Source organism: Rosa rugosa, chromosome 2 (assembly GCF_958449725.1).
Source record: "Rosa rugosa chromosome 2, drRosRugo1.1, whole genome shotgun sequence".
Lineage (NCBI taxonomy): Eukaryota > Viridiplantae > Streptophyta > Magnoliopsida > Rosales > Rosaceae > Rosa > Rosa rugosa.
In genome coordinates this window covers 21,915,292-21,987,380 of record NC_084821.1, presented here as the reverse complement: position 1 = coordinate 21,987,380, position 72,089 = coordinate 21,915,292, and the positions used below count along the sequence as shown (strand labels likewise).

At 40.5% G+C, this 72,089-nt stretch overlaps 1 protein-coding gene, 1 long non-coding RNA gene and 2 pseudogenes across 3 annotated transcripts; 2 read left to right on the top strand and 2 right to left on the bottom strand.

Annotated features, from left to right (window-relative positions):
* Positions 1-2,579: 2,579 nt before the first annotated feature.
* LOC133728837 (probable CoA ligase CCL7) lies at positions 2,580-6,036 on the bottom strand (annotated as a pseudogene).
* A 1,656-nt stretch (positions 6,037-7,692) lies between these two features.
* On the top strand, positions 7,693-8,424 carry LOC133730549 (uncharacterized). Its single transcript, XM_062158119.1, has 2 exons — positions 7,693-8,030; positions 8,091-8,424. The coding sequence occupies exons 1-2, from the start codon at positions 7,693-7,695 to the stop codon at positions 8,422-8,424; spliced, it is 672 nt and encodes a 223-aa protein (XP_062014103.1).
* Positions 8,425-32,202: 23,778 nt separating this feature from the next.
* Positions 32,203-44,582, bottom strand: LOC133730548 (spermidine synthase 1-like; annotated as a pseudogene).
* Positions 44,583-47,052: 2,470 nt separating this feature from the next.
* Positions 47,053-54,447, top strand: LOC133728655 (uncharacterized). 2 transcript variants are annotated; one of them, XR_009855946.1, is made up of 10 exons: positions 47,053-47,417; positions 47,518-47,565; positions 47,671-47,809; positions 48,018-48,157; positions 50,345-50,429; positions 50,580-51,078; positions 52,090-52,215; positions 52,427-52,512; positions 53,961-54,063; positions 54,194-54,447. It is a non-coding gene; the product is annotated as an uncharacterized LOC133728655 (long non-coding RNA). The 2 variants fall into 2 exon arrangements; XR_009855945.1 differs by having other exon boundaries at positions 47,055-47,417; positions 50,345-51,078; positions 54,194-54,395.
* Positions 54,448-72,089: the final 17,642 nt, after the last annotated feature.

Here is a 72,089-nt window from a genome sequence, read left to right as displayed (position 1 = left end):
ATTTTTTGGGATCTCAAGCATTTTCCTATTTGAAAACAAGAGTGTTGGTGTGGCTGATGCCACATCATTTTGTTTTCATATTTGGTAAAAAAAAAATTGTGATATGTAGCACTGCTCATCCTTTTAATGAGCCAACTACAATAAAAAAATTTGAACCTAGGGCCCGATCTAACTTTTTGTTGAGAGAAGAGGAGACTTGTTTTGAACCTAGGACAATGACCATATCAATAGTGTCTCGATTGAGGACTATATCAATAGTTTGAGTCTGAGTTTTCTTCTAGGAAAAAAATTGATGCCGGTAGTGTTAGAGTTTGTGGCACCTTTCTAGTTGCATGAGAATATATGAGGGGTTCTAAGGTTTGTGGAACTTTCTGGTTACTTTAATTGCGTGGTTTCAAAGCCGAAACAAAAAATAATAATGAAATAAAAAAATTATTAATTGCGTTGCTAGCTATGAACATAATTAGTAATAGCTAGACTGTTTCTACACTCACATAACGATACGTGAAGCATAACATAATTAGTAATATTCCCAAGTGATATTCCTAAAGAAAACTTCTTTTTCATGATAGCTAGGCTTCTATAGAGCTAGGTAATTTCATATCTATAAGTTCAACGGCAGGTTCCTCACCCAAACCCAATCATAAATGCCATTTTTGTTTTCTTCATAAGTAGCATGAGAACTAGTCATGATTTACACACTACCATTAGAATGAAACTTGGTTAAATAGCTAGGATAAATTGATCATGGCCCTCCTTCTATGAGTTTATTGATACGTGTATCTCTCTCTCTCCCTCTCTTTCTTTCTTATTTAGGTTATTAAGATAACTTACAGTTTGCATTGCTATTGCACCTCAACTCGTAATTAATCTCGTGCATCCTAATTAAGGTTGTTGATTATGAAGTACATGCGTGAATCCAAAATAATAAATACATATACTAACAAAAAATCATGATTTTCACACTAACTACCGTCTGTTGCGCTTTTCTAATGAGTTTCATTGATTGAGTTTCCTATCTTTTTTTATCATTTTCATTTCTTAATTCTCACAGTTGCAATTCCTCTTAGAATGAAGAAAGACATCTTTAGTATGCATCACTTATGGTATATCTTAGTGGAGAAGAAGAGACCCATATGTGTCTCTTCTCTCATTTGAGTCATTTCTTGTTCTTTTCTTCTTGATCTATTTTGTCAACTACTCATAACTCATTCATTGCATTTTGGTTGGCAATCACTAATCTAATCGGTATCCTTGTAATATGCTATGTAAATGCTTTGGTAGAATAATTGATCATCGATCTCCTTCCCACTTTGAGTATATTGATGACATCGATCAATTGGGTTGGTACATTTACTTAGTTGATATGCAAGTCTTAAAATTAAATGCTTGCTTTCACATATGTAAATTCATGTTCAGCGGCCGGATGCGTAAATTCATGTTCAACATGTAATGAATTTTATTCGTGTTCTAAAATGCTAAAGAGATTCATTAACATCATGAGAAATTCTAAGAAAATACAGACCATCTTTAAAATATAATTCTAATACGGTTGGTACTCCCTTAAAATGTTATAAAATCACTTGAATCACTAAAAAGCAAAAGCTTCCCTTGTAATGTTTAATGAAACGCCAGTTAAAAAGATATTAGAGCCGTGTGCTTCTCTCGTTTATATCCTCGTGAGAGGATGTTGCTCTGCTATAGTTGCACAGAAGTCTAGGGTTTTCCCCTCCGCTTTTTGAGATGACTGCTGACCCTATTTTGAACGTCAACTGTAATATTTGGATGGTGGCATGGCACAATTGGGTTTGGTTCACTAAAACATATTACCGTACATTGGAGTTTCTGGCCTTTATCACCTTTCAGTGAAGAGTTTCCATAAGAGATCCTTTGTTTACCTAGGTTGGCAAGGAGAGTACAAAGTCTAGGCACTAGCTCAGAGAGGACGAACGGGGAGAGGAATATGGCATGCCTTTGTTGAACTATCAGACTGGACTAGAGCTCCACCAGCCATGTGATCATCTTCGTAATTGCAACAGCCACCTCTTTGGGTCAAGTTGTTCAATTAGATGCGACTTGAACTTAATATTAAAGTCCAAAGAGGTACATTTTCTGTTTTCATTGCTGCAGATAAAGTGAGATTAATTTGATCTACTGAGTTGGATTGCTGCAAACTTATCTGTTTAAGAAGCTAGATGGGGATGGCGGAGCAAGACCTATCGACATGTACGTAGTTTGTGTTAAAATGGTGCAATTGTGCAAAGAAAGGTTCTGGTTTTCCTTAGGTTCCAGTCGGCCAAAAAAAATAAAAATCGGGAGCATGACAGGGTAATCATCAAGTAAAGATTGGTGTCCCCTTGGGAAGTGAAGAGATGAAACTTGCATAACTTATAGACGTGCTTATATGAATAAGCAAGGGAATAGGTATGTGAAGCATCACACACCACTCTGTTTCTCCCTTCTTCTTTTTAATTTTTTTTTTCATGGTTTTCTTTCATTCATTTTAAGGAGGAAATTTTACTGCCTATTTCTCTCCACATAACTAATATATGTCTGATTTGATCTAAAAGATTAAAGAATCATAAATAATAACAAGTTGAGAGTAAAGACTGCAAGATTAGAGTACAAAATGTCTGTGACAGCAAGGATTTGCACTTTGATATACCGAGTCATTTGGAGCAGTTTGTGTCCCGGTTCCATTGGACCCAAGTAAACAATGACCATCCTATATTGCTTTTTGAACTATGACTACAATTATTGTGAGCTGAGCTTCTTCGATAATGAGTATAAGAACCACCTGCAACTTTAAAGCAAGTGCAGTATGTTCGATATTGTGGGTGCTCTGTAGACTTGGTCTCCATCTAATTAACAAACATGAGAATGAGGAATATATACTTCTATCTTGGACCGTACTTTCTCGATGAGCTCTCTTCTGAGGATTTTTCCTGATGCCGACTTAGGGACAGTGTTTATGAACGTCACTTGTCGCAGTCTTTTAAAAGATGCAACCTGTTTCAAGAAGAAAATGAATCATAATGCAAGAAGACAATTATAGCATCAAGGAAATCAATTTAGATTGTTAGCTGTTGATTCTTCCTTGAAGTTGCCTCCTTACCTGACTCGCTATAAAACTCTTGATATCTTCTTCGTTCAGTGAACTGTTTGGCAAGCGCACAACATATGCAACAGGGACCTCACCAGCTTCAGCATCAGGAAATCTGTATGGTGCAAATAATCCAATTATTCAAGTCCTGTGATTAGTACAGGTTACGAATTTTGTGTATACAACTTACTGGATGACAATGGCGTCTAATATTTCAGGGTGAGAAACTAACAGGCCTTCAAGTTCAGCTGGTGCTACCTAGCAAAGGACCACAAAAGCAAAGAAAACATGATTGAATTATAATAATTATGATGATGATGATTATTTTTTCATACAGAAACTTATACCCAATAGAACTAGTTAGAACCAAAATCGCCACTAGACATTTCATGTATTGATTCCTTTACATCAAAAACAGAAGTTACCTGAAAACCTTTATACTTAATGAGTTCTTTAATTCGGTCAACCACAAAAAGTTGGCCACGTACTTTCATCAAAGTATCCAAGATTTCCAGTATGTATCCAACCATTTTTATCTAAAGTTAGCTGGGTGGCCTGTGGGTTGTTAAAATAACCTGAAAATGAGTAATGTTATCATGATGTTATCATATGCAGGAATATTGCAAGAGCATATAAAAGCCTTAAATATAACTCAATGAAAAGTTCTACCAACTTCCATACAAAGTTTAAGCCAAATAGACCTGATGGACAAATCTAAAGCAAAGGTTTCCAACCTGATTAGATTGAATAATTTTATTGAACGAAAGCATCCATAACTGAGAATTCAAGAGTACTTTTGTCTGTTAAACTAGTACCTCAGTTAAAACGTGCATCATACTGACATGTCTCCAGGTTACTGCTTAGAGTGTTCTTAATCCATGCTCAAAATTGGTAAGTGGAAGGGCAATTAGATTCCCATGCCATAAAAAGTCTTCCATGCCTATGTTATTGTAGTAAAATGAATATTATTCATTTAGAGGCAGACCAATTTAAATTTCTCCGAAAACATTCCACATAAAATCTTCAGCTGGGAAAGAGTGAACATTGTGAGGGGAGGGAGTGCAATCCACATGGTAATGAACATAGAAATATTCTCCTTCGGGATGAACAAAGTATCACTACAAGAGCTCTGCCTCTTCTATAAGTAATAAAAAATTAGTTGAAAATTATCATTTGGAATCTTAGATGATACATGACAATGTTCCAGCAATTTGCAAATTTCAACTATACCCTTTGAAATAGGTTGCAGTCAGCAGTGATACTTGAACAAACTCATAGTTTGACACAGTGCGGCTTCTACCAAAATTGACAATCAGATTTGACAAAATAACCCAACCTATTGAGTTTTCTACATTCTGCCAATAGGTGTTGAATACACCCGTCCCAAGCGGAAAACCATTCCTTTGTCATAAATATGTGCAGACTGTTAGACATGAAACCTATAAAATATCAATCAAAATTGCTACTGCAGAAATTGTCATCAAACGCGGTCCAAGGTACCTCATGTTTCATTGTTATTTTTCTATACGCAAACTAACTGCCAGAAAAAAAGAAAAGAAAGAAAAAAGCATTCTCAAATAGAGTATGGATTGCAATGCAAATGGAATGAACTGCCGATCAAATGCAGGACAATCATGAGCAAGCTGGCTTCTCCTAAATGCAGAAGAATTGTTCGTTCTGTTCTTTAAGATTAACAACAAGCAAATTGAAATCGCACTTACCTATCATCATATTAGGCCCCCTAACCCATATCTCCCCCAGCTGCTTTGGAGGGAGAGGTTTGAGTGTATCTACACTGACTATCTGAGATTCAACTCCGGAAACAAGAGTTCCAGCTGAACCACTATGTCGAGTGCATTCTCAACTGAAACAATTCCACAGGTTTCTGTCATACCATAACCCTGCAGAACAAGCAAACATCTAACCAATGAAGAAATTGTTAACTCCAAGCTACTAAACTGAGGTAACCTTAAACATGCAAAACAAACCGTCTTCCAAAACCTCTTCACACCCCTAGCGTTTGCAACACTAGATTATGGCTAGCCTTTCCACTACCCAATTTCAATACTTCACATCAACTGAACATTTTCAATTAAAAATCTTATTCAATAAAAAAAAGTCCAAAGCCACAAGCGTCAATGACACTATAAATTAGGGTGAGCTTGATTAAGTACCTGAGCAACTACACCTTGAGGAATAATTTTTGCACACTCCTCCATCAACTCTTTCCCCAGATGAGCTGCACCGGACCCAATATGCTTCAACAAAGATGAAAGGTTGTACTTCTTAACCACACTGTCCTTTGACAGAGCAAGTATAATAGGAGGCACAACCCACAAATGGGTGACCTTGTACTTTTCAACAGTCATCAAAATTTTCTCCAGATTGAATCTGGACATCGAAATCACAGCATTTCCCTTCCGCAGCTGCGCGCAAGTGATGATGGCCAATCCAAGGACATGGCAACACACAGAGAAACAAATGGTGCATCTTTCCAGCCACTTCTTGATCTTGCGTAACCATCAGAGAAGAAGCAATGAAATTCCCATGAATCAGAATCACACCTTTGCTGAGGCCTGTTGTAGCCGAAGGGTACAACAGCACAGCAGTGTAGAGAGGATCTGAAGTTGTTGCAATGGCACCAATTGCAATAATTCCCAAGGAAACAAATAGGAAACTGGATTGAAATGGGAGCGAAAATCAGAACCACGTCGTTTTTCTTAATACCCAGATGGATTAAGCCATGGGCAACCTTGATGACCATTGACTTGAGCTGGGAGAAGGACAGGGTTTCAGAGGACTCAGCATCAATGAGGGCAGGTTTGTGTGGATAAGAAGAAGAGTTTTTGAAGAGGAAAGAGACCATGGTGAGATTTGGGTCTCTGGGTAGTACCAGAGGCGCGGCCATCACGACCATGCCCAGATTTCTCCATTGCAAAATTAAGTCAGAGGAGTGATAGGTAATTGGGTAGTTGTTTTTGATAGAAAGATAACGACTTCGGGGCAAATGGGTTCGTGGGACTACAAGTATTAAGGGTGATGCAGACAAAAGTCACAAAACCTGTTGGGATTGAAAGAGTAATTGCAAAAATTGAAAGAAGGGAAAACTAAGATTCATTCATAATTCAAGTACATAACTGGTCTAGAGTACATAACGAGTCAGCAGAGTGACAAGTGTCTTGGTTGTGGTCAAGGTGTTGGGCCAACTAAGTGGTTTGCTAATGCTGGTTTAAGACTACACTAATTGGGTGTAGAGACTAATCTGCCTAGGTTGAGATGGAGGTCTTAAGAGCAAGTTCACCCGTTGGGGGTAAATGTCAAGGTTATTGGGTCACTGGGTCGACCGGTCAAGAAACTGTTCACTGCCACTGGACATGAGTTTCCACCCGTTCTGTTTCTTGACCGGTCAGTTACTGTTAATTGAAATTTTTTTTAAATTTGTTTATTGTAAAATTAAAATATATTTGACGTAAATAGATGGTAATAATGGAGATTTATGGATAATTAATGTCAAAATTGTGATTGCTATAGCTTTTCGGAAATGGAACAATGCTAGGAAGAGAACTTGTCGCTTTGCCACGACGTGTGAGGTTTTTCGGGCTTTCGGGATCGTTTTGGGCCTCAAAACTACAATTGACTATTTTTCTAGTATTTTCGGTGGACAAATTATGAGCCACCTACAGTTACCGACAATTTTTCTTGAAATGAGTGAAACAACCATCGACAACTTTGAACGGACCAGATAATTTGCATACTATTCAATCTAACGGTTATTGTCAATGTAATCTTATCTAAGATTTTGGATCAGATTATGTAGATCTAGGAGTGGAGACGTGTCCTTATCATCTTATCACATTTGATGTGAAAAATGTAAATAAATAGAGAAAGAGGCAGCACTCTATTCACACACAATCTGATATTGGAAAATCTCCTCCTTTTTCATATCTCCAGATCCAACACATTTCCTCTCATTCCCTCATTTCAATGAAGAGATTGTGGGCTAAGTTTCGACAGTCTCGAGATGAAGATTATCAAGATATGTGTACGACTAATGCCCTTGTGATCGCAGCAGTCACTAAAGCTGAATGTTCTAATTAAACATGACGACGGGGTTCTCGACCGAGGCGTGCATCGAATGAGGAGCGATTTAGGGAATCAAGAGGCAAAAACATGATGGAAGATTACTTTGTTGATCATCCAGTTTTCAGTGATGAGGAATTCTGGACACACTACAGGATGAGCCACAATGTTTTCAACCGCATCTCTAGTGACCTTTGCCGCTATGACCGGTACTTTATCCAGAAATCAGATGTTGCTTAGAAAGTCAGACTATTTCCCGAGCAGAAGCTGACGTGTTCCTTATAAATGCTTGCTTACGGTGCTGGGGCAGACCAATGCGCTGAGTATTGTCGGATGGCGAAATCTACCTCCATCGAGGCTCTTCAACGATTTACAAGAGGAATCGTTAATATGTACTCAGCAGAATACCTCCGGGCTCCTACTCCAGCCGACCTCAAAAGACTACTCGTCAAAGCTAAGCGAAGAGGTTTTCCTAGGATGATTGGAAGCATTGACTACATGCACTGGCAATGGAAGAATTGCCAACAGGTTGGGCTGGAGAATACAGCGGTCGAAAAAGTATCTCCACTATCATCCTCGAAGCAGTCGCATCGTACGACACATGGATATGGCACGCCTTCTTTGGAATGCCTAGGGCATGCAACGACCTCAAAATGCTGGCTAAGTCCTCGTTGTTTGACGAGCTTACTGCTGGTCGAGCCCCTCAAATCCAATTTCAAGTGAATAACAGAATTCACAATTTAGGCTACTATCTCGCTAATGGTATCTACCCTGGATGGGAGACTTTCGTGAAATCAATTCCAAGGCCTATACGACCCAAGGTGAAGTTTTCTCATACTCAAGAGGGGTACAGGAAGGATGTGGAAAGATGTTTCAGTATTTTATAATCGCTCTTTAGTATTGTTAGAGGAGCGGCTCGTGGGTGGGATAGAGAAGACATTCGATACATCATGTTGACTTGTATTATATTACACAACATGATAATTGAGGATGAAAGACCAGAGGACAGCAATGAGGAATTGGAATCCGATGAAGAAAAGGATAACAATATAAGGCCCAGGTTGGCTACGGTTTGGGAAGGACCGACCGGTGATGACTTTGATCCTGTTGGTAAAGATGGTTATTATTTCAATGGATTCATGGATCGATACGATGCCATTAGATGTGCAAACACTCACTCAAACCTTCAAGAAGATCTGATAGAGCATTTCTGGAACATTCAAGGCAACTTGGAGATCTAGATCTAGTGATGTTAGAATAATTGGCTAATGTCTAGACAAAGTCCGACCGATCGAGTTCTGCTTTTCTATTTGGTTATTATTGTTTGTGTGCTTTTAATTTGGGTTGTAGTATGTTTTTTATGTGCTATGATTTTTGTGTACTTTAATAAATGCAATTTTCAAATACAACTTTTATTTCATAAAATTTCTGCTTACATAATTGAAAAACTAGGAATAAGTACAATACAATTACACAACATGCATAATCACCTAATTATTCTCATCGTGATCCTCATCCTCTCTAGGAATCCAATTTGTGTTTAAAGGGTCATCATTAGGGTGAGGGTAGGTGGAATCACCCATAGAGAAAGGTGAAAAGTGTGGTTGTGTAGGATATCCACCGGGGTAAGGTGGTTGCGGATAGTATCCACCGGGGTAAGGAGATTGTGGGAATCCACCGGTGAATGGAGGTTGTGGGAATCCTTCGGGGTAAGGTGGTTGTGGGAATGCTTCGGGGTAAGGTGGTTGTGGGAATGCACCGGGGTAAGGAGATTGTGGGAATCCACCAGTGAATGGAGGTTGTGGGAATCCTTCGGGGTAAGGTGGTTGTGGGAATGCACCGGGGTAAGGAGGTTGTGGGAATCCACCACCAAAATTAGGTTGTGAAAAGTATCCACCCATAGAAGGTGTTTGAAAACTTGACCCACCATTTGTTTCAAGATCTTCTCACTTCGCTATCTTCTTTTGCTTTCTTGACCAATAACGTTTTTTAGTTGGAGTCATCTGACTTGTATCCATCTCTATTATTCGCTCTTCCCTCTCCTTAATTCGGTCTTCCATCTCTTGAATTCGGAATGCCTCTTTTCTCATATCCATTTGCAATCAGATACATGCTCGTTGATTTTCCTCTTGGAGACTTCAAGCAAATTCCTCATCGAGTTTTTTCTTGTCAGCGGTTGTCTCTTTTTGGTTGCTCGCTATACTCGAGACAGCGGTTGACAAAGAACTTTGATCCTTCACTGCCTTCTTTCCTTTCCGAATTGCTTCTTTCGCAACCTTCCTTTCTTGAGGCCTCACATTAGGATCTCCAATTTCACCGGCAATTTCCTCATCTACATCCATATCCAAGTTGATGGGAGAATTTTCTGCATTTGGTTGTGTGTGAGTCTGTTGACTTTCTTCATTTGATGTACCTCTGGATGTATGGCTAGGGATGTCTTTAAATTGTGCAAAGCCCCACAACATCGTAACAATCAAAGCTCTGAAAATTGTATCTTTTGGTATTCTCTTTTCTCTTCATCCCGACATGCCACAATTTATGTGCTTCCTCAAGCTATGTTATTCAAAAAAAGAATAAAAAATTCAACTAGTACAAATATAAACGTCATAATGAAGGGTCATCTATTATAAAGTAATAATTTTAATAACAAAGTTTCTTCCCGTTTTACAATAAAAATCAATTAGTACAAATATAAACACAGTTATAATTACATCTTATTTATCAAGTAATTATTGTAATTATAATGTATGTCGTATTACAATGAAAAGCAATTACTACAATTATAACGATATGATAATTACTACGTTATTTAGCAAGTAATATTTAACTATAATGTATCAACAAATTAAATGATTTATCAACAAATGCATACCTCATTAACCACATTCGAACGGCTTTTGTACCAATTACGACCTTGCCTTAATGCATAATGCCACTCAAAGAGTTCTATCTTCAAAATTTTCCACCTTCCGGTCAAAGAGGAAGCAGATCGGCCCTTTCCACTCCAATTTGCGGCAAGTTTTGCTTCACGCCCCTCCATAGCTCGGTTTTTTTTTCGATCTTTGCCCAAAGCCGGATTTTGGCTTACATATTTCCAAGACTTGCACAATTGAACATCTTCCTCATTCGTCCATCTCCTCCCGGATTCGGCATTTTCATCTTCACTTTGATCTCCCCCTTGTCCGGCCACTAGACGTGTGTTTCCCCTTTGTTCGACCATATTGGATATAAAAAAATTTGGAAGATGAGAGCTATAGGAAGAGAAGGAAGAACAACTTTGTGTAACTATGAAATAAAAAAAATTTGGTGTGAGATGTAAAATAAACGGTAGGTATTTATAAAGAAATTTTTACAATTTTTTTTCTTACCATTTTGTTACTGTTTGATTTAATATACATACATATTAATTGGTTGCCGTCAGATCTGCATATTAATTGAAACCAACGGCCCAGATTAATTGACCGTTGGCTTGAAAAAACCAAACCACCCAACGGCTTTCTGTCATGTCGCAGCCTTCTGTCCCTATAATTGTCGCTACGTGACAAAATAACGCGCAGCACACGTTTCAGCTTATTTCGGCGCTATACGATAAAAATCTGGGCAAGACGTGCGCCCTTCATCACGTCTTTCTCACCACCGAAGAAGCTGACGCAGCCACGAGGGTACTGGGCTGAGCTGGCAGCCAGCCAAGCTTGGGTCAAAAAGAAAGTCACGGGCCTCGCCTATTTCTTGGCCTTGGTCAGGAAAAGCCAAGCTTTGGCTGGTCAATCTTGGGCCGGTGGAACCTTCTTTTTCCTTCTTGCCGGTTACCACGTCGTTAATCCCAGCTAGAGGCCGGTCACCACACTACCGCTGGACTTGCTCTAACAAATGCCCCCCCCTCCCGGGGAGACATTGAGCTTGTCCTCAGGCCCAAAAGCAGGAAACCTGGCATCGATGTCCCTAGCATCTTCTATTGGCATGCCTTCCCATTACATCAGCCAAGTGGTGATGTTACGTTTCTTCTTGCGACGAACCCCCATGTCAAGCACCTTAAGAGGCTTCCAATTGATCTCACCATTGGCATCGAACTGTGGAAGAGTGGTGGAGATAGGAATGCTCTCACCAACTCGTTTCTTTAACAGAGAAACATAGAAAACTGGATGGAGCTTGGAGTTTGGAGGCAACAGTAGGCAATAAGCGATAGTACCAATTTTGGCAGCAACCTGGAAACGTCCATAAAAAGGGGAGAGAGCTTGTGTGTGGGACGTTTCACCAATGAATTCTGCCGGTAAGGGTGTAACTTAAGAAAAACCCTGTCACCTTCCTGGAATGTGCGTTCGGTACGGTCCTTATCGACAATTTGCTTCATTCGATTCTGCGCTAATGCCATGTGATTCTCGAGAGTGGAAAGGAGTTCATCATTCTAGTTGAGTGCAACGTCAACAGCATGAACCTGAGTTGTCGGCAAGTTCTTGAAGATTGATGATGGCGGCTGGCCGTACAAGGCCTCAAAAGGAGTCATCTTGATGGTGGCATGGTAAGTGGTGTTATACCACCACTTTGCCCAGTGCAGAAGTGCACTCCAATTGGAAGGTTTGTCAGCAATAAAACATCTTAAGTAGTGTTCAAGGGTGCGGTTAATGACCTTCGTCTGACTGTCGAATTGGGGGTGATAGGCCAAACTACGGCAGAGGGTGGAGCCTTGGAGCTTGAAGAAGGCTTTCCAGAAGTGGCTTACAAATACCGGATCCCGATCATTGACTATTGATCTTGGCATGCCATGAAGGCGAAAAATCTTCTTCACGAATGTGTCTGCAATCTGAGTGGCAATAAAGGGATGGGATACAGGTATAAAATGGGGCGATTTGGAAATGATCAACCACTACCATAATGGCGTTATAACCATGAGAATTTGGCAGTCCTTCCACAAAATCCATTGAGATATCAAACCAATTGTCTTCCGGAACAGGGAGGGGTTAAAACAAACCTAGAGGGTGGATTGATTCGTAATTCTGCCTCTAACATTGATCACAAGCCTTCACAAATGTCTTGACATCTCTCCGCATTCCCGGCCACGCAAAGCTACGAGAGAGGCGATTTAGAGTCCTCAAGTATCCGGAGTGTCCTGCTAGGAGGGAGGAGTGAAACTCATGTAGTATTTTGGGTTTCCACTCGGATGTGCTGGGTACGAAGAACCTCCCTTTGTAGAGTAGGCGGTCATTAGGCAGAGTAAAGCCCTTCTTGGTGGGATTCCCTTGGGTAAGAGCTTGTATGATTGACTGTGCTTCCGGGTCATCATGACAAGCCTGATCGATCAAGTGAAGGCTGTCGAAAACCGGAGCTGAAACCGCTTGGATTGCCATCAATTCGTGACTACGGGATAGCAAATCCGGTATGGTATTGAGATTGCCCACTTTGTATTCGATCCGATAATTGTAGCCCAGAAGCTTGGCCACCCACTTATGTTGAGTCGGTGTAGAAATCCTCTTATCTAACAAGTACTTCAGAGTTTGATGGTCGATGAAGATGGTGAAGCTACTGCCAATAAGATACAACCTCCATTTGTCAATGGCAAACATGATTGCGAGCATTTCACGATCATAAGTTGAAAGAGCTTGGTGTTTGGGGGACAGGGATTTGCTGAGAATGGCCATGGGGTGCTTATTCTGAGTCAGTACAACGCCGACACCCTTGCCACTACCATCGACTTCCACCGTAAACGGCTATGTGAAGTCCAGCAAGGCTAAGACCGGGGCCGAGGTGACAGCTTGCTTGAGTTTTTGAAACGCAAGCTCTGAGGCCGACCACCATCGAAATCCCTCTGTCTTTAGCATCTCATTGAGAGGTTGGGCAATCACTCCAAAGTATGGAACAAAACAGCAATAGTAGCCTGCCAAGCCTAGGAAGCCGCGTAACCCTTTCACCGTAGTGGGTTTGGGTCAATCTGAAATAGCTTGGACTTTTCCTGGATCCATGGACACCTCATTAGAATCAATTACATGGCCTAAATAATGGACCTGGGCCTGAGCAAAAGAGCATTTTGAGAGCTTGACTTTCAACCGTTGGGCCTGGAGTAGCTTGAAGACTTCCTCAAGATGAGAGATATGCTCTGATAATGATCCACTATAGATCAATATATCGTCAAAGAATACAAGTACACTTTTACGAAGTAAGTGTTGGAATACCTCGTTCATGAGAGCTTGAAAAGTTTACGGTGCGTTTGTGAGGCCAAAAGGCATCACAACGAACTCAAAGTGGCCCTCATGAGTTTGGAAAGCGGTCTTGGAAGTATCATCCTCATGCATTCTAATTTGGTGATATCTCGAGCGAAGGTCCAACTTGGAGAAATATCGGGCACCATGGAGTTCTTCTAATAACTTGTCAACAACCGGAATGGGGAATCTGTCTTTGACCGTTGCCGCATTAAGGGACCTATAGTCGACACAAAAGCGCCAAGTGCCTTCTTTCTTCTTCACTAAGAGAACCGGTGAAGAATAGAGGCTGCAACTGGGTTTAATGAGGCTTGAGCGTAACATATCTTGGACTTGGCCTCAAGCTCATCCTTCTGTGAATGTGCATGGCGGTAAGGCCTCACATTAATGGGCTCGGTGTTGGACAGCAAAAAGATTATGTGGTTAATGGATCTCTTAGGTGGGAGGCCCACTGGGGGTTCAAACAAGTCAGTGTACTAATCAAGCAACTGTTGAACACAAGTGGGCTGTACCGCTGGTAGGCCCAAAGTAGGCTGTGGGTTTGCGTCCACTTGCTGTAATGATAATAGAGCGAACATGGTTTGAGTGTCAAGGGCATTGTCGTGCTTGGTGATTCCTCGAAGGAGATGGCACTGATCGTCCGAGATAAACATCTTGACTTTTTCGGTAAAATGTCATCCGATAAAGCCCAAAGTATCAAGCCATTGTGCACCGAGAAGAAAGTTGCAACCGGGTACCGGAAGTAGCAGAAAGGACAATGTGAATTGATATCCTTGGATTTCGACCGGCATGTTGAGAGCTTGATTTGACGTGGATATTGATTCGCATGTGGCGACGATGATCCGGAAAGGCATGGCATCGTCCGTTTGGAGCCCCAATCGAGATGCAACTTCTGGGTTCAAGAAGTTCATGGCTGACCCGCAATCCACGAACACCTGAATCAGGCTACTGTTAATGGTCCTTTGTAAACCGCATCATTTCACTTATGGAGGTGTTGGTGATGGCGTGGAGTGGGAGGGGTGTGTTATAATCAGATCCGGTGTCGTTTGTGGGAGTCTCTGGGTGACGGCTTGAACTATTTTGGCTTGGTGATTGGTTACGATTCAGTTAGAGCTCTAGTCTGTCTGTCATTGTATGTCATGGGGGTAACAAGGAAGTTACTTGCGACTCATGAGTACACGTTTTTAAAAGAGAGTTTCGGATGTGTATTCTTTTCTTTTATTGTCCAAGAGGGACATGGGTTTTGTATCTATAATGTGTGTGTTCTCTCATTGTATGTCATGGGGGTAACAAGGAAGTTACTTGCGACTCATGAGTACACGTTTTTAAAAGAGAGTTTCGGATGTGTATTCTTTTCTTTTATTGTCCAAGAGGGACATGGGTTTTGTATCTATAATGTGTGTGTTCTCTGAAGTTGAAAGGGTGATTTCTTGGCTTTAGCGTGAGTTGTTTAATTTCTTATTGATTTCTTGTTTTAATTAAATTGTTTTGTTTTAATGTGATCTCCTGAACTAAACTATATGCAAGGATTACTATGATTTCTATTTATTGATTTTAATGTAATCTCCTGAACTAAAAAATATGCAAGGATTACTATGATATCTATTTATTGATTTTAATGTAATCTTCTGGACTAAATTATATGTAGGGATTACTATGATTTCTATTTATTAATTTTAATGTAGTCTCCTGAACTAAACTATATGCAGGAATTACTATGATTTTAGATAGTGTGCATTTTGGTCATCTCCTGAACTAATTTTTTTATGCAGGGATTACTAGTTTTATTTAGTTTAAATTGTAGGTGCAGTTGTGGTTGAGACTTGTAGTGAGTTGAGAAATGTTTTATCATGTTATTGGGGTGATAAATGCTTCCTGTTGAGAGGAAAGAAGAGTGATTTCTTGGATTTGTTGTTGAGAATACAAATGATTTGATTTGTGACGGTGGTGACTTGTGTTTTCCATAAAAAGAAAATGATTTTGTTTTTGGAAATAATCGTTGTGTTGATCTGTTTTTATTGAGTCAAAAAGGTGATTTTGTGGTTGTCTGAGTTTACTTGGGGAAGGTTAAAAGAGAAGGTTGCTAGCATTCCTCAACTGGAAAATAGAAAATAGAAAACACATGTTTTTTCTTTATTTGGGGGTCTTATTGGAAAAATTGTTGGATTTCCAAACCATTAATGTTATAGTTATGAGGGTTATCTAAATACACGTGGCAGTTGATGAGTGAGGAAGGTTAGAAGAGAAAGGAATTTGCTAGCATTTCTTTTTTTTTTTTTTTGAGAAAAGGGCGGTGCGGCAGCCCTCAAGTCTTGATAGCCTAAATTAAAGAAACTGTCGAATACAAGGGGGGGGACATTGAGCCTAAACCCCTGATTACAATAAGTAGAACCTCCTGAAATACTATCCTGATTTTCTACTAAATGCTTGTACTCAACAAAGCACCAACTAGCAAAGAGCGTACAACTGGCGACTCTATTTGCTTTAACTGCAGTAACGCAGCGGTGACACAACGGAAAGATAACTTGGTCTGCAACCCGACTGCAGCAAAGCATAACTACCATATGCACAGCTTTCCCATTATGATGCCACCGGACACTACATCCAGTGACACTTAAATTCCCTCTGTTACTAAGAGGCAGCGACCATTTGCAAGTGCAAGGAACTCGCTGCCTACCTAGATCAGAGAAGGCACACAATGTGCAAAGGCTGGCACACAGGCCACTGCCTCCTACCGGAACACGGTTGGAGATTATTACCGACAAAGTAACAACTGAAAGAAGAACAAACAAACAAGCATGAAATAAAAAACAGCAGAAAAACCAAACAGCCGAGGCCCGGCCCATCCACCATCTCTCCCATAGGCCCAATGCAGACGCCCACCAAGCGAGCATCGATCTGCCAACGCCGGCACCAGATCGCCCCCAAGTAGCACGACGCCGCCGCGCAGCAACCCTGCACCGCCGCATCACCACGACACTGTGCAGGCCCTTCTTCAACCCAATTGGTGCCCGAAACTCGATCCAGAACCGACTAGATCGAGATCTCAGCGACCGTCCCCCAGCCCCCAGTTGCCGCTGAGCCTCCACGGTTCGCCGCTAGCCGTACTTGTCCCAGAGCCACTCCAACTGCCCCAGAAACAACACAGAAACGCACCTGCAGATCCCCGTCCAACCCCAAACCCAGATCCGAAATCTAACTCCGAGAAGCTCGTCACTTCGATGAAATCGGGAACCCAACCACCGCCAAGAAACCATCCTTGGCCCAGACACCTGCAGCAACCTGCAGATCGAGCCCCGCCGGCCGATCACACCACGCCGGAAGTCCGTGCCAGCTCCCACCCACGATCGACGAAGAGACGAAACCGATCTGGAAGCACCGCCCCGATCCAAGTAGAAGCTGCCAACCTCCATCCCTGAGCCAGATCCCCGCCATAGAGCCTCGCCGCTAGCCTCCATCCTCATCCCCTCCCGGACCGGAACGCAGCGGCAGGGGGCCCGCCGGCGTTCGGCCGGGAGAGAACGCGCTCGAACTCTCTGTTTTGGTCTCCGCGCGTGAGGAGCGTTCAATTTTTAACCTTTTAGCTGACTGCTGTAAAGATCTTTTTGCTAGCATTTCTTTGTTGACTGATATGCTATTAACTTATCCAAATTGCATCCATCAAAACATATGAGATATATATATATATATATATATATATATATAGAATCATTCTCAGGTGCGGATATCCGCACCTAAGAAAAAAGGTGCGGATATCCGCACCTAAGAAAAAAGGTGCGGATTTCCATTTTTTTCCCATTTTCCGATCACATTTTCACATCTTAGCCGTTCAGTTTTTAGGTCCTAATGTATAGATCATCTCTACAAATTTTCAGCCAAATTGGTGATCGTTAAGGCATCCAAAACTGCAATTTACACGAACGGACCGAATCTGCCGAACCGGAACCGTTCGTGTACATTGTTGTAAATTGCAGTTTTGGATGCCTTAACGATCACCAATTTGGCTGAAATTTTGTAGAGGTGATCTATACATTAGGACCTAAAAACTGAACGGTTAAGATGTGAAAATATGATCGGAAAGTGGGTCAAAACTGGAAATCCGCACCAATGAAAAACTGCGGACGTCCGCAGTGGAGAAGGCCTGTATATATATATATATATATATATATATATATATATATATATATATATATATATATATATATATATATATAACATATACAGGAGATATATTATAATATGACGAAAATTAATTATTATATAGCAAGTATGATAAATTATGATTAATACCCTGACGAGCTTTCCTTTTTCTTCCCTTAAAAATATATTCTATTATATTCACAACTAATAAAGATTAATAAACATCGTTTCAAAAAATAAGATTAATTAACATTTCACCATGAACACGATAATCATCCCCCCTTGTTTGCTTCATAGTTTCAGCCATTTCGACTGACTTTGCACTCTTTTCATAGCTATTACGAAGACCTAATCGAAATGGCACGGGTGTGGCCATTGCAGTCGGTCTAGCTTTACTGGGCATGATCATAAGGACGGACGGGGCACTGGTTGTTTAGTCTCCTTGGCAAGGCCGAACCTCAGATTTTCAGACCTAAGACGAACTTTAAAAGTTGGGGCCGTCTAATCATAGTACGGATTCAATTTTTTTTTTTTTTTTTTTGAAAAAGTTTTTAGAAATAAATCTATAAACTCAAAATCCAACAATAAAGTACCAAACAAAACATAATATCTGAAATATTTATATTCACATAATAAAGCCGAAGATGTTACAAAACCAAAATTTAAAAGATTAAGTTAACGATGTTCCAAATTAGAACTATAAAAATAAGTTAAGAGCATCTCTAATAAAGTACCTAAGTGAGAGTTAAAGGCATCTCCAACAGAATAGCTAAATTCAATTTTTAGCTATATAATATGTTATTTTATGTACGGAGGAGGAGTGAATTCTCAGATAACCCCCAACCTCCCCACCTCAGAAGCAGGTGCAAAAATTGCTATTTATTCATTACTATTAATACTGATTACCCTCTATGCACTGATGGTTACCCCCGTTGCTTTGGCTATTGAAGGTCTCATGCCTTAGAACTACCAAAATAGAAGTTTAACAAGAAAACTCGCCCGCACGATGCTGTAGGAAATGAGGTTTTGAGGTTTTTGTGGTGGATGTTAAATTCCAATTGGCGATGACTCCTCTCTCTCTCTCTCTCTCTCTCTCTCTCTCTCTCTCTCTCTCTCTCGTCGGGAACAAACCAAAACCTAAGCGGTGGGAGAGAAATAAAACAAGCATGAGGGGCAGAATAGTAATAAACACAACAATAATGGCAAAATAGTAAATCAATATGGGTATTACTATTCATTGAGAGCTAGAGTTATAGTATATGTAATAGCTATTTTTGAAGCAAAATTCAACTCCAATAGACTAGCTATAACTAAGTTAAATATTTAGCTAATGAATCACGCATAGCTAAAGTAAAAGTTATATTTCTATATTTATCTCTCCTCCTTTGTCTACATGTTAGTTTACGATTCGATAAAACATAGTACAAATAGCTACTATTGCTGGAGAAATATTGTTAAATTAATAACTATATTTCACAACTCTAGCTAAACTTAACTAAAAAGTAACTTCTACTATTAGAGATGCTATAACTTTTGGTAATTGGATATATAGCTATATTTAGCTATGAAGTTTGCATATTTATATTTCTATCTCATATTTTTTTGGCCATTTATCCAGACGGCAATTTATGATTTGAGAAAACATTTGAAATAACTAATATTGTTGGAGAAAAATTATTAAACTATAGCTATATTTCAATTTCTTAGTTATTTTAACTTAAAATATAGTTTACGTTGTTGAAGATACTCAAAAGATGTTCTATACTAAAAAGTTAAATTAATAACGTTGGAATCGTCGAAAAAAATTAGAGATTTACTTTTCTTTAACCTTGGCGTAATTGTATTGTTACATATAATGTATATAGACTTTTCTTTATCCTATATATATAATAAATCTTTTACTCTTAATGGTGATTAGGCTTTTATTTAATATATATCACTAGCAAAACTGAAACCTCTCGTAGTAAACTAATAATGAAACAAAACTAGCTAAACCTAAATTGAGGAAGACCCAAAATGTCACTATTACAATATGACAAAATAAAAGGAGAAGGTACATCCCACCAAACCAATTGAGTTAATGACGTACTGCAATTACTAGGTGGGGCTAGCCATGTCATGGGGACCACCTACGAGGTCGTTGCTTGTGCTTGGCGGTATGTAATAGAGGCAGTATGTACACTCCCTCCGAATCTCTACCCATCTTCTCACTCATTCTCTCACTCTCTTCTCCCACCACTAAAACCCACCAAAAACCAGACCCATCTTCATCCCCAATGCCTAACAATCCAAACCATCGATGCTACACAGCCCTTTGACTACTAGTCCCAATTCAAAACCCATAACCGAAAATCCAACGCTGATCTCAAAATTGGCATCATTGGCTTCGGCAACTACGGCCAGTTCTTGGCCAGGTCCTTTGTCCAACAAGGTCACACTGTCCTCGTCAAAACCCATAACCGAAAATCCAACGGTCACAAAATTGGCATCATTGGCTTCGGCAACTACGGCCGGTTCTTGGCTAGGTCCTTTATCATACTTATTAGTAATAAAGAGAAGTGTACATACACTTTTCACTATCCTATTTCACACACACACACACACACACACACACACACAAGCCTCATACTCGTGTAATCCATGTGTTATTGTTGATGAGAAAAATAATGCGGGAGTTTCCGTGTCACTCACTTTTTTCAATTATTCTTATTTATGTATTTTTTTATTTATTATTATTATGAAGAGGATTATAGGCAATCCATAATTTGGTGAAGCTTTTGGCTTGGCTTTATAGTATTATATGTAAATAGACACACACATACACTTTTCTCTATCCTATTTTTACACCTTTATATATATATATATATATACACACACATATATATATATCAATGATTGTGTAATACCCCGGAAAATCCAAATTAAATTCCGTGGATTTTTAGAAATGATTTCACGATAGTGGGAGCGAGTACGAGGCTCGGAGAAGTTGTGGAATTAGTTCGAACGATTTTATTTTCGAAAACGAACGTTTTTAGGGGGTCAACAAAGTTGACTTTTTATACGTTCAAAATTTGGGAAAACTTTCTTCATGAAAGTTGTAGAGCTCGTCGATACGAGTTCGTGGACATGTGGAACGCAATATTCGGAGTTCGTACGATTATGTTACGAATTTTGGAAATATGAGATTCTTTTTTTATAATCTCTTTTCCTCGGATTCTCTTTTTTTTTCTTTTCTTTTTCTTCCTTTTCCTTTTCCTTTTCCTTTCCTCCGGGTCTCCTTCCTTCTTTTTCTTTTTCTCTTTTTTCTTCTTCTTTCTCTCTCTCTCGTTCTCCCTCGCATCCGAAACGAAGAAAAAAAAACAGAGCAGCAGCTCTTCGATCAATAGCTCCTCCCTTAGTCCACCAAACGGCGTCGGACCACCGCCATTAGTTTCGCCTCAACCTTGCGCAGATGCTGGAGGCAGCCTTGCGCGGCGGTACGACCGGAAACGACGGCGGAGGCACGAGTCCGATTCAGCCCAGTTTTGGTTCGAAGCTTGATATCTCGAGCTACAAGCCACCAAAGATCATCAAACTTCACCCACGAGCTCACCTCAACTTCCTGAAGCTCCCAGAAGTAACCTTGCACGGCGGCGTGGCTTGTGGTGGCGACTGGAAGCTCAACCCGACCTAGATCGAAACCGGACTGTGGAGCTCGATATCTCGAGTTGTGGAGGTTCGTTTTGAGTGATTCTTGAACTGGAGAGCTCACCTTGAACTTCTGAACAAATATCCAGAAGGGATCGAAGCCATTGGAGGACCTTTTTACGTCAAACTGGAGCTCGCCGGTTTCTGCAGATTTTCCGGCCAACTCGACTGTTTTGGTATTTTTCAACCTCTTCCCATTAATTTCTGATCTTGTGCTAGTTATGAATATTGACCAGCATGTAAAAATAAAGAACTTTCATGTTGGAAGTTTTGGCTAATTTTGACTTTGAATGGGTGGCGGTGCCGCCACTGTGATGGTGGTTTCCGGCGACCTCCGGCCACCCCAAGGACAGTTTCTGTCCATTTTTGTGTTCTACATGTCGATACGATCATTTCGATATATTATACGCAATTTTTGGATATCGTATGATTTAGTTATGAATTTTATGATTTCGATTAATTTCGATCGTTCGATTAATGTTTCTTGAAGATCGGACAGTCCGATGGACTTGTAGTTTTGATATGTTGATCGTATGACTGTTCTGATGACTTTGAGAGGTCACGGATGAAGATCCGACCGTTGGATCTTCGTATAATTGTGAAATAGTGTTTCGGAAGGCGATTCGTGAGAATCCGACCGTCGGATTTCCATAAAAATTTGTGGAGATGTTTGTAAGGACGATTCAGGAAGATCCGACCGTTGGATCTTCGTGATAATTTTGGAGGATGATCCTAAGGGCGATCCGTGAGGATCCGACCGTTGGATCATCATATAAATTCGATCTGACCGTTGGATCATCATTAAATTAGAATCCGACCGTTGGATTTCCGTATATGTGTGGTTTATGAATGATTGCTAAGTTAAGATCGTATCTGACTAGGTGATTGACGGTTTGAGTTGGTGGACGATTGTGGATCGTATTTTGAGCTGAATTGAAGACGCAGCGGGATTATCGAGGTGAGTAAACCTCACGTGGTTCATATTACGAACCCAATACAATTAATTGCTTTATTTTGTTGCAATCATATGAACTATTGTTGGTGTTACTAGACATTCCTGTGTGAATGTCTGTATATATATTATTACGTGAAATAATATGTATTGTTGGAGTTGTGTTGAGTTATTGTTGAGAAACAATATATTGTGAGAGATATTGAGTTTATTGTTGAGAAACAATATATTGTGAGAGGTGTTGAGTTTTATTGTTGAGGAACAATAAATTGTTGTGATCTGTGGAGATCACTAGGTCACGAGGTGACCATGGCATCTATTAGTGAATCACGCTCTCGTACCGGGCTGGTGGTTATTAATAGTATTAAATCGTAATCACGTCTGTGGCCGGACGAGTGGTTACGTTCAGTTAGAGCTCTAGTCTGTCTGCCAAATGTGGAGTGAACTTATGAGTGAAATTGAGAGTAACTCATAAGTGTCAATATATATATGGTAACCTTATGAGGGAAATTGAGAGTAACTCATAAGGGTCTATATATATATATGAGTCTGTCTACCAAATGTTGGGAAATCTTATGAGCGAATTTGAGAGTAACTCATAAGTGTCTATGTATATATATGAGAGTGAGAAAGTAACGTGGGTTTGTGGTAGTCTTGAAATCTAATAAATCAACAGTTCTTTCTTGTTTACTCATACTGGCTGTAAAAAGCTTACCGGGTTTTGTGTTGTTGCAACTCCCGGTACACTATTCAAATTGTGTAGCGGGTAATCCTACAGGACAGGAGAACCAGGACGGTGATCGTGCGGTTAGAGCAATTGTTAGAGTTTTACAACAATTGTAAGTTGTGAGGTGTGTTATGCTCATTTGAGCTTTATAATATATTGTGAGAGTGAATTGTAATAATGAACTCGAAGTTTCGAGATTTGGTTTTTTGTAATTGTGATTATTCAGGTTTCGGATTTGAATTTATCATTCAAAATCCGGGGCGTGACAGATTGAAAATTCGAAAATTTAGCCGAAATTTTCGTTTTTTTTAAGGGACGATATATCATTTACATACCACGTATCTTTCGGCCGAAACTTTGGAAATTTCCCGATATTTCGGGAAATATCGAAATAATCGCGATATATTGCCGAAATCTGAGAAATTTCCGGAACTTCCATCCTGAAAGTCAAACTTTCAGGTCATTGACTCTCTCACATGCAAGGTCCACGGCCCACCACGTGGTGGACCATTGGTTGATTATGAAAATTCAATCAAAAAACCAATGACAACATCAAGGATTGAACCTTGGTCTTTCAATTAATCATTTAAAGCCTTGGCCAACTCCGCTGCAAGTACCTTCGTGTTTTTTTAGGCAACATTGTAATATATATTCATTTGTCTAAGAATCTGAAAACTTAGATATATGTCCAATCAATAACTAACTTATAACAATAATGGAATATATTGAATTATTTTTTAACAAATGTTCAAAAAATTTACACCAACATGTCTTATTTTGACCAAATGTTCAAAAAATTTACACCAACATTTCGAATTTTAATCCTATATATAGTTCATTTGCTACCATTGATTCCTTGCACCAAAGGAAACTTGTAGTTTCTTTCTCCTACTACTTCTTCACTCTAAAATTCTAGTAAGTAATAAGTTAATATTAGTAACCATTTAGTTCTTATTATTAACCATTTGATTCTTATTGTTTATTTTATTGTTTTAATTAATGGCATTTACCGTTTCATCTTAAATGATTACAAATTACTATATAATAATGTTTCTTCAAGGTTTTCTTTTCATATCTAGTAGACAATTGATAAAACAAACATATTCAAAAGTTTCACTTAAAATTTCCATATTTTTCTTCAAATTTCCATCATTTTTCTTGATTTTTTATCGAAATCAATATATCCTCGATATTTCCGTCGAAATTTCCGTTTTCGGGACCATCGATATATCCTCGAAACTCGATATTTTGGTCATTGATATATATATATATATATATATATATATATATATATATATATTATAATATATAAAAATATATCTATACTATCATTAAGAGAAGAGAGTTTGTCAATGTAATATTTAGACAATTTTTGTTTGAAATTTTATTTTCATCAATTGTATAGACATATATGTAATTTCCTCCCCTCACTTTTCATTCTGAATATCAGAACATTAACTAAAAGTCTACGCAGCAGCATTCATGTATCCAATTTTGTTATATCATTGGATTAATAAATCATAAACTCAGATGGGACATGAAAAAGCCTCCACAAATTACCTCTTCGATCTGGTTTTTTTGGTCCAAATGTTCTAATAGTAAATTTCTAGCTTGAGCGTCTATGATCTTGAGATGACATAGGCCGCATGTTACAATTCATTATATATATCTCTATATCTCTCTATATATATATATATATATAAACACACACATATTATATATATATATATATATATATATATATATATATATATATATATATATATATATATACATATATATCTATATAAACACACACACATATATATATATATATATATTTATTTATAAACACACACACACATATCTACATATATATATATATATATATATATATATATATATATATATATATATATATAAACACACACACACACACACACACAGATATATATATATAAAATATTTTACGGGCTTTTACGGGCCGGGCCTAGCGGGCCTTTGGCGGGTCGGGCTTTTGCGGGCTTTTTGCGGGCCGGCCCGCTACCCACCCAAGGCGGGCTTTTGTGGGCTTTTTAACGGGCCGGGCCGGGCTCTTAGCCCTTAGGGCTGGCGGGCCTCCATCGGCCCAGTTGATCCGCAGGCTTTTTGATGAGGCCTACATGCATGTTCTGAATCTTTCTACTCTCTTTAATTATTGATGTCAACCTATACCAATATGCACATGGTTATTAATCATTTTCACAGAGAAACCAAAATTATAAGACTTCAAGATCAGAAGGAAAACCCACAAAGGAAAGTGCAGTTGGCGAAACAGATAGGAATTAATGCAGGACATCTTTCATCTTTAGCCAGATTCTACTAGCTAGTATTTGATTAAACTAGCAATGCATATATTGTTGGAGAGGAAAGATCCCACATTGGAAAAGTGACAAATAAAATATAACTTATAAGTGGGTGGATCTCACCCAATTGTACCGAGGCCTTTTGTGATTAAAACCCAACACCTATCGGGTGGTTAAGTTGGGACAATATCGGTACAATGGTGGGCCACGGGCTACACTCACTACTAGGATTTTTGCCTTTTACATCGGCCAGAAACCGATGTTAAAAAAAAAACCATCCGATGTCTTAGTGGGTGATGTTAAAGATCACGAACAAAAAGACATCGGTCAAAAACCGATGTCCAGTTCAACAATAGACATCGAATAAGCTTATGGAACCGATGTAAAACAGTTATTATGATGACATATTAGTGTGTTTAGATATTGTTAAACCTTCATATTTTGGCATTTAATGCTTAATGAAGTATAGGTCCAATAGCAGAAGTATTCATTTTAACATCGTTATTCATATTAGAAACGATGTTTTATATGGTATCAGACATCGGATTCTTTTCATTTTGCCTGCCGTTTATGAGGTTCACACATATATTCCATATATCCTACTATTTAAGATTCAATCTACATTCCTTAGTATATAATAAACGATGTGCATTATTATAATAAACATCGTTTCCTTTTATGGAGCGATGTCCATTTTACTATATTACATCAGGTTTTAGGTTAACAAGGATGTCCATATTAATATTAGACATCGTTTCCCAAATTGTAAATCGATGTCCACATTGATTCCAGACATCGTTTTCCAAATTGTAAATCGATGTCCACATTGATTCCAGACATCGTTTCCCAAATTGTAAATCGATTTCCCGAATTGTAAACCACATTGATCCAGACATCGTTTCCCAAATTGAAAATCGATGTCCACATTGATTCCAGACATCGTTCCATGTAGTTTACATCGACGTCAATTAGTTTTGTAAACATCGCTTCTTACTCTATACGTCGTTATCCATGAAAAACGAGACATCGATTTTAGTTTCAAAATTGATGTATTGTCTCATTATTGACATCGTTTTTGTAGTTTAACAAAGATTTGAAACAGGAGTATATACATCATATCCTTATATGAGATGATGTCCAGAAAATTTGTAATTGCTGCTAAAATGAATGTAATCCACATTCAACAACATGAAATTTCGAATTAATTGAATATGGGGCATTGCATTAATTTATGTCCAACATCAGAATTATTAATAGTTCCAAAAATAGGCAAAAACACCCTAACCTACATCAAGGCTAGCCCAAAATAGACTATTGCAATAACTATATGCAGTTTAGTTCACCTGCAACTGTACAACGTTCTACTTCAAAATAGTTCTACAAAATCTAGCTAGCCTTACTCAAAATCACTTTGGTAGAGTCAGTATCTCACTATGCCAAAATGTGCTTCAGACGACACACTTCAGACGACATAAGAATTGTTTTATGTCGTCTGAGTTTTTCAGACGACATAATTTTTTTTTGTGTTGTCTGAATATAGACTTAAACCATACTCATTCAATTTGAAAAAATGGTCAGCATTCAGACAACACATTTTTGTTGTTGTAAAAGATGATGATTTGCTATCTCAAATGTGGAGGGATATCCAAAATTTGATTAAGCAATTTTCCCTCTCAAACAGCCAAGCCCTAGTTGACTAATAAATATGATGACATTCAGACAACATTTAAATGTTGTCTAAGTGTAGAGCTTGTTTTAAAATTTTCCAAGTTATTTTGACTTGTGCTTTTTGACATAGTGACCTCAAAGTCATTCTCTCCTTCTCACTCAGCTCGACCACGACTAGATACTCAAACACCACCCCGCGCGCTCTCTCCTCCTCACTCAGCTCTCTCTGCTCGACCTAGAACCCGCGAAACTGGAAGACTCAAAACACCAGCCTCTCTCCTTCTCACTGAGCTCTCTCAGATCTCGATTCTTACTCTCTCCTTCATCCTCTCACCCTCTCGATTATTCTTCTTAGTCTCTCCTTCTTCTTAGTCTCTACTTCATCTTTCATGTCCGGATTAATGGAGCTCTCCAGCAAGAGCTGTTTTCAATTCAGATATTGGTAAGCAATTTAGGATTTCAATCGTTTTGTAGTTTAGGGTTTCGAGTGGGTTCAATCTTCAATCGATTTTAAGGTTTTATCTGCAAATTTTTGGTTGCTTATTATCCAAAACTTTGATTTTATGGTTCAATTTTCGATCGATTTTAGGGTTTTATCTGTAGTTTTAGGTTCTGCAATTCATTTGGGGTTATCTGATTCAATCTTCTTGTTTCTAGGTACAAAGATTCAAGATTTGATTTTGATAATGCCAATCGCCTTTTGAATGATTTTTGGTAATTGGGTCTAAATTTTAGTGAGCTAATTGATTCATTGATTGCAAATTCGCAGGCTTTGTTCCAATGGAGAAGGATCAGAAGGTAGCATCTGACAAGGTGGATATGTTCGAGGACGGTGACGAGTTTGAAGAGTTTAACGTCAATCTAGGTAATTTGGGGCCATGTTATTGTTTCTAATCAGATTAATCTCGTATGTGGTAATGATCAGTTGTTCAATGCTGTGATTCTACATTGGAATTATTCAGAGAGTTACTGTGATGAGAACTAACTTGGTGATCATATTGTTAGGTGCCCGTATATATTGTAGAGATAGCACCTCAAATTTTGAGGTTCCCGTAAGTCTCCTACAAGATCTGATTTCAGATCCTTATAGCCATTTACTTTTTGAAGATTCATCTCTCACTTTCTGATTTCAGATCGCACTGAAATGCTTCGTTTAATTGTAGATCTCGTTGAGGCAAGCATTTTTGCTGATAATCCAGAATGGAGGTTATGATAATACGGAGTATTACATTTTGTTTGGCAAGTAATTGTTTGATAAAGAAATTACTAGGGTTTTTTTATTTTAAGTACCATTCTTCTAGCAAAATCAGCAAGTGATTTTTGTCTTATTCAAAGCTTAATTAATCTAATCTTTTGGTCTGCAACACCACCAGAACGTCCACTTCTTTCTTTTTTTTATATACATTGCTGTATGCTTTGTCAATTTCTAGAATGGTTTTGATGATATTGGCCACACTTGGGGATTAAAGTTTCATGCCCAGACAAAAGTGCCACCGCCAAGGACTTCTCTTACTTGGCTTTTTATATTGGCACCGCTTTGAAGCTTTTTGGAACACAAATACTCCAAAGCTGCTGCACATAATTGAACTTTGAAGTTTGTTTAGTCAATTCCACCGCAAATTCTCATCTTTCTTTCTTCTCTTGACACGCTGCACCCACGAACACATACTTGTCACCTTTTGAGATCAAGTCCTAGTCTGCCTCATTTGATCGTCTTGGCCTTTTGCAAGTATAATAACCTGTGCATTAGATTTTTCTTGGAATTGACTGCCACAAAGTGTGTGTTTAATTTTGACAACTTGAGACTCGCCTTGCATTCCACTGCACTTTCTTTCTTGCCTGTCATCTTTTGGTGTTAAAAGCCTCAGACCGCCTCTAGACTATTTTGGCCTTCTGCAAACATAAAGACTTGTGCACCAAATTTGTTCTTAATTGGATGCTTCAAAGCTTGTCTTCAATTTTAATAAATTTGCTTGCTGTGCAGGTTCAAGAAGGACCAGGTGATTATAGTCACAGTAATGTCAAAGTCTTGAAGCTTTATTTTAAGGGTGACCATCTTCCTCCAAGTGCCAGTTCTGGTTTCATCTCGTTGGCAGACATGACTTTTAGAGTCTGCTGCAGAACTGTATTTATTTTGACAGCCTTTCTCCGTCTCCTTCCTTAGAATCAGAAGGTTGGGCCTGGACAATATCATCCTGCAGTTATACACTATTTCCTACTTTTCAAATTATAGTGCTACTATTTATTAGTTTTATTCTGTAATTATTGTGAGTGTTCCTAAGAGTACTCAATCTCTACAACTCCCTCTGACACCTAAAACCACCACCTTGTTTCATGTTCATTTCTTTTTGACCTTCACACCTAACTCCCTAGTTGCATTAATATTTTATTTTTCTCTTTGTGATTATAATTTCTCCCTTTTGCATATAGCATGATTACAAACCAGATGAGGAGTATGCAGAGGTAGAATCCAGATTTCGTTCACATTTGGAATCTTTTCTAGAAACTACAAGATCATTCAATATGATTTACACCGAGGTCTGACATGCTTTTCCTTAATATGTTGCCTTTTGACATTCAGCTGTTTTTGTTTTTCTTGTTATCTCTTACTATATGCTGTACCAAACTGAAGGATTATGGCATAGTTGTTACTTAGAATTTGTATATTTTCTTCCATGATGTTGAACTTTATACTCTTTAGTGGACTCCATATGCACATAGTATGTATAAGAAAATTGCTTTTGCTTCTTTCTGCTCCATGCTAGTTGTGTTCTCTTTACTGATGGGAGAGTTATCAAGTGGATACCTCCATTGATTTGAGCAAGCACCATGTTTCCAAGATGTTTCAGGACAAAGTTGCGTTCAGGACTGTCTAATTTCTTGAAGTTCTAGCAGATCTTTACTTGAAGGTGAGTTACCTTTGTTGCTTTTTTTTTTCCCTTCCAAGTTATGGCTCCAAACGATTTTATTGACTCTCTAAGGCTTGTCAATTTAATATTCTTAGAGTTTATGATTAGTTGACTGGAAGAGGAAGACAAACAATGATACGGTTGCAAGTAATATAAAAAAGATTTGGTATATAGTGTCATTATATGATGAACTAGATTTACATAGTTGATCAGAAGTTGGGATTTTTTGTCTAATTCTTCAAGTCAATTACCAGCCTTAAAGTACTAATTCGGGTATTGCTGTTTTACCTCCACAAATGCAAATGTTTATGGGTTTAGTTATGCAATATGAAGTTTTCACTGAAAAGGGTTGTGACAGGAAGCAAATTCATTAACCTGTATTGGTGATGGTAGCTTAGCTTTTTGGTTTTAGATAACCTCAGAAATGAGCTAGCTTTCAGCATTCTTTTTGGTCTTTCTATCATCCATCTTCCTCCAGTTATCTTAGTAATTCCTACAGTACCTCAAAACCTTCATATAAGCACTTGTAATTGTAAAAGGCATGTTAGGCTATGTTAGTTTTGACTTGTGTAGCAACTGCAGCTTATTTAGGCTTTAAGGAAAATGGAATTGTCTTCAGAAATCGAAGACAATTTAGGTAATTAAGCTTTTCTTTTACTTGTATTGTTCTCTTTACAGATGAGGACCGAGTTCTAGCAACTGTTAGGGATCAGAAGTTGGGATTTTGTTGAAACAGAAGAAAGGAAAAGAAGAAGAGGAGGGAGACGGGAATAAGTTGATGCTCGATTTGAACAAAAATTGAGTAAACTGATCATCCCAGGTACTCTGTGCAATAGTCATAAGTCGGAACGATTAAAGAGAGCCAAATCTGAGAAATCATCACTTATGGAACTAGTTCCTATATTTAACTTGTGTCTAGTAGAAATTCTTCCTTCATTAAGAATGTGGACTTGTTTGCAGATTCAAATTAGTAGATATGGGTCATTTTGAACTGATGCTCATGATTAGGTTTGTGTACATGAGACAATGATGGATTAGTGGAAATTGCAATGAATGCTTTTGGATGTGGATTTTATGGTTTCATGAACGGGTAATTTTAATTTCCAGATGCATGCATACCAATTGTAACAGGAGACTAGTAATATGTGTTATTTCAAATTGCAAGTTACAACAAAGGCACACCAAAACGTGTGGTTGTAGCTGCACAAAAACAACACAAAAACCAATAAGAAGTCTATTGTCTTTTTGACAATGGGACAACAGAAAATTGTAGTCTGAAAGGCAAAACAACAACATAAGTTAGTTGAAAGTATTGGCTAAAGTGTATAACAACAACAAATAAGTGTGATTGGACGTGATTATAGACAATATAAAACATGTACTATTAGTAGTCATTTTTATATTCAGACCACAAATATTTGTCGTCTAAATAATGTCAAACGACAGTAAATTGTCGTCGTAATGAGACTGACATAACAGAAAGAATATGATATCTATTGTCTAAACCATTTCCCAACATCACATATATATAATTTCAAAATCTTTCACACAACACTTAAATGTCATACAAACCTATCCTAGAACGACACTTAATTGTCCTCTGATGCTCTTTACAACCACATATAATTATCGTTTAAAGTAAATTAGCACAACTTTTAATTGTTGTTGTATGAGAGAGTTCCCAAAATGCAAAACTCATCAGACGACAGAAGTGTTCTGTCGTCTGATGCCCCCAAGAGACGACACCGTACTAGACGACACATTTTTGTTCGTTCAGACGACAGAACAGTTCTGTCGTCTGAAGGCCTTTTTGGCATAGTGTCTATAGCAAAGTCTGCAAATAGTCAGCTACTTCAATGCGGACCTCGTCAAGTTCCTCTTGGGTGTATACTTTCCGAGTCTTTGCTGCCCACTATGAATGTATTCAATAACATAAGTCATAATCAACGGGTAAATGCACTATTTATAATTAAACCAAAGTTTCCATCAAACGATAATGCATATACCTTGGTCGGAAGTGAAACTATAATGTTTATTGTACAAAGTGGATTTGCCAGAAAGCGAAGTCATCCTACGAAAGGAAAAAAAGAAACATTAATATAAAAGTGCACCTCTATGCTGATATTATGGTTACACTACACGTGAAAGTGATGAATTTCTTTAACATAGCACCAACTCATCTAGGAATATACATTACATGTTAGCTATCAATAAGCTATGAATTTCTTTAACATAGCACCAATCAAGGTTTCCAATGAAGTAATGTGTTTGCCAAACAAATCAGCAGAGTTTCCATGTATAAACTCCAAGATACATAAGAGAATATTTTAACACTGGTCCTTAATATGCTACTTCATTAACATGAGAACTCTGAGCAAAAATCTGAATGACATACCTTTTGAAGAGAGAACACGATTACTGTGTTGCATGTCCACTATTTAGTATTTCGACATTGAACTGCTTGGGTATAGTGTCTATGGAAGGAATTTTATACATCCATGTACCATTAGAAATCACCAATCCCTCAGAATTTTCTATGTATTCTTCAAGCATGAAAAACCCAATTCCTTGAACAAAAGCACCTTCGATCTGCAAGCACCAACATTAAGGACTGAAATTCTTTTGCATAAGACCTACTGCCGATTCTGCCCAGATGTCATCTAGTATAAGACATAGCGTTCAACATATCACTTTTAGAGTACATAAGATCCAAGTTAAATAAAGAACTCTTTCTTTCAACTGATAACCATAGATTACTGCTTCACAAAAATATGAACTGAGCTATAAGAACATTTCCAGTAATTCAAAAGCAATTTATTCCCAGACAAAGAAGTTGCTTGGGTACAAAGAGGAAGAAGAGAACGAAATACCTTTCTTGGCAAGCTGCATTTGGAACTTCTCCTTCTTCTTCCGCTTCTTCAAACTCAAACTACAAAAGCACAGATTAGTTTTGGGATGATATCAATTCTGGTCTAAAGATTAGTTTTGGATGGGGTCTGTGACGATCAAACTTGGAGAAATTTTTTTTTTTTTTTTTAACTAAACAACAAAAAAGCTTAATGAAATTCAAAACTAAACCTCTTTTCACTGCAGCAGCTATTAAATGAAACCTACAATGAAAATCAATGTCATTTCAATTTCTAAACTGGCAAAAGCTAATTGTCCAAGCACACAATGCTTCGGAACCTTACTATTTTTAACAAACAACTAATTGAATGAATTGAAGCATGTTGCTATTAGGTATTATTGAATTGGATTGTTTCTTGAAAAATGGTTGATTATTTGAACTACTATCTACTTCTTTATAATACATGGTTGCAGACACTTCACTTATGTGTAACTACAAATAAAATTTTGAAAATTTTTCCAGCATGTTTGGTAATGTTCTGTTTTACAACCAAACTATGCAGTTCCATATCTAGCTCCGAAAACTACACGGGTAGCAAAGGAATGTTATAAAATTTATCTTAGGCCAAGATGAATATTGATTTCTTAGTATTACAGTATTACCTATGGGATCAGAAGAGTCCACAATTATTGCATCATAAGTTCCTGCTAAAACAGCCTTTGAAAATGCGACTCCTACAACATTAACAGAGAGCTAAATGAGGAAGCTGTTTGTATTAAAAAAAAAAAAAGGACGCATAGTTAGATAGAAGAAGAATGAGATGATCTTACCATCACCAACATGGAGTGTCACCCTGGGATCCTCATATCCAATAGCTACACGAGGGAAAAACTGTTTTGAAACCTGGAATACAGAAGCAAGAACAATAAATTATTATTTCTCCTACAATTTCCCCAGTCCATTAATACCTCAAAGGAGAACCACATGGTCACTTGCATGTTCTAGACAAATTGAATTACTCCAAGTGATGTAGCAGTGCATATAAATACATATGTATGTGTGTGTGTGACACACATATGATGTCTCTAGGCATGCATGAATATTCCACCAGCTACTGGGGATAATATGATCATTTAACAGAAAACCAAGAATAAATCCAAAAGTTTCATTGTTTTTTTTTTTTTTTTTTTAACTTGCATCAACAACCATCTTATCAATCTCACATATATCTATTTGCTTGACAGAAGAATGACTAGCCACTTCCCTCAGTACACCACCATCTCCTCCACCGATAACCAAAACCTGAACAACACCAATTTAAAAAGATAATGAGTTGACAAGAAATTAAAATGAATGATACTACACCATATCGCACATCATCTTCTTAATGAATATTTGAAAAGACATAGAAACAAGGTTCACCAAAGTAGCTTCAACTCATTCGTAATGTTCTAAAAACAAAATAATTTGACAATTGTGTCAGTGTGTGTGTTTACTCTTTAGGAAAGAAGTGCATATTTCTAGTTTAGTCCTATGTTTCCCAGATAATAATATTACCTTCTTGGGGTTTGGAATTGGGCAGAGAGGAAGATGAGTAATCATTTCTTGATAGACACATTCATCCCTTTCTGTCAGCTGAATCACCCCATCTAGGACGAGAACCTTTCCATAGGTTGATGACTGTAAACAGAATATGTATCATCAATAATATATACAGATGACTAGAAATAAAGTGCCAATAACATCTTCAAAAGAGCAAGTCACTTGGAAGACCATCACATTCTAATAGTCCGATTTGCCTTGAAACAAAATTTTCTCTATCTTCAAGGAATGTGCCTTTCCTGCAATACATTAAATGTAAATCAATTTCCAAAAAGTATACAGCTGAGTCCTCTATCATTCTACCAGATAATGGGAAGATACAATAACCCAAACTAATGTACACTTGGACAAAAGCACATCTGAGAAACTGACCAAGCTGAAAACCAACTCACCATGTCAAACATGATGGTGATTACCTATTTGAGTTAGAAAAACTGCATGTATTGCAATTGGCAACATGCTACCATATAGCATCAATAGTTCAAAATTCTTCGTCGGCCTCAATGTGTCGAGACTGCCTGCACTTACAATCATAAACTCACTCCTCACGAAAATCCATCGACACTGTATAAACATGTCGAGAAATCAAAAGCTCTCACCTCAACTGTGGTCTCTCTGTTTTATTTATCAAAGACTTGTTGAATATCCTTGAGTGCATCTCCAGACTTTTCTTTAAGCACTCGTTCAATCCCCATTTTCATGGTGGTTGTTGAGCTAGGACAGTTTCCACAAGCCCCTGTTTCAACATTAGAGGCCAATTCCTTTAAATTACAGATTCTCATTACCACAAACTGAAACTAAAACATTAACTTTGTTTCATGATCAAATTACATGTATGATTTGGAATTAACAGAACCCAAAACTCAGAATTGGGAAAACAAAATGGAAATGAAATCCTACCTTGGAGCTTGAGAGAAACGACGCCGTCTTTGACGGACACAACGTCGACGTTTCCACCATAGTTGATGAGATAGGGGCGGACGTCCTTGAGAACCAAGTCAATGTTGGGAACTGTGAGCTCAAATTGCTTGGCCGAGTAGAGTCCCGGAGAAGAAGAAGAAGAAGAAGACTCGGCGGCAGCGCTTGCATTCGAAGCTCTAATGGCAGAACAGAGAAAGATTCTTCTTTGAGGAGTTACACGGCACTGTTTTACAAGCATAAGTTGTGGGGATTGATGGGATTTCGCTGGATTTGAGAAGAAGGAATTGGGCAACTAGGAGAAATCAGAAGGAACCATGAATAACCCAAATTAAAACCAAACGGAGAGGGTTTTAGAGAGAGAAAGAGAGAGAGAGCGCTTGCCTGCGGAGGCGATGGCGCCGGAGAGACAATAGCGGGAGTGAGCGGAGGAGAGGGAGGCGGTGGTGGCTGTGAAAAGAGAGCGAGAGAGGAAGGAGGAGACGGCTAGGGTTTCGGGGAAGAGCCAGAGAGATGGGTCGCCAGTTCTTTCGGAGATAAAGTGAGTGAGGAAGAAAATGGTCTGCCAGAGAGAGTGGGAAAACTGACTAAGTGTGTGGGAAATGAAAATTTTGTTCCCCCGTATTGAAATTTTTAACTTAGTTCTTTCCGCGTTTTTTTAAAATTTCAGAATCAAATTGTAGACATCGGTCAACAGTAATAAACGATGTCAATTATATGCATATAAATCGGAATTTGAGGAATCGATGTTAATGACATTTTTTTACATCGCGTGAATTCCTCACCGATGTAATTGTCTTGATGTCTAAGAGCAAAATTCTAGTAGTGACTTGTCGCTGTTTAACATGGTATCAGAGCGGGTCTCTCTCCAATTGTGTCTCCAAATGTCATGAGCCCAAATTTGGGTTTCTTATATTGCCATCGGAATATTCCGATTGGATCGTTACCAAGTGTCCGATGTGGGCCTTGGACTGTTATATTGGCCAAGTCTCCGACATGAGACTTGTGTCTCAATTTCCAATGTGGGAATTGGATTGTTAATTAATTTCACGTGCTAACCTAGAGCTAGGTTGCACGTGAGGGGGCGTGTTGGAGAGGAAAGATCCCACATTGGAAAAGTGACAAATAAAATATCACTTATAAGTGGGTGGATCTCACCCAATTGTACCGAGGCCTTTTGTGATTAAAACCCAACACTTATCGTGTGGTTAAGTTGGGACAATATCGGTACAATGGTGGGCCACGGGCTACACTTGTCGTTGTTTAACATATATGCTTTTGATTTATGAGTAGCCAAAAGATCAGCCCTTGTCACAATCTCAATTGGAAACCTAAATCAACACCAACAAAAAAGTAACTGAATCAACCTAGTCTCCTCAAAAATCAATTTTTATAAATGTAAAAAAAAAAAAAAAATAGAGATATGAAGACAAGCAGAAAGGGACTGAACAATAGCTGGATGATCGACTTGTGTGAAAGTCCTAAATATGGGATGGGTTCCAATGACAACTTAATTAGACCTTATAGATGATTAAACTAGCTAGCCATCTTGAATCACAGTGCAAATAACTCTTGGAACTCTTTTAAGACTAGCCAATGTATTATAGTCCAGTGAAGATAATTCCTATGCTCTACTAGGATGTTTTTTTTTTTTTTTTTTTTTTGAACCAAATCAATCATTTCATTCAACTCAAGCCAGAATGGCACGGATACATACCTTCCCTTGCCATCTTTAGACAAGTTTAGGACGTGGTATGCTAGCACCACCCATTAGACAACCAGTGCTCACTTATTCAAAAGCGAGCCTAATAACTATGAAAAGCAATACATAGCAATCAGGCAAAGTTTAGAAATAAAAACAGAATTTAAATTTTCTCCTTGCCCTTAACAGTTGGGCTAGGAGGTTTGGAGAGATAAGCAAAACAAGTCTCTTACGCAGCCGCAACCTTCTTTGACTTTGGAGGATTTTTATTCTTTGCTCCCAGAGGCCTTCCTCTTTTCTTGTTTGTGCCAGAGCTTGTTTGCATCACATCTTTAGGCACTAAAATATTCCCAGGAGCTTCAACCATACCCAAAGATCTGGCAGAGAACTTACTTGTAAACATAGGCAATTTTTGTTTCTTTGCCTGGATATCTGGCAGCAACGGTTTGAATAATTCTGGTAGCAGAATCTTTAGTTTTTGGGGAGATTTTGAAGGAGAGGGGGGGAGGTGACGCTTGTCACCCCTACTCTCCTTGTTCTCTGCTTCAACCGGTACAGCTGGTTCTGCATCCTTAGAGGCCTTCGGGCTATTTCTTGCAGACCCTACCTTCTTATCAAATTCCATGCCTTCACTTGGAGCGATAAGTTCAGAAGATGAGACCTCCATGTCTGGAGCTGCAATTACTGCCAACGCTAAAGGTTGGTGCACCTCCTTCTCCATTTCTGTGGCACTTAGGACTCTGTCACGCAGTATGATAGGTTTGCGTGCTTTAGAAGCTTCCTTGGGCTGGAATAAGGACCTGTAGATAGATGGCAAAATAGGTGTTTGCACACCCTGAAAACGAAAGGTTCCATCTACAAAAGTGTTAGCTGCAAACCCTAGAGAAGGACCAACCAAATCCTTCCTCTGTTCTCCAATGCTTCGTCTTATACCTGTTGTGGCATGGCTACCAAGCAAAGGGCAATAGTCTCCCTCATGATAAATCAAATTGCAATGATCACACTTGCCTACCAGGTTTTCAAAAAAATATGAAATTTCAACCTCAACTCCAGGTGCCAGTTTTAGGATTTTCTTGAGGAAAAAAGGTTTCGAAATATCATGTGCCACATGAACCCTAACCTTACCTGTATTTGCAAAGAGTTTATCATCCAACTCAAGATACTTACCAGCCACAGAAGCGATACCTCTGATCATGTTAGGCTCCTCAAACAATGGCGGAATATTACTAAGTCGAACCCAGAAGAAGAGGACAGTCAGATCAACCTCTTCAATAGCCTTGATGCCATCATACTCCTGAAGCACAACCGGAGCCTGGTTATTAAAACGCCATGGTCCACCCTTTAAAACCTTACTACGATCCTTGCGCAAATCAAATTCCAGGACAAAACGGTTTGGAGCCCGCTCTTGAATCTTGAAACCTTTGTCAAGGACCCATACTCGCCGGAAAAAACGTTTCAGATCATTCAAAGCAGCCGGTTTCTTCACTAGAGGACGTGCCAACAGAAAAGATTGCTTGGCACATTGCTGGATGCCATTCGAGGCTCTTGAGACATCTACGACAGCACTGCTAGCAAGCGCAAGTGATGCAGCAAAGGACGAGGTTACAGCATCAATGTTGGACATGTTGCTGGGTTTGGGATCAACAGAATAGCGACGGAGGTCGCTTTGGTAGTTTGGTTTGGTGGCGGCACACATAGCGCTGCCCTAGCTATACCAGATGAGAACAAAATATGTTAAGTACAAGTTAAACCTGCTCTACTAGGATGTTGAGTTGATAAATTGGTGAGTTAAGAATAAGGGTTAAATTGAATGAATGGCAAGGACAAGCATATCTTGGTGTAATGGCCGGTGTAGTTATGGTTACTAATAACGTAATAATATATACTCTCGAGCTTTTTTGTTTTTTTTTTTCCCCTCATCAGTTGTGTTGTTTGACTTAATTCTTCTCATACATGTGGTTAATTTTGCAGCTATTGCCCGTACTGCTGGCCAGTGTTGAGGTCATCAAGCTTGTTAATTATAACCTGATGAAGGCTCCAGAAGTGGATGTTACGTAAAATGAAGGGGCTTCTTCATCTAACAAATAAGCATAGAGTACGTTGATGACTTTCGTTTCCTTAATTAGCTTCAGATTTATTGTATACATGCATAGAATATACATGTCGAGCAATACTTTCTTTTCATTAATGTGTAATTAAAAGGGTTTTTGTCCATTTACCCCATTTTTAGAGATTTTTTTCCCACTTACCCCATTAAGTTTTTTTAATTCTTTCTTACCCAAAACACTCTAAAGGAGGTTTTCCCTAATACCCCATTAAGATTTTTTTTTGTTTTAATTTTTTTTTAATACTATTTTACCCTCATCTTTGTTACTTAGAGAGAGAGAGAGAGAAAATGGAAGAGAGAGAAACCATAGAGGACTTCGCCAGAGTCCCGTCACCGGCCGCAGGATTCCGGTCACCGGCTGCGGGATTCCGGTCACCTGTAGCCGGAATCCGGTCACCGACCGCCGCCCACTGGACTTTTCTGAAAACCTCACCGGAAAGGTTTATTGCCCCCAATAGAGGGGCAATAGACCTCTATTGCTCTCCAATAGACGTCTATTACCCCAATAGTCTATTGCCCCCCAATAGACGTCTATCAGCCATGTATTGCCCCCCAATAAGACTTTCAGTCGCCAGAATGAGAACTAATCTCCCTAAATTTAGACAAATAAAACTTTGATTACATAAAGAAAAAGGTGATTACATCAATTCAAAACATCTATTGCCCCCCAATAGATCTTTAACAGGCCTCTATTGGCCCAATAGAACCTTTTTTTTTTTTTTCATTTTAGGATTTTGAACCAATTTACTGAAAAAAAAAAACAGAAAAATTTGATTTAGGCACCCAGAAATTGATCTGGGCACCCAAGTCTTCTACCTTTTCTCCCGCAAACCTGAACTGTGAGACGTGAAGAGATGGACGCCTCATAGACCAAGTTCCATATGATCCATCTATCTGTTACTTTATTTTGCAAACTTCTAATTCAAAATACAGTCGAATTCATCAAATTAATCGGAAAGTTGCATGGTGGATCGAGTCGGGTACACCATCCCTTCACACCAGTCTTAACCCTAAGGATGAACTGACGGCGTCGCCGGAGAGACCACTGCGTAGTAGGAGTTGTTATTGGAGGAGGATCGGCGGAGGTGGCCAGTCTTGACCCCGAGCAGAGCAAATGTTATCGGAGCCCGCAGGTGAGCGATTGGGTTTCGGAGAATTTCGATCACGCCTTGGTGGATTGCACTCGGAGCTCCGCCGTCCGTGACTTGGCCAGGAGGTTCTCGATAAACGCTGCCGAGTTGACTTGAACCTCCATCGAATTGTGGAATAGAAGACCGGCCAGGAACTCGACCCGGTCTGGGTTTGACGCCACCGCAACACAATCGGACTCCGAGAGAGAGAGTTTTCTTCTATCTGCTTGGGACGATGTGAGAGAGAGAGCGTTTTGGTTTCATAGAGAGAGAAGGGGGAGAGTCTGGAGAGAGAGAGACAGAGAGGAGAGAGATATCGAAGGGAGGAGAGAGATAGAGAGTACCAGTAGCTGTAGTTATTTAATTAGAGAGTGGGCAGAATAGTCATTTCAATTTAAATTGGGTTAGTGGGAATAAAAATCTGTTGCTGGGGTAAGTGGGATAACTTTGGCTCATTTTGGGTCTTTTGGAACTCAAAATCCGTCTCATGAGAATCTTTCGGATTATGGTTATCGTTGGGGGACGCCTCAACGTCAGAACCTATTTCTGAGAATATAGAGCTCTATGAAAATTACACTAGTGTACATGAGACGTGGGATAGAAACTCCATCATAATTGATGATGTAGTTGCGCATTTCGATACGCATGAGTTTGTTGAGTCCGATGATATCGAACCACGCTCCGTTGATGAATGAATGCCAACGTAGAGAGAATCGGCCTAAATGGAAAGATGCGATCTAGTTAAGTTGAATTCTCTGACGAAGAGGAAGGTTTTCGAGCCAGTGATGGCAACAGCTCCTAACATAAAACCTATTGACTAATGGGTCTTCGTTAGAAAGCGTGATGAGAAAAAGAGATGACAATCTCGCCTTATGGCGCAAGGCTTCTCACAAAACGCCTTAAAATCGACTACGATGAGATATATTCTCTCGTAATGGATGTCATTGCACTCCACTACCCTGTCAGTTTGGTAGTTTCCAAATAACTGATCATGCAGTTTACGAATGTGGTCACTACGTATCTCTATGGGGATCTAGATATGGAATATACATGAAGGTTCATGGTGGACTTCATTTACCCAAGTCAAGTGGCTCTAGACCACGGAGCGCGTTTGCAATAAGATTGAAACGCTCACTAAAGTGATTACTTGATTGGGAAGGGATATGCCCACGCGTTTCCATAACAAGTTTCGGATTCTATCGCGGTTCATGTTGGACATGATCTTCATCAGAAGCCCTTAAAGAGTTAAGGGAAACCGCTGAACACTTGAAATCCGAGTTTGAGATGAAGGATTTTCGGAGAACACGATTATGTCTCGGTTTGGAACTTGAGCATTGTGTTGATAGATGCTTAGAAATTTTGACAAGGTCAAACCTTTAAGCACCCCCATGATCGTCCGTAGTCATGATCCTAAAAAGGATCCTCTTAGTTTGTAGGATGATGACGAAGATGTGCTAGGGGCAGAAATGCCCTAGTTAAGTACAATAGGCGCATTATTGTACTTAGCTCAATGCACAAGATCGGACATCTCATTTGCAGTGAACTTGTTAGCTAAGGTATAGCTATGCGCCAACGCGACGCCATTGGATTGGTGTAAAAGATATATTTTGATACTAGAGATGTACGACTGATATGTGCATGCTTTATCCCTACAGAGAGACGATGGATTCGGACCCATCACACACCAGGAACGCCGCCAACACTGGCCTGCATCCTCTATCCCCATCCCAGAACGACATGTGTTTTGGAAGGTTTTGCTAATATTGGGTATCTCTCTGACCCACACAAATGTCATTCCCAAACTGGTTAAGTGTTCACCATGGGTAAAGACCATGATACCTTGGAGGTCTACAGAACAGACCCTAGTTGCTATATCTTCGAACAATGCAGAGATTATTGCTCTTCACAAAGTGGTTCGTGAATGTATATGGATTGGATCCATAGTTCCGCATGTTCGAACAATTGTGGTTTGAAGTCTACCACATATGAGCCTACGAGCATATAGGTTAATGCTGCTTGTTTTGAAGCAAGGCTACATCAAAAGCGACAACACCAAGGATAATCAGCGACAACAGACTCTCCTCAAGGTCAAAGTGAACTAGGTTCAATTTGAGGACAGTGCGGCACGCTTGCTCACTAAGTCATTGCCTAAATTCCACTTTCGAGAAACATGTTGGTAGCATCATTTGTGGAAGATATCCGAACTCCCATGACCATAGTCATCAGGGGGAGATGCAGACATCAGGAGGAGGTGTCTACATGTATGGTCTCGAAACGTGAAGGGTGTGTTGTGCTGTTTTTCCCCTTCGACCGAGGTTAACTTTGTCCCACTGGGTTTTTGTTACTCGGCAAGGTTTTTAATGAGGCAACGAGAGGAGCACCACGTTTGGGCGACATAAGGGGGAGTGTTCAAGTAAATCCAGAATATGTGTCTGGCCCAAACTCTAGGTTACTTGACCTAGTTGTAATAGAGTTTAGAATTAGAGATATTATCGGAAATATTGTAGATATCCGATTAATTGTACGATTATCTTTCCTTGTACAACTCTGATTCTATGTCTTGTAATTCTCTATATAAAGAGGTCCCTATTATCAATGAAAACACGACTCAATTCTCTCCCAATTTTAGTTTTCCTTAAACACGTTATCAGCACGAGCCCTAACCCTAGTTTCTAGAAGCCAAAAACCCAAAAATCATTTTTCCCGTTCGCTGCCATTAGTTGTGCACCTCTCCCACGCGCCCGTGTGCCTACTCTTGCGGCAAGCCTTTGCTGCTACTCGCATGCCCTTGCAACACCGCATCCACCTAGCACCGGCTTCGACCAGGATTGCAAACCAGTTACAATCCTAGCTTAGGATCAATAGCACATCTCTGCAGCCCAACGTCGCAAGCCAGCAAGCAGCACACCGCGCCTCCGAGTGCGCAACCTGCCAGCAGCAACCCCTCGTGCCTTCGTCTATCAGTTTCAGCAACTAGGATTGATAGCAGTCTGCAATCCTATAACAAGGATCGAAACCACGCTGCAATCCTACAAATCGGTTCACTTACACTAGGACTGAAGTTTGTCTGCAATCCTACAAGTCTGTTCGCCTAGGACTGAAGCTCATCTGCAATCCTACAAGTCTATTGCTTACACTAGGACTGAAGTTTGTCTGCAATCCTACAAGTCTGTTCGCCTAGGACTGAAGCTCATCTGCAATCCTACAAGTCTATTGCTTACACTAGGACTGAAGTTTGTCTGCAATCCTACAAGTCTGTTCGCCTAGGACTGAAGCTCATTTGCAATCCTACAAGTCTGTTCGCCTAGGACTGAAGCTCATCTGCAATCCTACAAGTCTATTCGCCTAGGACTGAAGCTCGTCTACAATCCTACAACGAGGATCGAATACTCTCTGCAATCCTAAGAGGTATGTTTTACTAAAGGTTCTCGTTTGTGAAGTTTTTATTATTTTTCTCTTCTTTTTCTCGGGGACTTGCAAACTCCCTTCTTCTACCCTCCTTTCTTCATCATAGGCGAGACTTAATTAAGCCGAACTATGGAGGTTCGTGCTCACTCCAAGCTTGGAGCTTGTTGAGATCTCCAAACTTAGAGTTTGTACAGAATTTATGATCGACCACTTACGTCATTGTTTCGATCTAATCCAATACCTCTTGGAATTGAATTTCTTGGATGCAATTACGCTAAGAAATTCCTAATTTCTTGGAAGCGATTACGCTCAGAAATTCATAATTTCTTGGGAGCAACTACGCTCAGAAATTTTATATGTTTTCGTGGTAACCTTTTACGCTCCGAAACTAACCCTAATTTCTTGTTCTCTTTCAGAATGAGTAACTTGAACAAATTGGACTTTGCTCCATTGGGAACAACTGGCTCTGGATATCACAAGTGGGTTCGTGATGTCCGCCAGCATCTCAAGGTCGATGGAATCCTGGATACGATTCTCGAGCCTAGCTAGGACGTGCTAACTGTTGAGCAAGTTCAAGCTTTGGAAGCAAATAGAGCAGCCTTAGAGGCAAATAAGGCGAAAGCCATCATCCTAATGACTCGTCATATGGATGATTCGCTCCAATACGAGTGTAGGAATGAAGAAGACCCCAGAAGGCTGTGGGTCTCACTCGAATAAAGGAGCCATTACCAATCCTATGACGTATCCATAATCTTACAGTACTCTTTAATTAAGCAATTTTGTTCATTTCAAGGAAAACACTTGGGAAGGGCTGATGTCTCAAATACTATCAAACGTCCAAGTGATAGGCATAAATCTGAGCAGCCCTCCAGAAACATTCAACAAATAATGGAGTGTTTTTAACCCAAGGCCACCTGATTTGGCCATTTGGGAAGCCAAAGCTCAACATAGGACTATAGGAGACCTTTCTGGTGTACTGGCCATTAGATGTTATTATCAATTATGCTTGTTGCCTTGACTATATATCTAGTTGGTCCCATGATTATTGAACCTCATCAGGACCTCTACTGAATAAGCACTCATATATTGTGTGTGACGTAGGCTGGGGTAATTGAAGAGATCGTGAATGATAGTCTTGACACAACACTGGACTCGGAGGACATTGAAGACGAGATAGAGGAGGAAGTTGATAAGGTTTTGACTGCTATAGTCGGTGAGACTGCTGCACAACTTCCAGAAGCTGTCAGGAAGGAGAAGTTGAAGCAACTTGCTTGTGCCCAAGCTGCACAGGAGGTATGTGTGATGTAACTGTCATATGATAAACTCCAGTTTCAATCGTAAGTTCCTGGATTTGAAAAAGGCAGGAGAGCATTAAATGCCATGTTCCTTCTGTGCGCATGAAGAAGCAATAGCTGAGGGTGCTGATGATGAGGAAGAGTTGGAAGAAATATGAGCCAGACTTGCAAAGTAAGGTCATAAGGTAGATTTTAAGGCTTTCAACCTCTGCCTTTTCTCTTCTCCAAGCATTACATAACCAAGGCGGCTCGATGCACTATCTGAATGTAGCATCTCGACCGGATTGAGATAGCAACAGTGAAGCCCCATTTACTACTGACAGAGAACACCAGAGATGTTTTGTCTACTGTATATTATATTTAAGCAGCTTGTTAAAGAGTTTACACAGTAAGCTGCAATTGTGCAATATTAAAGTGCAAACAGTTTATAGTTTGTCAATCTCTATCTATATGAAGTTCAAGTTGTGTGTAACTTGCATTTGCTCTTTATCATAAAAGTGACACTATGCCAAAATCCTTATCACACTACACTTTTTAGACAACGAAAAAGAAATTTCCGTTGTGTGATCACTGAAACTACTTCACACAACAGGTTTAATGAGATTTAGTTGTATAAGGAGGTCATGAATCAATTTTTTTTGGGTCCAAGATTATTGTACAACAGTTATATGGATTTGTCTGTTGTCTGAATGAAAAAAAAAAATTCCCCCTCACCTTGCTCAAATTTGGGTCGAAATTTTGACTCACCTTGCACAACAGTATAGTTGTATATGTTGTACGAGAGTAAGTTGCAAAATAACATACAACACATTTTTTTTGTTTTCGTTGTGCAAGTTTGGAAGAAAATCATATGTACCCCAAAATGTGAGTGAGTAGCCCCAAAAAGGCCAATATTTGAGTGAAATGCTGGTACACGATTTTAATCTCCTACAACGAAATGCCTTCATTTTGTTGTGTAAATGTGTGATGGTAATCCTAGGCGGGAGAAATGAGTTTGTGATTTGCACTAGGCGGGAGATTTGCTTGTTGGATCTCTAAGCTGAAGTTTCATTGTATATTATCAAACAACCGAAATTAATTTTTGTGTTGTCTGAATTGGTTATACAAATCAAAAACTAAACTTAAATGCACTTTTTCTACCACACTCTGACAAGCTTAATAGCACATATTGTGTCCCATCTTCGAGAAAACAACAAAACTTAAATGTACTTGGCTGTTTTCAACACTTAGGTAGCTAGTCTTTGACAAAAATAGGAAAACTCATATCTTAAAGCAAAACCCGCGCCGTCTTCTTCTCTTTACGGATCGAACCCATTTTCATCTTGAAACCCATCTTCTTCTCATAACCCATCTTCTCAAAACACCATCTTCTGAAAGCACGGGATTAGGGTTTTCAATTTGGGGATTTGGAGGAGGATGAAAAAGGGGGAGGGGCAGTTTCTCGGTACATTAATCAATAAATCTGGATGAAGAAGAGGAGGAGGAAGACGAAGACTCAACAATAACAACAACAACGAGCTGGGTTACTAGGAATAGTAGCGGAAGAATATCATCGTCGATATCCTCTGCTCGAGGTGGTCTGTTTGTCAAGGTCTCTGCTTTATTCCTATAATTCATCTTTAATTTCTGCTACCTCTCACTACACAAAAAAACGTTAACAGACAACACTTTTTGCACAACGAAAAAAAAAAGTGTTGTGTGATGAAGAAAAGTGAATCAGACAACATGTTTAGTAAACTTACGTTGTATAAGGTGGTTAAAATTCTGAAGTTTTTGTTTAGAAGGCCATTGCATAACGGTTACAAGAATAATCTGTTGTGTGAATCATAAAAAAAATAGTGGCAGATTTCCCTCCTAGATCGACTCAAATTTGGCTCCAAATTGGTACTACATAGTACAACAGTATAGTTATATCTGTTGTATGAGAGTAGCATGCAAAACATGATACAACGATTTTTTATTTTTTGTTGTGTGATAAAGTGGGAAATATTTGGATGTGTCTTTATTTGGCCCAAAATGACACTGAAGCCCCCCAAAACCTCCAAGTTTTGATTGAAATATAGCACCAGATTGATGATCCCACAACTAAATGAGTTGTTTCCGTTGTGTAAATGAGCATTGCCTAGCATGTTACTTTGGTTGCATATTATAGCGGGAACTTTTCCCTATTTGGAACCTTAGCTGAGGTTTAATTTGTTTACAATCAGACAACAAAACTTCGTCTTTATGTTGTCTGATTCATAAAGCAAAAATTAAAAGCCTGCCTCTTTATGTTGTCTGATTCATAAAGCAAAAATTAAAAGCCTGCCTTTGACAACTTAATTAGCTAGCTAGGTTTATTGGATTTGCTGTTTCCTCTCGTCGATCGAGCAGCTCTCTTCTCATCTTCATCAAAAACCATCACTCTCTCATCAAAACACCATGGGTCTCTCATGAAAACACATCTCGATTAGGACTCGACTGCACTCATCCTTCACTGCACTCATCGATTATGATTTCGATCCCTCTTCTTATTCGTGTCTATCTCTCAAAAGCCAACCCATTTCCTCTCTCATCTCCCCTGACCTGCAAACCAAAAAGGAAGAAGCTCGAAGTTTTGATTCTAAGCAACATCACCACGAAGGTAATTCCCTTTTCTCCTTCTCTAGATTTGGTCTCTTCGCCCCATTCTACCATGTTTGGATTTCCTGATTTTGATTTTAGGGTTTTTTTTCGTTTTCCAGATCGGGAAGAGACGCTCTTCATTCCTCTCTTCAATTGAACTACTTTTGGTGAGGAAAAGAGAAAGCTTTCTTGATTTTCGATCTTTCATATCAATTTCTCTTTTAGGTTTCATAAGTGGTTTCTGAATGGGGTTTTGATTCGAGTCCCAAAAGGTGGAACGGTTCAGATCATCGTCGTCGTCCACCTCCAGCAGCTCTCACTACCTCTCCAAGTGACTCCTCTGAGGCACCGTCGTTCTCCAGGTCCTCTACGGTCACATTCGGTTCCCCAACTCCGACCACGTCGTTTTCGGTAAGGTCCGCTCTCTCTCTCTCTCTCTCTCTCTCTCTCTCTCACACACACACACACACAGACACACACACACACACACACACACACACGCACACACAAACACACACCCCTTTTGTTTCAGCACTAGGTCAATCTCTTCTCGTTTTAGTTCTGATTTTGGTGGAATTAGAAACATAGATGACCTGATATGTGATTTTTGACATTTCAGGAGAAATCGATAGAATTGGTGATAATTGGTGAAGTTGGGGGATGGTACAGTCTGTATGTGATCAGCAGCCTGTGTTTGGCACCATTAAAGACATTGCCGTCCTACCATGGAATGACAGATTCCGAACTCGAAACCGCCAGGTGTGTAGTTCAATTCAACAAGTTTCACCATTTTGTTTGTGTGAGTGAGGTAGTGAGCAGTGTAAGTGTTTGTGTATGGGTGAGTGTTTGAGTGCGTTGATACTTGTGTATGCTTTCTAAATCATTTATATAGTGTTTTGAGCGTGTTGATTTTTTTTTCATGACTTTTGAGCGTGTTGATACTTGTACTGATGTTTTAGGCTTTTAGTTAGCTTAGATTATCCTTGGAGTCGTAATTTACCCAACAAACTAGTAAGAAGCATACTTAGAAGAGTCCCCATAATTCTACTATTAAGAATCCTACACGTTTCGTTTTATGCAACTAACTGACAAAGGTCTCGGTCAAGCATCTGTTTTCCTTACTGAAGTAAGTAGTAAGTAACACTTACTACGTCTCTTGAGAATGCTTTCATTATTATATTAGTTTGCACCAAAAATTCTGGATCTTTGGTTTTGACTACTACTTTGTTTCTTCAAGTTTTTCAAAGCTCTTGCATTGCATACCCTTTTCCATTATTATGAAGAGAAACTTTGAATAATCTGTTTTAAGGGAATTTCATTGAACTTTTGCAATTTATACTTCTAGCACATATATGTGTGCTGAAGAAGTAGGACTGCTGAGGGCCTTAGGGTTGACTTTTGAGCTTGTTAAGTTTATATCCATATCCTCTTATAGCTTCATAATGCTTATAAGTGTGTCGCTTCAGACACAGCATGTTTTAATGCAGCTTTCGTCCTCACTCTTTTTCTTTTTTCCAAGTAATTAAGTTGTCACTATACCCAGATTAGCCACAAACAGAAGTTTTAGATCAAAGTAATTCAATCCATGGTCTGATCAAATACATGCTTAGCCGCAATGCTTGTTATATTAACTAGCTATAAGCCTGGTCGACAGTGAATTCAGGTGTTTTTGCCTAGCAGTCATTCTTTCTGGATTCCATGTAACTCAATCCTGGTACCCATCTTACATTTACATGTATTATAAGAGTGCTAAAACTATCTCACTTACTCTGTCTCATGCTATTATCGTCGTCTGCCATTTTGGGAATGATATTTCAAACATATCAATCTCCACCTATAGTTTTTGTTATAGCATTACTGAGTTGCTTTGTAGTTAAAGAAAACTGAACTTGCAAATAAGCAATTAACTTTATTGGGAGCTAGTGCTGTTGGGAATGTATATATCTCTCACTTTGGTGTTGAGAAAGACAATGGGATGTAAAATTTACTGTACATTCCGGACATACAGATCTTGAAATGCATTTGGTCAAGATATCGCATGCATAAGCATGAAAATTGAAATGTGTGTAGTCATGAAAAAAAATGCTGCATCAAAAGAGTCATCAGAATGATGACATAGATGGTGACTAAGAAAACGATTTCAAGTCAATTTTGGTTTTACTTCTATTTATTTTCATATGTCACTGTATTCCTTTTAAGTCGTTTTCATCTTCTCGTAGATCACTCTCTCTAAAAAAGTACAAAATACAAAACAGTAAAACATAAGAAAAAAAAAAAAAAACTCTATCAAAGAGTCATCAGCGCAGAATAGTCTACCTTCTCCAGTTTGAAGGTATCTATGTGTCTGACTGAGATATAGGGAGAAGAAAAAGGTATATTTTGTCATTGCTACCATGGTTGAAAATAAAATTCTTTAGAAAAATGATGTTAATGAGTAGATTGTACTTTGTAGAATGTAATCAAGAAGGAAATTGAATGAGGAAGGGTAGGATATGCAATTCTGAACTCAGACAGTGACTCTCAGGTTTTTATAAGTCTGTTGTATGCAGCTGCAGTTGTATTATAGAACAGAAACGTGACAATATTTACATGGATGTAACTAGAAGAGATTGGCCCACAAGCACCGATTCCTCAAAATTAATAATTGATTTTCATTACCATATTCTTCAAATTTTGTTACTTGGATCATTTGCTTACAATCCTCTTCTACCAACATTATGACATGGGAACAAGTAGAGGAAAGTGGAATTGACAATTTACTAACACCATGTTGATCTTCAAAAGATAAGGGAAAGTAAATTGAAACAGCAAAATGTTCTGTCAAGAAACTATATGTTTTGAGAAGCAAAAAGTCCCTTTCCCTTCTTATTTTACCGTGTGCTGTGATTTAACTTTTTGCTTGGTTTTCTGTCATTCCCTTACTCAGATTCCTTGCCTATTATTTAGGGTTTGTAGGCTTGCAGTTGGTAATGGCTTGGTCTGGTTGAGTGTGCTGAATAGTTGAAAGCATTTTCTACCGCTAAATCTGCAGGTTAGTCCTGTGATCTGATATTCATTTTGTACGAAAGATGCTATTGTATCTAAATCTGGTGGATGGTACTTCTAAAATTCGAGGGTACATTCCTTATAACAGTTATATTAACTTGGCTGGAAACATCTAACTATTTCGTTGTCACTGCAGCTCCATAATGAAAACAATGATTATGACAGAGACAAAGAACTAGATTGACTATTTTAAACGTGTTAGCTTCAAGGGCAAGGGTTTAGGCTTATATTATAACCTTTGACATATCTCTCCCACTATTACCTAAAGCCTCTTTCCTTGGTGATTATCATCTACATATGATTATCTCATTTATAGATAATTGTGCAGCTGTACATATTAATCTCTTTGTATTTTGTTATCACTTTAGTGATTAAGTTCTACTACAATTGTAACTTCTGTATGCATATCAATATAAATATAGTCACTTGACTCAGTTTTTTGTGTGTTATTATGTCCATGCCTCATTCACCAAAATGATTCACTAATCCTTTTGATATAATAAACTGATTTCAATGGGAGAGGAGAGGCAGCAGCCAATACACCCAAGCGGATATTGATCAAGTGCGAAATGAGTGGGGAAAGTTTGTTGTCAACACATATGTGCATGAGTCATGAAGTAGCACGCTTGTTGCTGGTACATTTTCGACAAGGAAAACATCTTTTTTGTGCTTCTCTGCTGCTACATTGTCATGCACCATGTGTGGGATGTTTTGGAACAATATACATGTGTATCAGCTTTTTGATGTCCCAAGTAGATGGGCATGCACTAGAATGCTTTTCTTGTGTAAAATGTTGGTTTCAATGATTGGGAAATGCACCCCTTTTGCTTTTGAAGTTTAAAGTATTGGTTATATGAATCATTTGATGGTTTGCAATGTTTGTATTTGATAGAGTACTGTTCATTTGGTAAATGGACCAAATGAATGCACAATCTAATTCAGGAATGGGATGTTTAAATGATCACACAACAGATTAGATATAATGATCACTGCCTGTTGTCTGAATGACCAAAAATGGGACAAAAACACATTGTAATCAATCATATCACACATAAGTTTTTAACGAATCAGTGTCTTCTAATTTATACTCGGACAACAGAATTAATTGAACTCTGTTGTCGTAAAAGTTAATCACACAACAGAACCAATTGAACTCTGTTGTCCTAAAGTTAATCACACAACAGATATAGTCCAAGAACTGAAGTTTGAAGATCAATCAGACAACAGACAAAATAAAAAAATGTTGTCTGACACGCTTACCATACAACAGCTTAAAACTGGCACTGTTGTCTGAAGACAGCGCCTCAACTGCTGCGCTTAGCATCTGCCGAGCTATCACACAACAGTTATAACACATACCTGTTGTCTGTGTGTTTCTCACACAACTGTGTTCCACCGTTGTCCGATTTTTCATCAGACAACGGCTCACTCTACAACGGTGGGTCTCCAAATCCCACAACGGTTTTCTGCTGTTGTCTGATAAGATTTTTGGTGTAGTGTCTTTGTTTGGTTTCTCATCATAAATAAATATCCTGAATAAAGTTTGCTGAACTGGGTAAATGCTGATTTCATTTTGAGGTGTTAGATTGAGATAAAGTTTAGATTTTTTTGTTATTCTGAAGTTGGTTTTGGTTTTCGAGTTGCAGGGAGGAATCAAAGTTCTAAGAACAACAAATCTGGGTTGAAATTTGCTTCTGATTCTAAAAGTGGGTATCGAAAGAAAATCGAATGTTAATGCTGTAGGATACCATTACCCTTTTGTTGAACTTCAGGTATGATTTTTTGGCTCAAGGATTATTCGTACTATGAGCTCAAATTGCAGTTCGTTTTCTAATGTATACTAAGCAGTGTTTTCTGGTTTGTAAGTTCATGAGCATATGACAGATTGCTTGATCTGCTTTGAAGAAGATTATGCAGCTCTTGCTTGTTATTATTAATTGTCTGAATGGTCACTTGTATTTATACCTGTTGGCTTCTCTGCAGTTGGGTTGTTGTTTTGCCATGTGGTTCCCGCAAACCTACCAAGCCTTACAATTAAGTTGGAGCTTGCAATATATTCTAGTATGCAGGTACGTAGAGTAGGAGGTTATATTTTGTTTACTTGTTCTTAATTTTGTATGCATACATTGAAGTCAAGTCACAAGTAGTGTATGCTTTAGATGATTGCTTGGAGATGATATGATTAGCACTAGGTTGTTCTGGCCACATTTGAAATTATATAACTGTTATCTACTAGAATATTTGTTTTTTTTTTTTTTCCTTTGTTAAACATGTTAATAAATCATCCCTTAAATTGTGCCATCAAAGTTATTGAAGATATATAAGGAGCACTAAACTATAGTGTTCTCCAATCATATTGTCTTCTAAGGCATTTAGAATTATATTATCTGTCCTAATTGATGACCAAAGTAAACTTACTTCTCCATGTATTTGTTTAATTATTTATTGTTCTGTTGGGTATAAATCTCCTAAGGACTTGGCTGTCATAACAAATAAAGAAAATAGGGCAATTAAGCTTAGATAAACGAGCATATGCGCAAAAAATTATTTGGTTGGCCAAAATCTCTCATGTCCACAGAGTACCTAACTTCCCTATTAGCGAAAACAAACTCATATGAGTAATCTGGACTCAAGTCAATTCCATACTTGAAACTAGCTAGCAACGACCAGGATGCAACATGTATATTCTTTCTCAACTTTCAGTGAAGTAACATAATTCTTACAATGAGCTCTGTATTCTGATTTGTGGTTGTGATGCTCTAGAAGCTAGCACCATTTTCCTTTTATAAATGGAAATTGAGGGGAGTTAAATTGCCTTTGGGGATAAACTTGATCAGTAAGTACATAAACCAACCGCCATTCAACCTCCTGGAGACAGAAAGACCTTCATTTTCTTTCAAGTTCAGCCCCTCTTGGCTGAATAATTTTCCCTTGTGATTACCAAGGAGGGCAGAACATTGCTTTGGCTCCTCGTGTCATTTGTTCACCAACTCCGGGCTTACCACCTGTGGTTTGGTCTGAGAATTTAATATTAGGTTTGTACATTTTCTTTAGCAGCTAGGTTGCTGGAATGGTGGCGGCGATTTAACCACTGCTCTGATGTCTAACCATATTCAAATACTGTACATTTGTGTTCCCACTTAAAAGCCTCTGGCTTCGTAACTTTGAAGTATTATGTCCCTTGTTCTTTCATTTTCAATTTCTACTGTGATGAAGACCATGGACTCGTTATGTAGTGTTCTGTAACATACTTCCATGTTTCATATATTATTGTTGGTGTTTTTGGCTGCTAATGCACTTGATTTCCATGTTGGCCCATTTTCTTTCACCTTGTAGTTTTGATAGATTATCCAAATTATTTATATGTACCTTTCTTTACTCTAGATTGAATCATCTTGGTTCACTTATTTTGTGTGTTCTGAATTGTCTAGTAGTTTTGTTATATTCTTATTACCTTTTTTTTTTTTTGGAATATTAATCTCTTTTTTTTTTTTTTTTTTTTTTCTCTGATAAGCAGGATGCTCAACCACGTACAGTTATTGGATTGTGGAAAGTCAATCTGGAAGAACCAAAATCTCACCTGTCTGATCCTTCGGTTATAATTCATGATATCTCCACAAGTAATTCCTTTATTCTGAAACAATTCTTAGAGTGTTTTAAACCTTATTTTTCTTCGGCCATAAATATGGGAGTTGATGTCACATTCATTCCCCTAGCCATTTTTTAATTGAATTCTATGTCCATGCATAGTCCCACGAGGCAGGAGGCGGAGACAAAGGCATCAAAAACTAAGGCGTAAGTATTGTTTGTTAATTAATCTCAATCAATATGATTTTTGAAAGTGATTTAGAATCAAAGAAATTGGATATTTTTCAGATAAAGTACAGCAGTAATGTTGTGGTACCACTCTCCAGCCTCCTATAGTCCTACTCCTTCCTATCTATAATAAGCATGCCGCATGCAGTCTAGCTAGCTAGCAGGAAGAATTGAAGTTATACTGTTATGGTTTCAAGTTAGTTCTATGTTTATTTTTGTTATTATGTCATTTAAAGTCAGAATTCTTTCTTTGCAGAAGCACGCATTAGACTTGCCTCTGCAAATGAAAATGACAAGCAACAACTTCAGTGGTTTAGCAATGCATGCAAAGGAATTCCACAGGTAAAAGTCATCTGCATAAATTTTTCTTTTATTCTTCTCTCCTATCTCTCTCGAGCAATGGAATACCTTACACGATAAATAAGTGTCATAAATTTGTTGGTGGCATTGCTGAAGTAGTTGCGAAGTTTATTTGGTCACTAAGATCATTAGTAATTTCAATTCCTCACTTCCGCCACTTAGAAATGAATAATATCACTGAACAGGAGTGGAATAATTGTTGAGACAGTTGAGCTTAACATGATGGGTCATCAAATTTCAGATATTCCCTAAAAGCGGCTTTTGATTACACTTCCAAACAATGTATTGCATGCCACCAACATTTAAGATTGTGATCTTTGATGTGAATATGTGCAAAAATGGATTTCTAAACAGTTGAATGGCTCTCATAGTCTCACATATAGACTGGAGTCCTGACTTTTGAGACAATGAAGTACTATCTTATAGACTATTATGTAGGCAACGATGTGCTAGATTACACTGTTTTGTAGTGCAGATATTTTCTCCATCATTCTAGTCTCTATTTCTGGCAATGCCATATTCTTTTACATGAGAGATATCATTGAGGATAAAGACATGCCATTGTTTCCTTCTAAGGTATCGATATATATAGCTATAAATATAGTCACTTGACTCAATTTCTCAGAATTTTGTTACTATGTCCATGCCTTATTCACCAAAATGATTAACTAATCCTTTTGATATAATAAACTGATTTCAGTGGGACAGGAGAGGCAGCAGCCAATACACCCAGGCAGATATTGATCAAGTGCGAAATGAGTGGGGGAAGTTTGTTGTCAACACATATGTGCATGAGCCTTGAAGTAGCGCGCTTGTTGCTGGTACATTTTTGATAAGGAAATCATCTTTTTTGTGCTTTTCTGCTGGTACATTGTCATGCACCATGTGGCATGTTTTGGAACAATACATATATGTGTATCAGCTTTTTGATGTCCCAAGTAGATGGGCATGCACTAGAATGCTTTTCTTGTTTAAAATGTTGGCTTCTCTGATTGGGAAATGCACCTCTTTTGCTTTTGAAGTTTAAAGTATTGGTTAAATTACTCATTTGATGGTTTCCAATATTCGTGTTTGATGAAGTATTGTTCATTTGGTAAATGGACCAAATGAATGCACAATCTAATTCAGGAATGGGATGTTCAAATGATCACACAACAGAATTGATATAATGACGACTGCCCGTTGTCTGAATGGCCAAAAAGGGGCAGAAACTGATTGCCATCATTCATATCATACATCGGTTTTTAACAAATCAGTGTCTTCTAATTTCTACTTACACAACAGAAGCAACTAAACTCAGTTGTCCTAAACGTTAATCATACAACAGAAGCAATTGAACTCTGTTGTCCAAAAACTAAATCATACAACAGTTGCAATTGAAATATGTTGTCCCAAATGTAAATCATACAACAGATATAGTCCAAACACTGAAGTTTGAGGATCAATCAGACAACATACAAAATAAAAGTATGTTGTCTGATAAGCATAACATACAACAGCTTGAAACCAAGCACTGTTGTTTGAACGCAGCGCCCCAATTGCTGCGCAGCTGCGCATGACATCTACTGAGCCATCACACAACCGTTATAACACATACCCGTAGCCTATGTGTTTCTCAGACAACTGTGTTCCATCGTTGTCTGAATTTTCAACAGATAACGGCTCGCTCTACAGCAGTGGCACTCCAAATCACACAACAGTTTTTGCCCGTCGTCTGATAAGTTTTTTGGCATAGTGTGATGCTGATTTCATGTAACTAGGCGTGAGATCATAGCATGACGTGCTATGATGTTACTATTCGGATACATATAGCTTACAGCAACCAGATGATCGTCACCACATTCTATCTTTTCCAAACTCGTATAGGTTGATATTTACTCTTGGACAGTATAACAATGATCTAAAGGGTTATGGTAACAGCGGTAAGATTAGTTTAGGGTTTGTACTTGCTGTACATGGTCTTACTGGATGGAATACATGGCAAAATCATTGTATGATTGCTCCTTATTAGTCTTCAAACGTTGGATTTGGTCAACAGGATAAAAGTACAACCGGGTGACCGGTGGGATGCATATGAGGGGAAGACAAGTTGACACATTTTTGTATCTATAAACCGAAAATCTTTTTTGTAAAATGTTACCAAACTATACTTAAATAAATAAATAAAAATGCTTAGTGGTTGTGTTTCTGCTTCATTAAGGAAGATGAGGAGAAGATGGTTCTGTCTTTCAAGTCACTCCAACTCTTGCAAATTGATACGGTTGAAATAGCCTCACAATTTAACCCTGCAAAAATATCGAGGTTAGTATAGCACAAGCAAAGATCGTTCAGTCCGGGGATTGTAGGGTACACCTGCACAAAAAGGTCAATTAACAAATAAAAGAATAAAATGGGGGTTTTGAGATTTGGTTGCTAATCTACTTAAAACAAAAACGAAAAAAGTAAAACTATCTACAATGATCGACTTCCCTAACCTAGACCAATACCACTCGGAAATTAGTAAGTGTAAAAACAGAAAATCCATTTCAACATGCTACAAAAACGTGCCCATCTTAAACGCCTAGATAAGAGCCCAAATGAAAAGCCTCAGCGGATCAATCCATTTATCTAATTCGTTCTAATGTAGGCTTGGATCAGAAAAGTCCTTACCAAGCCCAATACTACTAATTTTCGAAAACACTCGGCGATATTCTCTTAACTAGTAGTATTATCTAACCCTCGAATCAACTCACACGTGCAAATTAACCATTACACAGAGAATTTAACACGTAATTTCCAGAATCGTTTAACTATTGAACATGGTTTTTACCACTTTTTAGAACTAATTGCTACTTGTTTAACTCAGCGCCTTAACAAATAACAATTACTCTTGGCAAATTAAGTAAACACACAAGAACACTTAGCGTTATTCTAGCATGCAAACTTATTAACCTAACTCTGAAAATTACCTAAACACGTAAAAGGGCACAAGATTGTAACATGCATCATAAAAGAATTCTCAAAATTAACTCAATAATAAACTGAAAATCTCAAAAATATTAATAAAAATATTCTGAAAATTTCATGTCTCCAATTACACAACTAGCAAATCCAAACACACAAAACCGAAATAAAAATTGTAAGTAGAGTCATAGTTACACTTTGAAGTGTTTTCCTTAGAGGCTTGGCAACAAGGTGATGAACTCGTCTCTGCTATGGTGGTGGAGCGTCCTTGACTTAGCGCCTAGGAGCTTCGTGGATTGATGGATGGATGGTGGTCACGGTCTTATAGGTGTAGGAGGTTTGAGGAGTAAATTAGGCAGAGCCTCAGAAAAGTTTTTGGCCAGGAAGTGATGATAATTCTGGTCTGGACATTGCCTATTTATAGGGGAGCATTGGTTGGCTTTTGTCGATCATACCCTTCATCATTTGGACGGATGGGATTGCATCATAATTCCTTTAATTTCCCAACTAAAACGTCTCCTTTATGGCCTTAATTCTTCTCATAATGGGGTCTTTTAACAAGCTGAAACGTCTCTCTTATTTATTTTCCAGCTGAAACATCTTTCTCCTTTATTCCCCAACTGAAAACGTCTTTCTCCTTTATTCCCCTTCTTCATTGCTTGGTCAAACTCCTTAAATGCTTTATTTTCCGATTCCATCATTGCTGTTTCCAAGAGTTCCACCAGGCAAGGTTTCCTACAACAAGGAGGAGAATATTAGAATGTTTTAGAGAAAATAAAGGGAATTAAAATGTAAAGACTACAAAAACAGTCGACAGTAAGGAATCCTGATCCATCTAGGATTTTTCATTAATTTTGTGTTTTCCACCTATTTCACGCTGTACATACTAGGGAAGTCTCAACTAAGTTTGGCACTATCGGCTGGGCCCCATCGGTACTCCCATGTACTATGCCATGGGCCGGGTTCACGACCCACCATGGCGAGGCCCATTTAGGATGCCACCCCGGGCACCCAGGGCCCTGGGCAAGGCCAACACAGCCCAACTATTTACACAACAGGAGGACTGATATGGCATCAGAAGAACAACTAGTGTCCCACATCGAAGATGGGGGAGACTTCCTTCACATGCTCGAGTATAAGGGCATTAGCACAACCACCTTTTACGGGTAATAACTCCTTTGTCAACTATTTACTTACTATACATCAATATTAGCTTCTCACTCAAGCATCGGAGAGGTGTAAACCGTCCGGTACGGTTTACCCCTCTAAGCGTGTGTTCTTGGTACAGGATTTAGGAGGTGCATCGGTACCCCAGACGGTATAGCATTCTGTGTGAGGTACCCGGAGAAAGCCACCAGAAACATTGGCGCGCCAGATAGGGGAGAGCTATCATGACTGAGCCGGAAGGAACGGCAGGTGAGGGTAGAAGTGTCGCCCGGGCATTGATATTCTCTCCGGGTACTTCATCAGTAGAAGCGCCAGGTGTTGAAGAGATTCATGGTCCCGGTTCCTTGGACCCGCATGTCCCGGACCAAGTGTCTCCGGTATCGGAATTGGAATCCATGCGGGCGGAGATAGCAGCCTTCAGGGAACAATCCAGGATCGATCGGGAACAACAGAGTACCGATAGGGAAACAAACCGCCTTACGCAACAGAAGATGCAGGATCTGGAAGATGAAAACACAGCGCTGGCCCGAGCACTGGACCGGAGGCACCAGCACAACGAGGCGCTCACCCAGGCCCTGGCTAGGGCATCCCAACCAGCAACAGGCGTGAACGCTGCCCAGCGGGTAATCCAAGTACCGGTAGAATTATTCCCGGAAAGCTTGAGACATCTACCACCACCACCGTTACCACAGCCAGTACCGAATATCCCCCCGGTAACCGACGCAAACACGGCATTACTTGTGCAAATGAGCAACTCTTTGCATGCTCTGCAGGCAAGGGTGCAGGCCACAGAAAACAGGGACACCTGGAGGGCCTTGGCCACCTACGAGGACCGCCCGGGTCCTTTCACCCAACAGGTTAGAGGAGCCATTCGAGCGGATATGTCGAAGCCACTGAAGATTGACTACACGGGGGTTGGAGACCCCTACCAGCATCTACAGGCCTTCCGCTCGCAAACAAGTGCCAAGGGATACACGGATGAGGTGTGTTGTAATATGTTCCAGGAAACCTTGTCAGGGGAAGCTTTGAGTTGGTTCTACGAACTGCCAGTCGGTTCTGTAGGGAACTTCAAGGAGTTAGCTGACAAGTTTGTAGCTCGATTCATCTTACGCACCGATGGGATACACACACCAAAGGGCCTGTTAAAGGTCCAGCAGGGAGAGAATGAAACCTTGAAGTCTTTTGTAAATCGGTGGCAGGCGGCTACCGCCAAGTGCCGGGACCTTAATAAGGAACTGGCCGAGCTGGCTTTCAGGAGAGGCTTGAGGCGCGGAGAATTTCTCTATGGGATTAACCATAATCCTCCAGCCAACTACGACGAGCTGATGGCCACTGCCATCAGACACGCCCAGGCCGAATTCGAAACCTACGGGGACACCCCCAGACCAGAGCTAAGGGTGCCAACCTCGGCCTCAACTGTCAGGGATGAGCCACGAAAGAGGGAGTGGGCCCATAGTCATGACAGGTCACCCCATACCTCGAGCAAAAGAGGCAAAGATTCCTCATCCAGGACTAACAGTTATGGGACCACTCACCACCAGCGGGAGCCAGGGGTACAACAGGCCCCGCGAACACCACCACCCCCCCGGTATGAGGTGTTCACAATCCTTAACGCTTCATACGAGACTATTTGGAACGAAAGTAAGGATGATATACCGGGCCCACCCCCAAGGAAGTTCCCGAAGAGTAAACTTACCCAGCAAGATACCGGAAGTTCTGCACTTATCATGAGGATGCCGGACACAATACCAATCTCTGTGTTGCTTTAAAAAATACTATCGAGTCCCTTATCCAGAGGGGCAAGCTTCAACGGTACCTGCCTGCTAAGGAGATAGGGGCGGTGGACGTGTACGGCCAAATCTTCACGATCCACGGTGGGGGCCCGAAGAAATTACATCCCCAGAGGAAGAGGCGAAATTCTAGTTTCGGCCATCCGGAAGTTTTCAACTTCCACAAGGCCCCGCGGCAAGACGGTGGTACCGGATGGACATCGGTGACATTCCTGCAGGAGGAGGAAGCCGATCTGAAAATGCCCCATGATGATCCCTTCTTAATCACGCTCCAAATGGACCATTATATAATGTCCCGGGTGCTAGTGGACACCGGGGCCTCAGTTAGCGTATTGTTTCGCGATGCGTACAAAGCTTTGAACAGAGGGAGAGCCAAGCTGTCGCAGGATAACGAGCCCCTCATTAGCTTTTCAGGGGATATCGTCCAACCACTCGGATCAGATTACCTATCGATCACGGTAGGCGAAAGCCCAAATTGTTCAACCATCAAAACAGAGTTCATCGTGGTGGACTGCGTCTCATCCTATAATGCTATCCTAGGCCGACCGGCACTTTGGCGTCTGAAAACCTTCATTGCAGGTCACATGCTGATGATGAAAGTGCCAACCCCGGTCGGCATCGCTACGATCCGGGGTGACCAGGCCGCGGCAAGGAAATGCTATTCATTGACCGTATCTCGCGGTAAGGGAAAGTCTGAGATGTTGCCCGTGGCTACTAACCCTCTGACGGACAGGTACGACGATCCCAGGGATGATACCGATTCAGACGAAGAACGGCCCGGTGCCGTAGAGGACATTGAGGAGGTGGTGCTATCAGAGCAGTTCCCGGACAGGACTGTTAAGATAGGTACTAAACTGTCTCCGGTTATCAGGGAAAAATTGATCTCGTTCCTCCGCTCAAACTCATCTGCATTCGCCTGGTCATATGAGGACATGCCCGGTATACCAATGGAGGTAGCCACGCACAATCTTAGTATTATCCCTTATTCAGCACCGGTAAGACAAAAGAGGAGGGCCTTCACACACGATAAGTACCGGGCTATCCAGGATGAAGTAAAGAAGTTGATGGCCATCAACTTTGTCAGGGAAGTCACGTATCCCCGGTGGTTAGCCAACGTGGTCATGGTGCCAAAGAAATCTCAGGGATCATGGCGCATGTGTGTGGACTACACAAACCTCAACAGGGCATGCCCCAAGGATAGCTTCCCGCTCCCGCGAATTGACCAACTAATCGACTCCACTGCTGGGTACCGGTTACTCAGTTTCATGGATGCGTTCAGTGGGTACAACCAAATTCGAATGAACCCGGCAGACGAGGAGCACACTGCCTTTACCACAGACAAGGGTCTCTATTGTTACCAGGTCATGCCTTTCGGATTAAAGAACGCAGGTGCCACTTATCAGCGACTCGTCAACTCTATGTTTGAGGAGGTTATCGGTACTATCATGGAAGTTTACGTGGACGATATGCTGGTAAAAAGTTTAACTCCGGAGGACCACGTTACCAACTTGTCAATCGTCTTTACCATCATATTACGCAATGGTATGCGGCTTAACCCGCAGAAGTGCATCTTCGGGGTCGAGGTAGGAAAGTTTCTCGGGTACATCATTAGCCACAGGGGGATCGAGGCCAACCCGGAGAAGGTGCAGGCTATATTAGACATGGTATCCCCAACCTACCGGAACGAGGTCCAATCTCTTACAGGCAAGGTGGCCGCCCTGTCAAGGTTCATCTCCAGGCTGACGGACAAGTGTACTCCTTTCTTCAAACTGCTAAAAACCCAGCACGTCGAGGTAATAGCCTGGACAGCTGAGCACGAGAGTGCTTTTATTGGCTTGAAGGCGTACTTATCAGCGGTACCTCTACTTTACAAACCTGTTCCGGGAGAAATGCTCTACATATATCTGGCGGCATCTTCAACGGCTGTAAGCTCAGCTCTGATTAGGAAGGACTCCGATTGCGAGTACCCGGTGTACTATGCTGGAAAGGGGTACACTGGTGCAGAGTCCAGGTACCCGGACATTGAAAAAATAGCACTGGCCCTCTTGGTATCGGCCCGGAAGCTTAGGCATTACTTCCAAACACATTCAGTCACCGTTTTCACTAATCACCCGCTGAGGCAGGTTTTGCAGAAACCGGAGACATCGGGCAGGTTAATTAAATGGGCCATCGAGCTGGGAGAGTTCGATATCAAGTACCAACCCCGGACAGCTATCCCTGGAATCACCTAAACCACTAGCCCCGGATCCGCCTCCACCAAGCACTTGGTGATTATATGTTGATGGCGCATCCAACAAGAAAACAAGTGGCGCCGGTATCCTGCTAATTAGCCCGGACGATCAAGTCTACGAGTACGCCCTCAAATTTGCCTTCAAGGCATCCAACAACACCGCAGAGTACGAGGCACTCATAGCAGGCCTGCAGATCGCCCGGGAACTAGGGGTGCAGCACCTTAGTATTTTCAGTGATTCCCAGTTAGTAGTAAACCAGGTCAGCGGTAACTTCGAGGCAAAGGAACCCCACATGTCCTCTTACCAGGCTCTGGCTCGGGCATTAGTGCAGAGATTTACTTCCTACATTTTTACTCAAATACCGAGGGCAGAAAACGACAAGGCAGACGCCCTTGCTAAGCTTGCATCAACTTCCCCAAGCCCTACCTATGGAGCCACTAAAGTCGAAATACTCGAGCGACCTAGCACTTCTAAAACTGTGTCAGAAATTTTCGCTGTGGATAACACAGCTTCGTGGATGGACCCAATTTTGAAATACATGGTCGACGGCCTGGCACCGGATGATAAGGTCGAGGCCAGAAGACTGTAATTGAGGTCAGCTCGATACACGATCATGAATGGCAAGTTATACCGGAGAGGCCACTGCTTCCCCAGTCTGAGGTGTGTAACGCCGGAGGAGGGTCACAAAATAATGAAGGACATACATGCTGGTGTATGCGGTAACCATGCCGGAGCCCGGTCTCTCGCACATAAGACCCTAAGGGCAGGATATTTCTGGCCAACCATGTCGGCCCTAGCCCAAACAATATCCAGTTCTTGCCACAAGTGCCAAATGTATGCAAATATCCCAAGGGCACCGCCCATTGCCCTCTCCATCCTCCTTGCACCGTGGCCGTTCTGTCAGTGGGGTTTGGACTTGATTGGTAAACTTCCCACAGCAGTGGGACAATTCAAATACGCCATCGTCGCTGTGGACTATCAAACAAAGTGGGTTGAAGCAGAACCTCTTGTCGCCATCACCACGGAAAAGGTAAAAAATTTCCTGTGGAAGAACATCTACTGCAGGTTTGGAGTCCCGGACACCATAATCACGGACAATGGTACCCAGTTTGACAATGATGAGTTGAGGGCTTACACAGAGAACCTGGGCACCAGAATTTTATATGCATCCCCGGCCCACCCCCAGACCAACGGTCAGGTCGAGGCTGTCAACAAGATCATCAAGAAGATACTGAAAAAGAAGCTCGACGATGCCAAGGGACTTTGGGCTGCTAAACTCCCGGAGGTGTTGTGGGCTATCAGGACCACGGCAACAGAGGCCACCGGAGAGACCCCATTCTGCATGGCTTTCGGGACAGAAGCGGTACTCCCTATTGAAACACAGGTCCAGAGTCCCCGGATCGAATACTTCGATGCGGGTACCAACTCGGAAGGCCTACAACTCGATGCCGATTTACTAGAGGAACGAAGGGATGTGGCACACATGCATAACTTGGCTAACAAGCGGAGGATAGCTCGCTACTACGATTCCAAGGTACAATCCCGCACACTGAAGTTGGGGGACTGGGTCATGAAGCAGGTCTACCTAGAGCCCCGGGGACTGGATCCATCCTAGACAGGCCCTTACGAGATCATTGAAGAGGTAGGCCCCACAACCTTTTTCATCCGGGACATGGACGACGTTGTATCCCGGCATCCATGGAATACCCAGCGCCTACGGTACTATTACAAGTAGCTCCCGGAGCATCTTGTCCTAGCTTTTGCTTTTTGGCCATACAGCTATGGCAAGCTACCCATCGGGTACTCATTCTGTATTAACCACCATGTGGTACTTGAATGGAAAAATGAATTATTCAGACCATTTCTAGCATTTTTTTACCTATACTGGGCATTCCCGGACATAGCTGTTGTCAATTACTCTATTCCGGTAATAAGTGATGCAAGTAAACGCTTAAAGCAAGGTATAAAATCCTAGAAATTTTAATCCCTTTCCAATTCCCATTCAAGTTCAAAAAAAAATTCCATTCACAAAAGGCCTGGACTACCAAGCACAGGAATCATGCCATTGTTCAAGAAAAGGATAATTCAAAAAAAAAAAAAAAAATAGTAGTTAATAATGGTAATTTCCACTACTGCTTGCCACCGGTACTTTGGGATCCACCAGCACCGGACTTGGTTGCCACCTCCTTCTCTTTCTTCTTCTCGAGAAGGCCCCGCTTGAATTTGGCTTCATCCAAGTACCCGGCCGCCACCCACTCCTTGAACTTCATGATAACAGCCTTGTCTTGGGCAGCAGCTAGCATCGCAATAAGCTCTTCGGAAGCCTTGTACTCCTCCACGGCCTCGTGCTTTTCCACGGGAAGACGCTCCTCCAAGTAGTCTGCCTTCTCCTTCCATGATGTGGCAGACTCTGCAGCATCCTTCTCAGAGTCCCGAGCATTTTTTACCTCATCCCGCGCCTCAGTGAGTTCACCCTCAAGCTCCGCGATCCGCTGCTTTGCCGCGTCCATCTCGGCAACCAATGGAGTCAAGGACTCAATCTTTTGCCTCAAGGAGTCCCGCTCCTTCTCCAGCTTGGCCTTCTCACCATGCAGATACTTCACCTGCCCGGAGAGATTACTAACCTCCTCCTTCAGTTGAGTATCTTCCTCGCTGGCATCAACCGCGTACACATTGAAGAGTGCCTGCAAACACACCGGTTAAAATATATATACAGTAAGTATCGGTCGCAAGAGTGAAGCAAACCCATACCCGCATCATGGATTCCCGGGCGAGACGGCGATTCTCTTTGGGGGTATTGTCCTTGGCCCGCACCCGGTCGAGGTCAATATCCTTCAGATCACTAAGCATGGACCGCACGAATTTTTCATCAGCAACCCCGTACTCACTCAGAAGCTGCTTGATGGGCTTCTTAGGGATTACCGGAATGGCAGGAGCCAGTAGGCTAAGTGAAGGCGACGCCTCGGGTACCGGAAGTTCTTTCTTCTGCCTCTTCGCACCGGATCCTTTAACATCCCGGCCGGTATAGGTAACCTCCTGTTTATCACCTCGGTGCCGGTGCCTGTGTGACCTCTTCTTCTCCCCTGGAAGCAGGGCCTCGTCGCTCCCAGTGGACCGAGAAGAAATGGACACGGCGGGCGGTACCTTCTCCCTTCCGGGATCAGCTATGGTGATGATGTCAGCGGCAGAAGGCTGCTCGACTTGAGTCGCGGGAGCATTGGGATCAGGTTCCCCATATCCCGCGTCAGTGATCTCCAGCAGGGTCTCTTCAATGGACCGACCCGTAGCCTTCGACCCTAGGTCGACCTCAATGTGCAGGGCGTCTTCTCCCTGGTTCATCAGCATATCCATCAACTGGTTATCGTCCATTCTGTCCTCCTCTTTGCCTTTCCGGGGTTTCCTCTTCGGTGCTTTCACTGCAATCAGTTCCATAGTTAGTAAAAAAAAAAAAAAAAAAACAAAAGAAGGCAAAAGAAATTTTTTTTTTTTTTTTTAAAAAAAAGCCTCACCAGGGAGCCATCCTAGCCCTAGCCTATAAAGTATAGAATGCCGGATAAATCTATAAGAGCTCCTCTCTTTCTCATTCCAAACAGCGTATACCCGGGCTATCCTCTTCCTTTCCACCTCGGATAAGGTGTAGGCCTGGTCACCGATTGCTTGGAAAGTACCGGTCAGATGCCACTTCTTATTTTTAATCTGCCATCGCCCACCAGCTAGAAACACTTTATTCCTCCACCTTTTGCTCATCGACGAGGGCATGTCGGTAACTAATGGTTCGTAATCCCTAGCGGCAAATGTCACCGTACCCGCACAGGACAGCTTCCTTGAGTACAGGATCCTGTGTACCGCGCGGAATTCATTTATGGAAGGCCACCCTTGTTGGCACAAGTCCCACATGGCCATCATACTATATATTTGGCGAATAGCATTCGGGGTCAACTGCCCCGGTGACAGGTTCAGCATCCGCAATAGATACTGTAGGCACCGGGGCAGCGGAAGCGATAACCCTTGGTGGAACTGGTTCTCGTGCAGCGCCACCCACCCCGGGGCAGGATTCGCGGCCATCTCTCCTTCCTTAAGGGGCCTAAGCTCTACTGCGTCCGGTATCCCCCACTTCAGTCGCATGGCGATGATCTCCTTCATCGTCATACTTCTCCCGGGTTCGTCGCATACGGTCCCGTCCGTAAGTGTATACCTAGGCTTCGGTATGCCCTCGGGGATTGCCACCGTGACTACGGGGGCCTCCACAGATCCATCCTCGCTCTCACCCTCGTCGGACTCCTCACTGCTCTCCGAGAACACCCCCGTCGAGGACCCGGTATTCTCTGCTAATTGACCTACTGAAGCTAGGTACCGATCGATATCCACTTCAGCTTGCCTGGCAGACGACTGGTATGACGATCCCGTATCCCCACCCTTGGTTTCTGATTCCATCCTAATCACGATACCGGAAACCTCAAAACTCGCTATATCTGGAATCAGAAGCACAAGGGTTAGCCTAACTAGATCTAAGACCACGTTGAAGCGCGGATCACTCCCCACTTCAAGCAAAACCCAGAAATTCAAGCAAAACCCAGAAATTCAAGCAAACCCAGAAATTCAAGCAAAACCCAGAAACACAGGCAAAATCGAAGCAACCCAAAACCCACGCCAAACAGAAACACAAAAAAAACCAAACCACATTCTCTTACCTCTTTTCCGGCAGTCGCTAATCTGGCCAAAGCTTTCGTCTTCACTCTTCACAGCCACAACAACAGAAGCACAAGAGGTGAGAGGGCAAAACGCAAATTCTCAGTTCTCAGAATTTCGGAAAAAGTGAGAAGGGAAACAGTCTGTTTCCCTCTTAAATTCAATCTCCAAGGCATCAGGGCCGTTGAAGCCGAAAAGCCCACAACCACAGGATCACTACACGTGTCCCACGTCTCGAAAACAGTCAGTTGAGGGGAGGGGCATTTATTGCACAACTCAGTATGCCCCACGTGGCTGACATGCACCGCCTACCCCATCGGGTACCAAGAGGCTCCAACTCTCTCTACCCCATCGGGTATCAGAGCCAAGTTCTCTCTCTACCCCATCGGGTACCAAGAGGCTCCAACTCTCTCTACCCCATCGGGTATCAGAGCCAAGTTCTCTCTCTACCCCATCGGGTATCAGAGCCATGTTCTCTCTCTACACCATCGGGTATCAGAGCCAAGTCCTCTCTCTACCCCATTGGGTACCGGAGGCTCACATCCTCTACCCCATTGGGTACCGGAGACTCAATTACTCTACCCCATCGGGTATCAGAGCCATGTTCTCTCTCTACCCCATCGGGTACCAAGAGGCTCCAACTCTCTCTACCCCATCGGGTATCAGAGCCAAGATTCTCTCTCTACCCCATCGGGTATCAGAGCCATGTTCTCTCTCTACCCCATCGGGTATCAGAGCCAAGTCCTCTCTCTACCCCATTGGGTACCGGAGGCTCACATCCTCTACCCCATTGGGTACCGGAGACTCAATTACTCTACCCCATCGGGTATCAGAGCCATGTTCTCTCTCTACCCCATCGGGTACCAAGAGGCTCCAACTCTCTCTACCCCATCGGGTATCAGAGCCAAGATTCTCTCTCTACCCCATCGGGTATCAGAGCCATGTTCTCTCTCTACCCCATCGGGTGTCAGAGCCAAGTCCTCTCTCTACCCCATTGGGTACCGGAGGCTCACATCCTCTACCCCATTGGGTACCGGAGGCTCACTTCCTCTACCCCATCGGGTATCAGAGCCATGTTCTCTCTCTACCCCATCGGGTATCAGAGCCATGTTCTCTCTCTACCCCATCGGGTATCAGAGCCAAGTTCTCTCTCTACCCCATTGGGTACCGGAGGCTCACATCCTCTACCCCATTGGGTACCGGAGACTCAATTCCTCTACCCCATCGGGTATCAGAGCCATGTTCTCTCTCTACCCCATTGGGTACCGGAGGCTCACATCCTCTACCCCATTGGGTACCGGAGGCTCACTTCGTCTACCCCATCGGGTATCAGAGCCATGTTCTCTCTCTACCCCATCGGGTATCAGAGCCATGTTCTCTCTCTACCCCATCGGGTATCAGAGCCAAGTCCTCTCTCTACCCCATTGGGTACCGGAGGCTCAACCCTCACCCTATCGCAGCGTGTAGATTAGCTACCTACAGCGTAACCCGCTCAAGATATCCCTTGAACGGGAACTTGGGGGACTCCCTATAGGCACACTAGTGCCAAACTTCCGAGACAATAATAAGTCCCCACCCAAGAAACATCTTGAACGGGAACTTGGGGGACTTGTACATACTAGGGAAGTCTCAACTAAGTTTGGCACTATCGGCTGGGCCCCATCGGTACTCCCATGTACTATGCCATGGGCCGGGTTCACGACCCACCATGGCGAGGCCCATTTGGGATGCCACCCCGGGCACCCAGGGCCCTGGGCAAGGCTAACACAGCCCAACTATTTACACAACAGGAGGACTGATATGGCATCAGAAGAACAACTAGTGTCCCACATCGAAGATGGGGGAGACTTCCTTCACATGCTCGAGTATAAGGGCATTAGCACAACCACCTTTTATGGGTAATAACTCCTTTGTCAACTATTTACTTACTATACATCAATATTAGCTTCTCACTCAAGCATCGGAGAGGTGTAAACCGTCCGGTACGGTTTACCCCTCTAAGCGTGTGTTCTTGGTACAGGATTTAGGAGGTGCATCGGTACCCTAGACGGTATAGCATTCTGTGTGAGGTACCCGGAGAAAGCCACCAGAAACACACGCCAAACACTCAACAAGACTCTCAAAATGACTTAATGACTCCAAACACGAAACTAAGAGGGAAACAAGGCTAAAATAGGGCACATAGTCAATAATATCGTCGCACTTTGTGCTCCTATCACAAATCTCAATGTTTTCAAAGCGTTCGTCCAACAATTTGAGAATTTCCTCTTCTTCATTAGCATCACAAATCTTGCGTTTTTCTAAAGGCAAAGATATGTCTTGCATGCAACTACAATTCTCAACTTGTTTTGGCCTATTAACTCAAAATGAATAATGTATTAGAGGACAATGCTACTAAAAGAAAATATCCTAGTTTTCTTGAATCATGATGAGTGCTATTCACGCACACTCATCAAGCACCTAATTTCACCATTTATGAGGAAGTTGCTAAATTAACACTACTAGAATAATGCCATCAGAAATCGGCTAAAAACCGATAAGAAACAAAGTCACGATCAATGTCTTAATGGAAGATGTGAAAGATCCGGAAAATCCAGACATCGGTTTTTAGCCGATGTCCAATATAATTATACAGATCGGTTTCTTACCTGATTTCGATGTATAAAATGAGTCTGGACATCAGTTGATTTGTACAAAACTGATTTCATTTCTTATTATGACATCATTTCCGTCAATCTTTCGATTTCTTTATCCTTATTTGACATATGCGTTTTAGGTAGAATCGATGTCTTTATCTTTCTGTAACATCATTTTTGTCTTTTCAAGTGGTTTGTGTATCATTCTTTTACATCAGTTTTGAGTCTAAAAGTGATTTGTTTCTATATACAGAGACATCAGTTCATTCATTTATAAGTTGTAGAAATCATCAAAATGAGAATACAAATAGTAATCTCCATAAGAAAATTAATTACTATTGATAAAAAGATAGTACAAATTATAGGGAGAAGGTGATAATGCTAAAAGTAAGCGCGCAATTTAACCCTGCAAAATGTAGTTATCAGTATAGAATAAGTATGGATCGTTCTAACCGGGGATTGAGGGTACACCTGTAATTGCAAAAAAATGAAACAGAAGAAACAAAGATCAAAACCAATTCCATACGATTAAACTCAATTCAAATCCTATAATTGATCATCTAAGTCATGAGAAAGAAGTTGATCATGTGAAACATTTGAAGCAAATGATTTCCCATTTTTTACTTTCCTTGAATAATTGATCTAAGTGAAAGCACCTAAATCAATCCTATTGAACATGCAATCATAGTCTAGAAAGCTAGCTACTCAAGAACACATTCAATGCATGAAGAACAAAGAAAGGATATCAACTTAAGTGCATAACCTAGTATGAATAAGTTCACCTACTTGCAATCCCCTTCAATTGAACTCGACCTTTGTCCGAAGCCTTTACTACTTTCGATCTAGGTTCACAAAACTATTAGGTGAATTGTTTACCTAAATCTAGCACCAATTACATGCAAATCCTATAAGTGTCGACCCAAATAAGATAAACATATAAAAGTTTTCTATCAAGCAAATTCAATCGAACAGACTCACATAAGCAACTTAGAATCACAATCATAGAATGCGAAAACTTTATTTAAACATAGAAATTGGGCTTAAACTTTTCCCTAAACTTTATTGTTAACTAGAAACAAATTCATACGAAATCAAACAAGGAAACCAAAAAGGTTACAAGGAAAAAGAACGAATTACACCGTGAGTGGAGATGGAGATGGAGAGCTTGAACGTTGGACTCTTGAATCTTGGAAGCAAGTCTTCAAGGTGGATGATGGAGGTAGATCTTCACGGCTCCTTCTTCTTCTTCCTCTCCTTGCTTGAAAACACAGAACTTGAAACTAGAGAGTGGAGAGAGAGAGAGCTTCTGACGTTATGGGAGGATTTTCTGAATGAGAGAATGTGGTGTTTAGTTTTGTAGCATAGGGGGGTTTATATAGGGGGACGGCCAAGCTTCATGATCCTTCTTTTAATTTCCCAAGGAATTAATCTAATAATGCCACACAGCTTCGACCAATCACGTAGCGCCACGTCAGCTCTGTTGTGTCATCCAACCAATCAAAAAGCTCTAAAATAAATCCCTAATATATTGTTGCCGAATTTTTAAGGATTTTTTCTGATTTTATTCATAAATTTCGGCCAAATATCTAGGCATGAACCTAGACAATGTATCTGGATGCATTTTGGACCTTTTCTCCCTTAAATCTCTCCATGGCTTTATCCTTAATGTCCTCCCCTTGATTTTCTCTTGATTTTCACATTAATACTGCAGATTTTAATTCCTTAATTTCGGCCAACATATCTTGAGGAAATTGAGGAACGAATCTGGACTTGTTTTGAGCCTTTTCTTGTTGCACAATCCCTTGAAACTCTCCCAAGATTTTCTCAACGTAATCTCCTTGATTTTCACATTATCTCCATCATTTCCCATGGCAAAAATCAGATATAATCTCTCAAAATGTCTCCAACATCATCTTCTTTGATCCTCTCTTTATTTTCACGGCAATAAAAGATTTATTCTTCCAAAAATCCCTCTTTGACGTTCACAAAACCCTAAATCCAATGGGCTTCATCC

What these genes read in the sequence shown, in the direction of transcription:
- LOC133730549 (XM_062158119.1), top strand. Translation starts at nt 7,693, where the DNA reads ATGGAAGAATTGCCAACAGGTTGGGCTGGAGAATACAGCGGTCGAAAA. An exon ending in TTTTCTCATACTCAAGAGGG is followed by an intron (nt 8,031 to 8,090) that starts GTACAGGAAGGA and finishes TAGTATTGTTAG; the next exon opens with AGGAGCGGCTCGTGGGTGGG.